Source organism: Excalfactoria chinensis, chromosome Z (genome assembly GCF_039878825.1).
Source record: "Excalfactoria chinensis isolate bCotChi1 chromosome Z, bCotChi1.hap2, whole genome shotgun sequence".
Classification (NCBI taxonomy): Eukaryota; Metazoa; Chordata; class Aves; order Galliformes; family Phasianidae; genus Excalfactoria; species Excalfactoria chinensis.
The window spans coordinates 36002634-36074364 of NC_092857.1; the positions used below are offsets into that span (position 1 = coordinate 36002634).

General features: G+C 40.7%; 3 protein-coding genes across 4 annotated transcripts in view; all 3 read left to right on the forward strand.

Annotated features, from left to right (window-relative positions):
- Nucleotides 1–948: 948 nt before the first annotated feature.
- LOC140264546 (DNA topoisomerase 2-beta-like) lies at nucleotides 949–23377 on the forward strand. Its single transcript, XM_072360400.1, is given in 21 exon segments — nucleotides 949–986; nucleotides 1252–1462; nucleotides 1913–2103; nucleotides 4761–4977; nucleotides 8429–8521; nucleotides 8617–8731; nucleotides 9922–10043; nucleotides 10837–10985; nucleotides 11553–11784; nucleotides 13349–13483; nucleotides 13948–14148; nucleotides 15230–15425; nucleotides 15560–15651; nucleotides 16297–16452; nucleotides 16613–16696; nucleotides 17620–17817; nucleotides 18368–18512; nucleotides 19008–19118; nucleotides 22329–22445; nucleotides 22923–23020; nucleotides 23216–23377. Coding segments are annotated over 20 exon segments (2910 nt in total). The 5' UTR covers nucleotides 949–986; nucleotides 1252–1366.
- Nucleotides 23378–42632: 19255 nt separating this feature from the next.
- LOC140264176 (fructose-1,6-bisphosphatase 1) lies at nucleotides 42633–51960 on the forward strand. 2 transcript variants are annotated; one of them, XM_072359729.1, is made up of 7 exons: nucleotides 42633–42857; nucleotides 44955–45117; nucleotides 46581–46673; nucleotides 47718–47861; nucleotides 49124–49261; nucleotides 50472–50591; nucleotides 51567–51960. In XM_072359729.1, the coding sequence occupies exons 1-7, from the start codon at nucleotides 42688–42690 to the stop codon at nucleotides 51756–51758; spliced, it is 1020 nt and encodes a 339-aa protein (XP_072215830.1). In that variant the 5' UTR covers nucleotides 42633–42687; the 3' UTR covers nucleotides 51759–51960. The 2 variants fall into 2 exon arrangements, with proteins under 2 accessions (XP_072215830.1, XP_072215832.1); XM_072359731.1 differs by lacking the exon at nucleotides 51567–51960 and adding an exon at nucleotides 51056–51179.
- Nucleotides 51961–58016: 6056 nt separating this feature from the next.
- LOC140264265 (fructose-1,6-bisphosphatase isozyme 2) overlaps nucleotides 58017–71731 on the forward strand; it is a 19958-nt gene continuing 6243 nt past the window's right edge. The window contains exons 1-5 of the mRNA XM_072359900.1: nucleotides 58017–58244; nucleotides 60776–60938; nucleotides 61778–61870; nucleotides 67127–67267; nucleotides 68457–68594. Of these exons, the coding sequence (XP_072216001.1) occupies nucleotides 58072–58244; nucleotides 60776–60938; nucleotides 61778–61870; nucleotides 67127–67267; nucleotides 68457–68594 (708 nt within the window). The 5' untranslated portion in view covers nucleotides 58017–58071. The remainder of the gene's footprint in view (nucleotides 58245–60775; nucleotides 60939–61777; nucleotides 61871–67126; nucleotides 67268–68456; nucleotides 68595–71731) is intronic.

Consider the following 71731-nt stretch of genomic DNA (forward strand, 5'->3'; position numbering starts at 1 on the left):
GAATAAGTGTTTGTTCTTAAAGCGCAGTTGAGCATTTGAGTGTGAGGAGAAAAAAAAACACATTCCAGTGTGGGTGGTTTAATGTATATTTTAATTAATGAGTGTTTCCTGTATTTCTATTCAGTGGAGAAATGGCAGATGTGGTGTGACAGGAGAAATGTCCTTTACAGGAGAGTTAATAACAACAACACCTTGTCTTTTTACTTAGTCCTTTTAAAGAAGGCGAAGGATGACTATACAAGGTTTGATCAGACATAAAAACACTTCAGCATTTAGTTCTGTTATTATCTTCCTTGCTGTATAATGTGGCTCTCGGTGTAAAGGCACAGAAGAAGGTGGTAGTTGTAGATACATCTTGTATTTGTACGCCAGTAAGATTATTAAGTTATTGTTATATTCTTATAAAGTTTCTGATACCTTTCATAGCCTTTGTTAAATTAGGTTGTTCTGCCTCTAGAGCAGCTACGAATTTGAGAAGTGCCTTTGTGAGTCAGGAAAAGATCTGTAGCGTAGTATCCCATTTCCAGTGGGGAAAGAAAAGAACGGTGCAAGCATACATTTTTACTTCTCAAGCACTTCTACTGTCTCCATGGACTTAGCAGTGCATAGCTCTGCTTTATGGAAATGTATGTGATTTAGTGCTTAAAAAGGAAAACGTATTTGCCTTAGGAGCCTTCCAATGTAAGATCCATAAGTACACAAGATGTATTCTGTATTTTTCCAGGTCTAATGACATGGCTGGTTCACAAGAAGGCAGCAAAGAGAGTGTGCTGAAACCAGCACCTTTCAAAAGAGGCCGAGTGCAGAAACCCAAACCAAACCTAGAAAGAACTGCTGCATGGAGAAAAGACCACAGACATGAAAAAGATCCTGAAGAGGACAAGCAGGAGGATATGTGTTACACCATGTGAATGAAAGCAATGATTCCTGCCACAAAGATGTAAGCTTCTCAAGCAGCTGCATAGATGTATTTTTGCTGGGCAGTGGTAAGAAAGATTTACCACTTAATCTGTAAGCATAGTATTTGTGTGTCTTATTCCTTCCAGTTAATCTGAATTTTTCTTACATTTGCTGACCTGTCTTGAAGGTACAGGTTCTTGATGTTTGATGTGATCTTAGTTGATCTTTTTCATGGCGTCCCTTACTTTGCTCTCGTTCTAGCTACTGCTGAAAATTAAATACAAGCATGTGAAATGTGATTGGAAGGATTCGTCTTGTCCCATGCCATCAACTGCCTGTTTGTTTTTTTAGGGAGTCTGGTCCTGAGATCCAAGAAGACAAAACTGTTACTTCATCAGTTCGGTTACTGAGGAGTCGATTCCATAGACCAAAGCCAAATTTCAGAACAACAAGTAGGAAGGAAGAGATGGATATAAATGAAGGTGTATCGCAGGAGGATGCCAACAAGAAGGAAAGTTTGATGCAGAGTAGTCATGAGTCTTGCGTCCCTCCAGATGCAGATGTAAGGCTTTTTCTTTTTTTTGTCAGTTGGATTCCAGCTTCTGAGTTTGTGAAACTGATAGAAACACTTGATGATGTAAAGAAAAGATAGATTAATCTTTTTAGAAACCATATATTTTTTCAAAAGCTGTGATTTTCTGTGTGGGAACTCTTGTACTTCCAGTTGTTTCTGACCTGAGGTGAACTTCATGAAATGACGGTGAAGAAATAAAAGTACTGAAAACATCTACTGAAACCTACATTTCAAGGTGTTTAGTTAAAGAAAGACATACGAATTTTTCTTGGGAAGCCTGTGAAATGATTAGGGAGCAACTAAAAGGAGATGGTCTTTTTGGACAGGAAGTGCTCTGAGGAGCGATTAGTACTGAGCTTTGTGGACATAAAGCTATCTCCTTTTTGGGTTTAGTACCATGACTTGCTTTTGCTCATATTTGTTTTTCCTATTTTTCAGAAAGCAGAAAAAAACGGTGAAGTCCTGCAATCATTGGAATCCTTAGGAAAGGCAGAGTCAGTTGGCCCACAGGATGTTTCTGAAAGCTCAAGTTTTAAGTCCCCAGACACACTTTCTGGATCAGAGTGTGGCAACATGGAGGCCTGTCTACCTGTAGATAACCTGAATGAGACCTCACGTACTAATGCTGGGTAAGGGTCTAGCTGCACTTATACCTCGACTAACAAGGAAGGCATTTTAAGAGGAAACTGTTCTGCTGATGGATTTCTAATTGACTAAGAATGTCTAATAAAAATTCTGAATGCTACTACTTGTAGATTTAACGCTAGTTGTATGAAAGCCCTAGTTACTGCTATGCTAAGCATCACATGAATGAATGTTTACTTTAGATTGAGAGAACAGTTTGTGCTGTAAGGGATCTTAAAGACTATCTCACTTCAGCTGTCCTGCTGTACCTCCCACTAGATCAGGATGTTCAGATCTGCTAACCAAACTAGCCTTGAACACCTGCCTCTAGGTATGGGGCACCCATAGCTCTGGGCAACCACCGCTCTTCCAGGTTCCTGTGAAGTCTATCTCTGTGCTTATTATATGCCCACTTTAAATATTGAAATGACTCAATGAGGTTTCCCCCCCAGCCTTCTCTTTTGCAGGCCGAAGGTACTCAGTTCTCTGTCTTTCTGCACAGGGGAGACTTTTGTGGCTCTGATCATTCTTGTGGTACTTCTCTGCACTTTCAGTAATAGATCTACATATTTCTTGTGCTGAGGACCCCACAGCTGGATGCAGTACTCTCCATGGGCTCTCCTGAAAGCTGAGTAGGTGGGGAGAAACACCTTCCCCACCCTGTTGGCTTCTTTTGGATGCAGACCAGAATATGACTGCCTCTGGGCTGCAAGTGCATGTTGCCAGCTCGTATCCAGCTTTTCATCTCTTAAGCCCTTATCCACTGTGCTGCTCTCATTCAGGTCACCCTCCCAGTCTTTACAGGTGTTGGGCATTACCCCAACCTTTATGCAGGATGCCGTGCTGCACTTTGTTGAGCTTCACGAGATGCACATGGGCTGACTTCTTGTGGGTTGTCTGAATGGCATCCCTTCCTTCTCTTGTTTCAACTTCACCACTCAGTTTGATATCATCCATAGACTTGCGGAGGATACACGCAACACCACTGTCTCATTAATGAAGCTTTCTCAGTATGGACTCCTGAGAGATGCTGTTTGCTACTGCTTTCCATTTGGACATTGAGCTGCTAACTGCAATTCTTTAGATACATCTATTCAGCCACTTCCAAATCCATCTAGTAATCTGCTCATTACATCCGTATCTCTCCAATTTAGAAGCAAGAGTGTTGTGGGGGATCCCTCCCCACACTGTGTTCCTTGATTTATTTTGCCCAATGGAAAGGTAGTGACTATAGCATACTTCCCTGACACCGATTAGGTGCACCAAAACAATTTATTAAATGTATTCTGAACAAGATTTTGCACATATATCTATAATCATATGTATTCTAAGCAAACAGTGCACTAGCCTCAGGCTGATCAGTGCTCTGCAGGGGGTGGGGGGAGCAAATTTGGGTAGCAAAGGTTATATGACCTGATGTGTTCATTGCAGGGTGGGGACTGAGGTGGGGTGGTGTCTTGTAAGTGGGGGTTCTTAGGTTGGCTAGGGGGAGCTCTTAATGCTGTCCTCTAGCATCCTGACTTGCATGATAAGTGGGGAAGGGGGTGGAGGAGGGAAATGAACTGTTACAAACAGTATGGGAGGAGCAATTGTTGAAAACTAAGATAAAGTTGTACCTCGGCATTTTCCATGTTGTCTGTTTGCAGATATCCTTGTCTCATTCATCAGAGGGGATGCAGTTTCTTACACATGTTCTTCATGTACCCATTAGAATCCCTTGCCTGCATCAGCTTAACTTTCCTGATCCCATTCCTATGCTTCTGTTGGTATCCAAGTATCCCCAGGGTGTGTGTCTCTACTTCCACTGGCTGTGCATTCCCCCTTACATTTCAGTTGGACTGGGAGGTCCTGGCTCAGCCATGCTCTTCTCCTGCCTTCTGTGCCCACTGTCTTGAACATGGGAATCAAGAGCTCTTGTGCTCCAAGAAAGATGTCTCTAAATATCTGCTGGCTCTCTTCTGCTTCTTTATCTATGACAGCTGTTTGCAGGAGAATCCCATTAACAATTAAGAATTTCACTTCCTTAAAATGTAGGGTCCTTACTGTACTGCTCAGCTAAAATCATGAATTCCACCAGCACTTAATCACTGCATTTTCTCTGTTTGGACTTTCCTACCACATGAACTAAGAAGTTATCCTCAGTATACTGCAAGAGTCTCCTTGACTGCTTGCAGCTTGCTTTGACACTTTTCCAGTAGATGTTAGGGTGGTTAAAATCACCTGGCAATATTGGGGATTGGAAGAACTCTACATCAACGCCCTCCACCCAGTAGGAAACACCAACTACGTAGTTTTCTTGCTTGGTTTGGTCTCTAATTGTCACCCATACTCCACAGTGGCTGCTGGCTCCTGGCTTTTACCCATGCTACATTGGTAAGAAGACGCCTTCTATTGCAGGATCACTTTGCCATCTTGTTATTTGTGAGCATTTAGGAGTCATTAAGAATTATTTCTGTTGTGGAAGTAGTTAGTAGATGAATGCCTATACACATTTGCTGAAGAAAAAGAAGATTTGTGTGTGTAATTTAACACGCAGCAGAACTTTGCATTTGTGTAATGTCTTTCAAAAAGCAAGCTGTGTTTTATAAAAGTGAACCTGTGCTTTTTGATGACGTGCTTTTGTATTGAATTGGATATTGTTTGTTTGTTCTGGTTGTCTTAGCACTGATAGAAAAATCCCAGCTCGAGGTGAAAGTAAACAAAGACCTCTTCAACCTGTCCAGTTAGTGAGGGGCGGATTCCAGAAGTACAAGCCCAACTTGGGAAGAGGTGTTAGAAGGAAAGAATTACAAATACCAGAAAATAATGAGGATAAGAAATCTGAAGCGGATGACTTGGAGGTGCAACAAACTGAGTCTGCTCGTCAAGTGTCAGCCTTTGTAAGTATACTAAGAATAGCTACTTTGCCTTCGAAAATGTGATTCCAAGTTACATGTTCTATCTTGGGCAGTTGTAATAGAATATTTAACGTTCATTCCCTGCTCTGAGAAAGGCAATAGAGCTCAAACAAATGATGTCTCACAGCTGCTTAGGGGACCTGATTTTTGTTTCTGAGTAAATATGATCAGATGACGATTTATTCTTTGAAGATTTATCAGTGTGACATGTGTTTATTCACATATGTGTCTGGCACATTTGAATCTGAAATCTTTTAGGTAGTTGTTTTCAGATGCTATAGACACGACAGACTCAGTCAGTACACCAGGAAGTTGTGTTTCACAGAACTTGAGGAAAGACAAATGACAGGAGTGTCTGTAATGAAACTGTTTTCATCTTTCACGTATTTTCTGTTTTAGTTTTAGATGCTATTAAAAAGAGAAAGGTGTAAGAAAGGGAATGAAAATTGGGAAAATACTTGTATTCAGAAATGATATATATATATATGTATGTAATGAAAGTCATATAGAAACATTTAACAACATGTTATGGATCCAATAAAAGAGTATGTTTTTACTAGCAGAAAACGTGAGAAAACAGTAGGTGCCTGCTTTGTTGAAGGAAAAAACCTGATGTATCAAATGTTATTTGTACCTGTCAATTTACTTCTGTCCATGATGCACTGAAATATAATTCATATATGTAGTTATCTATCTCAGAAAAGTGTGTTCATCTAGATAGGAAGGAATCTGTATGTTTGCATGTCTGCTATGGAATCACAGAAATGTAGGGGTTGGAAGGGACCTCTGAATATTAGCTAGTCTTAACCCTGTGCTAAAGCAGATTCCCTACAGTGAATTGCACTCAGGTGGGTTTTGGGTGTCTTTCGAGAAAGTGACCTCACAACCTCTGTGGTCAGCCTATTCCAGGGCTCTGATGCTCTCAAAGTTAAATATATATATATATTTTCCTCATGTTGTACACAACTTTCTGTTTTCCAGTTTGTGTCCATTACCCACTTGCTGGGCATCACTGAAAAGAGGCTGGCCACATCTACTTTGCAGCTTTCCTTTAGATATTAACAAGCATTGCTAAGATCCCCTCTCAGTCTTCTACAGTCTGAACAGTCCCAGATCTTTCATCATTTCCTCATACAGGAGATGCCTCAGCCCCTTAGTCATCTTTGTGGCCCTCCACTGAACTCTCTCTAGGACTTCCCTTAACCCTGTTCCTTAAGAGACTCTGGAAAACCTGATTAAGAATCTGAGTTCTGCAAATGGACTTTCACATACACCAGAATTATCATTCAATGGATATTTCGAGGAAACATAGCAGGATTTGGTTGCAATTAAAGTTGTGAAGACTGGAGTCACTTTTGATGCCAGTCTTAGCCCTAGAGGCAGATTCTGTTCCTACTAAGAATTCTTTGTAGTACCTTTGTTTTTATTACTTGCTTTCATTTTTCATCAGTACAATTTCCAAGTGCTTACATACCATTATAGAGGATCTAGTCTTCTGCTCTCTCTTCTACTTTTTACATTCTTCAGCTTGTCTTCAGTCTGATCTTCAGAGGCTAGGTATAACTGCACATGATATGCCAGGGCTGTATAAAGTTGTCCTATTTATGTACAGAATGGTATTAGTTTAAATTATGTCTGAGGCCAAATAACCCGTTAAGACTGATACTTATTGTCTAAAATGATATCCTGTCAATTCTGTATGAAATTAGTCATCTATTACTCGGGGAAGAACTGCTGACTACTCCTAATGCTGTTAACAGAAGCTTCATTTGTATTCCCATCCATATTTTTGCTGCTGCAAGCTATAATCCAAGCCCTAAGCTCAACTTCAAGTATAATGGGGTTTAAGATTGTAGGTCCTACCAGATCTCATGACAAGAAAAATATTATTTCACATTCTAAATTCTTCCGTGCTCATAAGGACTTATTTTCCTAGTAATGCTTCTGGTCATTTGTCACTCAATTGGTCTAGGAATTATATAGACACATGGAAAGGATCCAGAAGAAAACTGTAGGATTTTAGCCATGTTTGTACAACAGCTTAAGCTGAAGCCTTCAGAGGTCTGTGTCTCACTCCAATTATTGGAAGAGATGGTTCAATACACACATATATATACCCAGAAAAAGATGAAGACAGCAAACAAAGCCAGTGTTTTCCAATTGATTTATTACAATTGATTTTATTTATTATTGATTTATTATTGAAAGTTGGCGAGAAAAGAGAAAAATTCTAGCAAATGATTTATAGAGCAAGGATAGTCCCCATCAGGGATCCAGCGGCGTCTTGTTGGTCTGCAGGGAGGCAGCAAGTTGGTCAGTGGTATCTCATTTGATATGCAGTTGGGTAGAGGGGTACCTGCTCTTCCTTGGGATTTTATCCTCTCTACTGCATCCTTTCCGTTACCGGGGCAACACCTGTTTGTTGGGGCACTCCCTAGTTAGCAGGGGCCTCGTGTTCTGTTGGTCGCAGTGACAGTAGCAGTTGAGGTACTCGCATCTTGCTCGTACTCGCATCTTGCTCGTCAGGAGGAACAGCACATCCATCCTCTTACCACTGCGCTCATGGTAATTAACCATTAACTCCAAAAGCTTGCTGAGCGGGTAGATGGCTCAGATGGCTGCCACTGAGCAAGCTTTGAGCCAAAAACTGTTAACATTCTGACTTGTCAAACTGTTGAGCTTTGCTCACAGAGGCAGCCAAGCTGAAGCTGAACAGGGTGATATTACTTTATCCCTTTCTCTTATGCAGGAGAGTGCTTGAAATGATGGTATCTCTGTCTTTTACTCCATCATAAAAAACGTAGTACTTCAGTAACTCACAGAATTTTCCCAAAGTAGTTAAAATTTTACTTGAACTGCATATTCAGTCTTTATGCATTCTTCTTTTTTTTGGAGAAGAAACTCACTGGATGGGAACTCTACTTCTGTAACAGATCAGTCTTTCGGAACATTTTTGTGTCATTTTATAGTGATAAGCTGTTGTTTTAAAGTGATGCCTTGTATTCGTAAAGACTGTCAGCTAGCCTAAATTCTCATTTAGTCTTTATAAATCATCAATTTTGTTAAGCTGTCAGTGTGAGTTAGAAAAACCTTCTGCGGGAGTGTCCAATAGGTCACAAGCAAGTACTGCTGCATAAATGTAAGCATTAATCACATGGTTTATCTATTTAAATACTGAATACTTGATCAGATAGTTTCCTACACCAGGTCGCACAGGTAGGTGTCCAGGCGGGTCTTGAGTATCTCCAGACTCCACAACCCCCTGGGCAGCCTGGTCCAGTGCTCCGTCACCCTCCCTGTAAAGAAGTTCTTGTGCACATTCGAGCAGAACTTTCTGTGCTCTGGTTTCTGGGTGTTTATACAAACATATCTGTTTATATGTTTATACAAACATATCTACACTTACAATATTATGAAACTGAAATTTTTTCAGGCGTTCAGTAAGAAGAAGATTGATGATCGAAAAGAAGGGTTAACAGACTTCATGGAGGACAGTCGACAGGGTTGGCTACATGGCCTTCCTGAAGTGAGTCCTAAACAATAGTAACAAATCTTGTGGATGAGATTTAAATGTAACAAGGTGTTTGTATTGAGTGAATAATGTATGTGGGTTTTTTTCAGCCATTTTTATATGGTCCAGCGACAACACATTTGACCTACGATGACTTCATTAACGAGGAGTCGATCCTTTTCTCAGATTCAGACAACGAAGGATCTATTCCCTCCCTTGTTGATGGTAAGCTGACAGTTTATTATGATTTGTTGGAATATTCTCTTTTATTGTTTTTTTAAACTTGTGATTTGGTTGGAAAGCCAATCTATTTAGACAGAGTTTAGAAGACTTCTGTATTTTTGTTGTCATTTATATGCTGAGGAATTATGACAGTTCTTCTGTGAAGAAGTTTAAACTGATACTTTGTAGCCTTTAAGCTTAACCCTGGACATTACAAGTACTTTGCTTCTACTTAAGCAGTCAGAAAAAGCAAGTCTTTGAAGTGCTTAATAATTACAATTCAAGTTGTCATCTGAATTTAGATAAAAATGAAAGGATGAAATGTATTCTCCCATCGTGTAGCACAAACACTCTTTTAGTGCTTACTGATCCTTCATGTGGTCATCCTATGGTTCTCTAAATCAGATTTACTAATTCTTCCTTTGCAATGGCGTATGAAAAGAAGCAGCTCTTACTGCACAGTCTTTTTTTTTGAACTTTTGCTCTTACCTAGGTTAGTAATGCGTATTTTAATGCATTTTAGTAGTGTATGTGAGTTGAAACAATGAATAGATGAATAAGCATGTTTTGGTTATCAGTTACAGATGGTATGCAGAAAAATTATATGGTTCCTTCCACAAAGATAGTGTCCTTCAAGTGTACAGGTCCATCAAGTGTACCTAAATGATAAAGATAAGATCAAAGAGAATGGTTTCTTAAAACTGTACAAGATCTAGAAGGGATAGAAATAGCATGTATTTTTATTTTAACAGAAATAGTTAACTTTCAGAGTGCTTTACAATAAGTGTAAGCTACAATTACAGTTGTCACTGCTGGATTTGTGTTGATTCTTAGGAAAAAGATTTTGCTTGCTCTACTGGAAAGAAGCAACTATTAACTTGCAGAGGTACATTTAGAATGAAGTTCTACTTCTTAGAATAGTGTTGAGTGCTACTGGCTTAAAGGGTGAAGTTTCCACTCTTTGGGTGACTTTCTGTTATAATAATCATTTCTATTATTATTTCTATTATTTTACAATAATTGAAAAGAATTTATTTTGTTCAAATTACAATTTTCCTCTAAAGTTTAAGCTTCTTTCCAGAGTTTAGAGATGAGAATAAAGCAAAATCAAGTTGGTTTTTTTTTTTTGTTTTTTTTTTTCTTGGAAACCAATGCTTTTTTATGTGTTGAAAATGGCATCTTCTTCTTACTAGGTTTAAAACCAGAGCAGCGCAAAGTTTTGTTCACTTGCTTTAAGAGAAATGATAAACGTGAAGTAAAGGTTGCTGAGCTGGCTGGTTCTGTTGCTGAAATGTCAGCTTATCACCATGGGGAGGTGAGTACGAAGAGTAGAAAAGCTGTGAGAATTTGTAGCCTGTGTACAATGTTTACTGTATTAAAATTCTGAATCTTTTGACTCAAAGTAGTAATTACAGATTTAATTTTAAAGAGTTTGAGCCGAGCAGTAAATACTTTAAAAAGAAAATGTATTTCCATTCCTTCCAAGTCCTTATGCAAGGTGGTATTACCACGTAGTTTATGGATTATGGAGAAATGGTAAGTAAATAATTACGTAGTAAACTTCTTCCAGATTCTCCATCGTAGTAACTATGTGCAATGGAAATTTTTGGTGTTGAACAAAAAATAGAGTACAGTGTTCTCCAAAACCTGACACAAGATTGAAACAACGGTTATTTCTTTCTCTTGTTTATTTGTGCTTATCTGGAATATCAACATGAGTTGCCATATTCATTCTCTTTCCATCCTTTCATCTTTGCCTTTGAATGCAGTGAGACGTAGTTTGTGCAAGAGAAAGCAGGTGCAATCATTTTTTGCCCCTTTAATCACTCCAGAAAAGTGCTTTAAAAAAATCGAGAAAACTTTGGGTTTTTCTAAGCATTGAGTACAAGGACATTTAATTCAGGGATGCAATGTGGCTATGGAAGAGGGAGCATTATGCTTTGCCAGTAGCTCTAGTAAGAGGCTATATTTCTTCCTCAAGCTGACTTCTTTGAAATTGAGGTCAGGCCAGTCACAGAATTCCTGGGCATTGAAAATCTGCATTATTGACTGATTAGGAAAGAGTGTACTTCTAATGTTTAGTTCTGTGAACATGTATTTTCTTGCAGCAAGCATTAATGATGACTATTGTCAACTTGGCTCAGAACTTTGTTGGAAGTAACAATGTTAATCTTCTACAACCTATTGGTCACTTTGGTACCAGGCTTCATGGTGGAAAGGATGTTGCCAGCCCTTGCTATATTTTCACTATGCTAAGGTAAACATATTGTCAACGGTTTAAGCTTTTGAGAAGCTTTATTCCTGAAGTAGTCCTTTCACAACAGTATTTTATTTTTTTATTTTTATTTTTTTATGTGAAAGGAATAGGAGATTAGTCTATTTTGATAGCTGTTAGTGCTCAAATTTTGCCTTATGTTTGTAAGTGTGGTTTTTCATCTCGAGTTTTCTGCAGAGATTTTCTACGCACAGAACTGCTGTAGAAAATGTAGCTTTCAAGGAATTAAACTTTGAATTATAAAGATGAAGAGTGAAAATGCTGTAGACTTAGGTCTGTGTGCTGTGTGATCATTTGTTAGTGTACTATGTACATGTATAATTGGGAAGGAAGCAGACATCATCTGTTATTAGTATGCCATTCCATTGGGAAGAACTTTGTTTTCTCAGGAGGTGTGAAATTACATTGTAATTTCAGCTTCAGAATGGCAAAGAATAGAAGACATGAAAAAAATAGGTCATATTTGGACACTCTGAGGGTTAAAGCACTTATACATGAAACTAGTGGGACTCCAGTTAAACAGATTTTTCTTTTCTTTCTTTTTTAAAGCCCTTTAGCCCGGCTTCTTTTTCCATCAGTGGATGACAACTTGCTGAAATTCCTTTATGATGGCAACCAACGTGTAGAGCCTAAATGGTATATTCCCATCATTCCTATGGTTTTAGTAAACGGAGCTGAAGGAATCGGTACTGGATGGGCTTGCAAACTTCCAAACTATGATACCAGAGAGATTGTAAACAACGTCAGACGAATGCTGGATGGCTTAGATCCCCATCCCATGGTAAAAATAATATACACTAGCATTTTATCCATTTGGTAATCAAATCTAATTTTGTGCTTAGGAAATGTAGTCATATACCTCCATGAATGCTTGATCATTGAAGTAGTTGAATTGGTTGAATTGTCTGGTAATTTTGCCTTACTTGACTGTTGGAAAGTGATGTGGAGAAGTTCATCTTGAAGAAAAGAAACAGTGCAATTTGTGGATTTCCAGTTATTTCAGAGGACTTTCTGTTCTCTGTTGACAGTAAGACTTCAAAGTTTCAAGTCCTAAAGATAGTCATTTTGCATGGGAGTAGAGTAGAAAGTTGTGCTGCTATTTCTTATACGAGGTGCAAGTATTTATTTTCAGCCAAATATAAAATTTCCACCATCTTATCCAAATCTTCAACACACCTGTAAGCATAGGAGAAGGTATTGTCACTGTTCAAGAAAGTCAGCAGCTGCTGAACTGTACGTAGCTTCTGCTTCTTTATTTAAAATTTTACAAGAAGTTCTTGGAAGTGGTGTATATTTCAAAAACACTTTGCACAGTAAGAATACTCGTGTGAACCCAGAACCTTTGAAATCAACAGCTAACGTAATCTATTTAACCTTTACAACTAATTGATAAGTGGGTATTGCTACTTTGTGTTGTCTAAGTCCTAGGGGCAGAAACATCTCTACTTAGATCACATTTCACTGCCTCTGAGAGTGCAATATCAGTTTTCATGACTCAGTGAATTTTCTTTTTCAAATACTTGGGAACAATAATTAGAATTTTTTTAATTAATGCAATCCATTGCCCTTCCCTTAGGACTCTTAGGCCTTCTGTGTAGTCTCAAAGTCAATTGAAGCCTCACTGTGATAGATGGTGGCAGAACTGCCTCTTTTAGTCTCCTTTCTGTATTCTGGTATGTGTTTGTGGCTGCATGGTAAACTGGGTAAGGGAATCAATTCAGTTAAAATAAATAATAACAGTAATTAAAAGTCTGTCACCACATTAGTTGATGTTTAAACTGAATGGGTTCCACTATCTTTGCCAAACAGCACATGAATAGAAAAAGTAAATGACTAGGGAAGGTAGCCCAGCTTCTCCATTTCTTTTAGTGCCGATGTAAACTTAGAGTGAGACTGGGGTATTTATGCACTTTCTGTCCGGTGTTAGCTGTGTTTGCTGTTTTCTGGGAAAAAGAAAAAAAACCATACAAAAGGAAATCCAAATTAAAAAAAAAATAAAAAATGCCACTTAAATAAAAAAAAATTCAAAACAAACAGAAAGAATCTCACAACCAACAAACCAAAGAAAGACAAATACCACCTTTCTGGATTCAGCTACATCTTAATTATGTACCTACTCTTTAGGTAATAAGGTAATTGCTTCTGTCACTTGCACATGTGTATCTTTTTGGCTTTTTTTGGTAATGATAAAACCATGACGTAAGATTATTACCAGCATGAGGGGCTGGTTGATGGATTAGCACAGTATAAAGTGATAGCTGTATGGTGCATGGGGAAAAAGAAATATCTTCCGTATCTTATTACAAAGATTCTTAGTATCCCACTGATTTTTATTGCAATTTCAGCTTCCAGACTACAAAAACTTCAGAGGAACCATTCAAGAACTTGGTCAAAACCAGTATGTGGTCAGTGGTGAAATATTTGTGGTGGACAGAAACACTGTAGAAATTACAGAGCTACCTGTAAGAACATGGACCCAGGTAAGTTACAGTAAAGAAAAAAAGCTCTAAATTAAACAGCTTTATCCTACACGCAGGAGAACATTTTAGTCCACTTCTGATCATTTTATGCACTTGGAAAAAAACATGGTTTCATTCTTTTCTTTGCCTTTGTAAAAGAGGGTTCTACTTGTACCATCTCATCTACTGTCCATACTACAAAGAATAACTGCTTCTTCTGCTGAGTTAATACATAATTCCCTTCCCTTCCCCCCCATCTTTTTATTTATTTATTTATTTTTAAGTAGACTTTCTTGACCTTGTAGAATGGCTCTTATGTTTGTTCTAATCCCAGCAGGTTATATTGGTTTTGTAAATTATCACTGGCTTCAGTTGTGGTACACAAGTTGAAATCTTAACTTGGTTGCGAGCTTGGTTTAAAGAATGAGGAATCTAAAGAAGTTGAAATAAGTGTTTCTGGTTTTTTGCTATCTTTTTCTTAATAGGTGTACAAAGAACAGGTTCTGGAACCCATGTTGAATGGAACTGAGAAAACTCCAGCATTAATTTGTGACTACAAGGAATACCACACTGATACGACTGTGAAATTTGTTGTGAAGATGACAGAAGAAAAACTTGCGCAGGCAGAAGCTGCTGGATTGCACAAAGTCTTTAAGCTTCAAACAAGTCTTACTTGTAATTCTATGGTAACTTTTTTTCTGTTTGGCTATCAGAATATTTACAGTTGCTTGTTGTAAACTTGAATGTTTTTGTAGTGATTTTGGCATAAATGAACAAGTCTCTTCTTCATATTTGCTGCTGACAAAAAGTAATTGTGAACTGTTTGAATTCAGTTGTCTTGGAGATAATGCAAGTCTTGCTTTTTTGACCATGTTGGGCTACTTGAAGTTTGAAAGTTCACTGGAATTGTCTAGAATTTTAGTCTTTTTATGGCAGGTACTACTTTCAAACATTATCACAAAGCAAAAATACACACATGTGTGTGTTGAAAATGGCCTTGCTCAATCTATTGTGTAGATTATTTTTGAAAAGCAAATGCACCAGATCAAGGTGACTGTACTTTGCACAGGTTCGAGTAAGTGTAGGGACTACTGCTAGAATCTCTCTGTAAGGCTTGTATTTGTGTAGGAATCAATCTGTCCTGGTGTGAACATGTTAAAAAGTTAGATGCCTGTGTGAGTCCATTATGCATCCACCTACCAAACAGATACTTTAGACAGATGAATTCCCCTAGAGAGGGATTTATTTCTTTCAGCTGACTAGAAAGGGGTGCCCAGGGTGACTAGTCCACCTATAAATGTCTGAACTGGAGGTGTCAGAAGTCAGGCAGAATTGATTTTGCCTGTGAAGTAAAAATGATTTATTCCTTTGTACTTGAAGGATTTCTGAGATGTTTAAAGTGGCAGTTTTCACACTGGAGGTTAGAGATTATAAAAAATACTCTTCAACTGTTATACGATTATTATTATTATTATTGTTGTGAATTTAGATAGAATTGTAGTTTCATCTGAATTTTGGTGTCCTCTCCAGGGCTTTCTTGCTTGAAGATATAATCATAAATCTTATGTTAAGTTGACTTGTGACTAAAAATATAATCTATCTAGCTATGTGCTACATAGTCCCAGAGGAAGGTTTGAGCTCTCAGTCTTCAAAATGCTATTCTTCATATAGTGTGCATGTGAGAGCAATAGAAATAAACTCATACACGAAGATTAAAAATCTTGAGTTATGAAATCTCTTTCAAGCCATATGTTATCTATTTTGTAGGTGCTCTTTGATCATATGGGATGTTTAAAGAAGTATGAAACTGTGCAAGACATTCTGAAGGAGTTCTTTGATTTGCGATTATATTATTATAGTTTACGTAAGGAATGGCTTGTGGGAATGCTGGGTGCTGAATCTACAAAGCTAAACAACCAAGCTCGCTTCATTCTGGAGAAGATACAAGGGAAAATTGCCATAGGTGAGTTAACACTCTCTAAAATAGAACGGGGGAGAAATCTGGAAGTGATTTAAATGTCGTAAAATGTATTTGTATGTAAGACATTGAATTTCGCAACACCGATTACTGACTTTGGTTTTTTGTTTGTATTGTAGAGAATAGATCAAAAAGAGACTTGATTCAAATGTTGGTTCAGAGGGGCTATGAATCCGATCCAGTTAAAGCTTGGAAAGAAGCACAGGAAAAGGTGAGGATCAGAAATCTCTGGATACATTTGATGCTGTTGTTATAAATGATATTCATTTATCAAGATGTTTGGTTTTGTAGTAGTCTGATTAATTTATGACACAACACTTTAACAAGATTAATCATTACTACTTTTTATTGGATTTCATTCTTACAAATATGAATTTACATACAAATATTGCTGCATAATGGTGGTATTCCACATAGATAATTCTAAGAAGACAACTAGATGATATAAAGGTTGAGAATGAGAAGTTCATACATTCAGTGTTTTTATAGCACTTTGTATACTGCTATACAAAACTGTACTCGTTTCTAAAGAAACAGACGTACATGCATGTCCAGAGAGCAAAGATCTTCATCCTGTGTGAGATGGCTAGGAAAATACAAGTTTCTGTAGCCAGTGGGATACGGTGCGTATTGCTAATGTTAGGTTCAGCTTTGTATTCTGACATCAATGACTAAACAGTCCAGCCATAAGAAATGACAGGAACATGGCTATTTGGAAAAGACAAGAAAAAATTCCTTGTTACTGAATGCACGAGGAAACACCTTAGTAATCCATCAGGGTATTTTGGGGAATTGCTGCTGTTCATTTACACAGCTAAGATTATTCATCTGTCTAATTCTGAATATTTCACTTTAGGCAGCAGAAGAGGAGGACCCACAGAACCCAAATGATGATGCTTCCTCTGCTTCTGGATCGACTTCTGGCCCTGATTTTAACTATATCTTAAACATGTCTCTGTGGTCTCTCACAAAAGAGAAAGCGGAAGAGCTCATTAAGCACAGAGATTCAAAGGTTGGTACACTGTGAGAGGCTTCTTTTGAAATGATTTAATAATTACGGATGTGCCCAATTGTGAATGTTCAGATAGTATTTACTAAGTTACTTGTAACTTATGATTCAGCCAACTCATAACGTAAAAACTTATATTTTATATGCTACTTTCACATTTTAGGAGAGAGAACTAAATGACCTTAAAAGGAAATCTGCTTCAGATCTCTGGAAAGAAGACTTAGCAGCTTTTGTTGAAGAGCTTGAAGTATGTTTTACAAATCTTTCTAAAAATATATATTAAAAATAAGCAAAAACAAAACAAAACAAAAACCAAAACAAAACAAAAAGCAGATTGCTCTCCAAATATAGGGGCAAGTGGGAAATCTGTTTTGTTCTCAGGGATTCTTTCTTGTATTTGTACAGTACAGTGCTTTTCCCAAGTCTGTGAAAGAAAAACTACCAGGAACAAATTTGTTTTCAAATGTCAAAAAAACTGGGAGTAGTAACTAGCAATTCTAAGTGAGGAAACATTATCAAATGTAAAGCCACAAATTTGGGAACAAAGCATGTAGAGCAGAAGTGCTAGACAAAAGGCTTTTACCTTGCCTCATTAGTATCTCTGGCAAAAAGGTAAAGGCGTATTGATGATTGCTGAGCCTCAGCCTTCAGTGTTTCCTGAAAATGGCTGATGTAATCTTTTGAAGTAACACAGGATAATCCAAATAAGATGTTTATTTCTCTGCACGTTCATGGTGCAGATGCAATTGGAAGTATTCTGTGCTGAAACCTCAACTTCTGTAATAAAAAACTGGAAAGGACTGGAAAATGTGCCTTATAAAACTTAATCTAAAAGCTCACTGCTTGCTTTAAACACCAACGGACTGAAAAGTTATATCAGTACCTGGAGATACACGTGAGGAAGAGAAAGTTGATGAAAGAAAGATATTTCAGAGTGTCCAAAAGTTTTCATTTGTTTGGGCTTGAAAAAAAGCGTAGTTTTTAACCACATGAAGTAGGGAAGAATTTACCAAGATTAAGTGATTGATTTTCCATTAGTAAAATGTGCGCTATAATTCAGCTGACAATTAAGGGCAGTCTTCTACTCCATGTTAAAAAAGACTGAAAAAGCACCATGTTTTGCCTTTACTGAAAATGAACGTTTCCCTCTCGCTCCTGGTTTTTTGTTAGAAAGTAGAAGCACAGGAAAGAGATGACATTCTGGCTGGCATGATTGGCAAGCCAATAAAAGGTGAAGTTGGTAAACCCAAGATCAAGAAGCTTCAGTTGGAAGAGACCATGCCATCACCATTTGGTACAAGTATAGTTCCACAGATTACATCTGCCATGAAAGCTGATGCCAGTAGGAAATTGCTGAAAAGGGAAAAGGTAAACTAACTGTTGCTACAGTTACATTCTATAACTGCTATATTTTTCTGTGCTGATAATGCAAATCCAAAGGCTAGATCCCACTACACCCCATTAGTACTGTATGTATGTATGATGTTTTTCTAACTTAATGTGTAAAGAAATTAATGCTGGACTTATTTTATATTTGAAAGCCTATTATGACTACTTATTGCTGGAGTGTTTTTGTTGCTTTTTTTTTCCCTTCCAATACTATTAAAATTGGCAATATAATAGTCTACTTTAATTTATTCTCTGCTAAAAATTGTATTGCAGTTTATCACAGTATCACAGTATCGTGCGAGTTGGAAGGGACCTTAGAGATCGAGTCCAACTCCTGGGATTCGAGCCCTCTAGTGTAGCAGAGCGGCAGTTCTACCACTTGCGCCACAGGGGGGATTCGAACCCGGGCCTGCAGTGTTGCAAGCGGCGGTTCTAACAGCGTGCGCCACCGGTTGTTATTTATTTATCATATTTATTGTTGAAATATAAAGGTATAATTTTATTTTGACCAACTTGTTAATATTTTTAGGGTGATGCTGATTCTGTAGCAATAAAAATGGAAGTTGATGAAGAATTTGGTGGTGCGCAAGCTGCGGGTGGTGGGGATGACTCGGTGAATACAGCAGCCCCAGCAGATAAAATCGTTAAAGTGAAGAGAGAGAAGGAGGAGCCTGGTGAGATATCCTTACGCAGTCATCATGGAATGAGTACTAATTTTGCATTAATTGTATTTTTAACACATTATGAGAAGGGAAATATACCACAATAAGAATTTCATCTGATTTTCTTCCTTAAAGAGCTGTGTAGAAATACTTCAAAACACTTCTGTATTACTTTCAGCATACATGGAAATTAAAAGCAGAGGTATTCAATGCTCAAGTTAAACATTAGCAGTCTTTACAGAATACGTACGGGGTTTTATGTCATAAATAGAAACTTAATGCAGTAGTCTTAAGAGTAATGATATTGAGATTTATGCAGGGGAAAAGAAATAAGAGGTTCTGATCCTTAGAGGAACATGGCTTGTATTGTAGGCACATGGTACACACATAGCCTAGCTGTAGTATCAGAAAGGTGTATCTGTGAGATTGATCTTGACTGTAACCGATCAGGTTGATTTAAAATATGCAGTGAACAAATCTTATTCTGAACTTACTCTGTGGTTATAGATACAACAAAATTGGACAGTGATGAGGAGGATTCTACTCCTGTTTTCTCATCACCTTTCGCCTCAAAACAACCAGAGAAAATTCTAAGTAAAACAGTAGCTGCTAAAAAAGGTAAGTGTAGGATTACAATGTAAATCAAGTTTTTTCAAGTTCTTCTCTTCCATCTTTGCATCATCTCTTCACCATCATCATCTTAAAAGTGGGAAGAGCATTCATTTATTTCAAATTCAGTGGCACTGCAGGAGAGGGTGTGAATTTCTTCCAGCTTCTTAATGATATTAATTTCTTTCTTTCTACCATAATGTCAATACTTACTATGTATGGAGCTCCGCCTTTTAGTTAAAACAATGGAAGGGTTTAACCCTCAGGGAATTAAAGAGACATGATGTCCTTGTGGTTGAAGATAGTCTTCTATAATGCATCTAACTTACTAACGTTAGAAGTAAAAACAACTGTGCAAAGGAGGAATCCCCAAGAAGTACATTAAGTCCCAAGCAAACCATGTACTTGGCATAGTTGTACTTAACTGGGTTTTTTGATACACGGAATGGAAAGTTATCTTCACACTTCAGAGGTAGAAGTTTCTTCATTTGTTAGTGAGGCTTTTAGAAGAGACAACTTGCATGTTCTTAAACTGTGGAATTCAGGACAGTTCCAAGAGCGTGTTCATTGGTTGTATTGGTTTCATTAGTCGTGCATGGCTATTGTAGGAATAAGGTGTACCTTGGAGAATATAGGCATAGTCACTGTTATCTGTCTACTTCTACAGAAGAGCTTGGAGCCTCTTTCTGAGTACATTTTAAGGATTATACCAAATGCTTGCCATAGTTAATGCTGCAAATAATGTTTTTTCTACCTAGGTTGAAAAATAGAGTTCTTAGCAGTTAACAGACTTCAAATCTTTGCCTTGCTTCTCTTATTTCATTCAGATGACTTTGTTTTTTCTTGCTTCTTAATATTCTCTCCTCCAAAAGCTTTTTTTTTTTTTTTGCTGTAATATGGTGGCCTTCTTTGACCAACTTACAGCTGAACTTAGTACGTTAACATCACAAAAACATACCTCCAGGAAATCTGCAAGAAAGCAGCCAGTTACTCTAATTAATTTATCTTATGAAAAATGAGGAAAAAGTTATCTTGTTTTATGAGTTAGGTGCCAGGTATCTGCAGCATCCATCCACCCTTCCCTCTTTGCTTCTACATTTCTAATCTCTGTCTCATTGACATCGTGCTACTCTAATTGAATGTCTGATTGATTTCCAAAAACTTCAAATATTTTTTAATCATCAACAGTAAGGTTTTATAATACAACGAATGAAGATTATTTTTATTATTATTTTAAGTCTCTTATGATAAACATCTGTTTTAAATACAAGAAAGAACTGTGTATATAGTAGTATGGATGCAACTTAGCATTCAACCTCTCTCTCCTTTCCCCTTTTTTGAAGGTGTGGATGCAATTAGTTGTCATTAACATAACTTTGACACTTCAAAACGCAGCTGTGATGTTTCTGAGTGCTGATAAACCTTTACCCTTACAAAATAGGTATAAACAGGCTCTCATTCAAGGAAGAAGAGTTTACTTTTGTCTCCATGGTAGTCTTAGAGACACAGTTTCCTTTTTGGTTCATGAAAATTCACAGCATTCAACCAGTTTTCTTCATCTCTCCTTTGCCCAAACTGTACATGATCACCATTTCTTTGACAGTGTAGTGCTAACTTAATAGCTCAGTTATTACTCAGCTGGTATTCTTTTAGTCATGTCCTTAGTTCTGTGTTCATGCAATGTTCCATCCACTCACCCTCTGGTGAGTGCCTCACAGGGGAATGTCTATTGTGTAGCTGAAGCAATTACTACAAACAGTCGTATGTGGGGTTTTTTGTGACTTCAGAGTTTGAATTTTGGAGGACAGGAAGCTGATACGGAAGGACTGCTTGTTCTGTCTTGTTACCTGTATGGCCACATTCCTTTCTCAGTCCAGGGACAATAAAGGAATAGTTAAGAGTTAAATTTCTTCTCAGACCTTGATCAATTTGATATGAAATTTTCTGATCTCTGGCATCAACTGACTCTGACTTGCTTTATGCTAATATAGTTCTTTTGTCTTCTAATTACGATATCTATAGAGACCTATTTGTTGTTTTCAAATATGGTTCCCAAGTTCCGACCTAAGTATCAGATCTTCACTCTCAAGATCTATCTAAAAGGCTGCCGGAGCCTCTCCTTGATGCCAAAGAAAGCTTTATTTTTAATATTAGCAGGCCATGATACTTGGACTACTTAGTAGGTATCATCCATCACACAAAGCAGTACACTGATTCTCCAGCAGGGAGCAGTTAAAGGCAACGCTGCCAAAAAGATTCTGGAGACACTCATCTGTCTGAAGACATTCCCTTAGCAGTATCACAGATGAAAGCTTGAGTACTCACCAGTGTTCACATTCCTGCTATGTGGAGCTTTTTACATGCTCCTTATCTTTAAGGTATTCAGGGCTGACAGATTACACAGAGGTCAGTAGCAAAGCAGAGGGTTTTGTTAAAGGCTGGATTGTCTTCCAACATGTGGAGTGCATTACTTCTCCGTGGTGTGAATGTATGAGGGCTGCTCCGAGACCAATGCCTCCTGTTTTATTACGTTGGCCCGCGATATCAGAGGTGGATGGTGGTGGTGTGGCAGCCGAGGTTGAACCTTCCCAGCAGTATTCCATTCCATTTCATTGCAATGTAACAGATGGCAGCAAAGGGGCAGTCTGACAAAACGGTGTCTGATGTGGAAGTGCAGGTGAAGCAAAGGGGTGGAAACGAATTCTTCTATGTGGAAAAATTGCACCCACTGACATGAATCAACACTTGCTGAGTGTTTATGGACAACAAACAGTGAGCACAGTGAGGCAGTGAGGGGTTCGTTTCATCAGTGCTGACAGTGACAGTAGGTCACCTCTGCTGGGGCATATTTTTACCAGCACAGCTCTTGTTCATCGACGATGAAAAGGCATAGATAATGAAAACACTATTGAATGGTGTTATTGAGCTCTTTGTATTCATTGTAATTTCCATGAGAATGAATAGGAGGCATTGCTTTCGGAGCAATACAAAAACTGTATTATAAAGATGGCAAGACAGTTTGTGTAGCAGTAATAGAAATTCAGTGAGGATTCCTGTTTATTTCTCACAGTTCTAACATAAAAGTTGAAGTATGTTTTCCTCAAGTGTAGGAGGCTCATCTCATTTTAACATCTGCCATTTATTCTGTAATTTATTAAAATTTGATATTTCTAAGCAATATGTGAATGTAACACATTTGGTATCTCTGACTTCTAACAGCAAAAGTAGATGCACCACCTAAACCTAAAAGGGCTCCCAAGGCCATGAAGATGGAAACTGTAAATTCTGACTCGGATTTGGAATTTGGCATTCCAAAGAAGACTGCGGCACCCAAAGGTAGTAATTGAGGTGTGGTGTCGATTAGCATCACACGATGTCTGTGCTCTCTGTAACACAGGTTCAAGGTTATATTTCAAGGGAAGCAGAGATAGTCTCTAAAAGAACCACACTGATTTATTAGTAAACGAATCATCGGCAGATTACTCAGCCCTGAGCTTGTTCTATGACAGAAAGTGTTCACTGGTGTTTCTTGGCAATCAGTGCTGTGAACTTCTTAAGTGACCTTCGCTGTTAGGAATTTAATGACTCCAAACCCCATGAGAGAATGGTAACTCCAGAAGAAGTATGAAAGAGAGAGATAAAACTGAGAAAATCAACTGTTACGTTGTATTTTCTGCCTATTGAGAAGAAGCTTGAGCTGTAAACTGAATTTCAACTTTACACACAGACGTGATAAGATGTAACAATATTACTGCTGTTTTTTCCAGCGTGCTGAACTCTGATGTTTTATTGAAATTATGTTCTCTCCCCTAGGAAAAGGGAGAGAAGCAAAGAAAAGGAAAGCATCTGGCTCAGAAAATGAAGGTGATTACAACCCTGGGAAGAAGGCACCTGAATCAACACCGTGCAAGGTCAGTCCTCTCAGTGGTCCTTTCCACTTTTCACTTCAGTAAAAGATGCATGTTCTCATGGCGGGGTGCTGATGTAGTAACCGGGGTGTAGCTGTGATTATGTTAGAGCTGTTAGAGAAGAGTTGCTTCAGGACTGAATGTCACGATGCAAAACGCACAGAGCTTCACAAAGGATTTGTCTTTTGTTTTCCAAAGAAACCCAAGAAGGCCGCTTTCGACCAGGATTCTGATGTGGAAATCTTCCAGTCAGGCTTTGCCTCCGAAACTGCCCCGAAGCCCCGGACAGGTTGAGCTAGCAAAGAAGTGAAGTATTTTGCAGAGTCCGATGAAGATGATGATTTTGGTATGTTTAATTAAGTGCCCAAAGAGCACACAACTGTTTTCCAGCGACTATCTTGTGTTGTCCTTTTGGTCCCTTCTGTCGCAAACTTTTGGACATTTGACTTATCTTATGTGATAAATGTAATTGATGGGTTTTATTCTTGTGTGTGGGCATTTTAACATTCTGTTCTTACACCAACAGTTTTGTGTTCTTTTTTACTCATTGAAATGTCATGTATTTGTCGGACTGGCTTGTAGAGATGTTCTAGACAGCGGTGCTAAAGCACATTTTAATTGTCATGGTTGCAAACAGCAAACCTGCTTTTTGAAATAAAGTTTAAACATTAAAAAATGGAAAACTCTCCATCTTGTGTGTGTGTAATGTTGGGGCGGAGGGACCGACTGCCACACGGGTGCTTTTTTAAAATAAATATATTTTATTCTTTGCCAGGAGACTCCATGGAAAAAGGTAAACAGTATATGAACGTAGAAAGCATTGTTAAACAATCTCAATGTACAAACAGAGCCAGTGAAAATACATCACAGACTTGCTAGAATATATCAAAAAATAAAAAATAAAAAAATCCACTAGTGCTTTAAATGAAACCTAAGAAACTGACACTTTAAATCTGTTCACCATTCTACCACAGTTTTCACTCTGCTTCATGGTGATTTAACAAGACCAAGAAGGCAGACTCTCTCCTTGTGTTTCTGGAAGTCCTGTCTGTACTTCCCTAGCACCTGGAAGGCCGCGTAGCCCAGCTCGTTCCTGGCGGTCGACTCTTAAGGAAATACCCTGGACTCACCCATTTCGAAAGCTGTACATGAGTCGGCTGGTTATCATCCCATGAAGTTTCCCTAATGGCTTGTGAATAAGTAAACAAAAACATGGTAACACTGAGAAGTGTTTCTGCCTTGGAGGCTATCATCACTGTAGAAATGCAGTAGTTAATGGTGTAGGTAGGTCACGAGCCAGGTAATAAACCACTTTTTCAATTTTAAAGTGACGTTAACAGTGGAACCAATGACATCTGAATAACTGATCTGGCAGTTAATGCTGACACCGATGTCTTTTCTGCGAGTGCAGGGATTTTCGTGTACTTTTTACAAGGAAGGAGATGCAAACTGAGGGCATCAAAGAGTAGTTTTCATATTAACTAATCAGACGGTCCTTGGAATTTCCTTTTCTGGATGTGTACAGTAGGTCCGTTTCATCTGGTTGGTGTCTTGATTGTTTTAGGTATGAGAGACAAAAGGAAAGCACCAAACATCCAGTACAGAAAGTACAGCCATACATCTGTATGTACAAAGTCATCAGAAATGCAACCCGAATTGAAAGTCTGAGATCTGTCTTGTCACCATGCAGTCTTGAATGTTCAGAAAACAGAAGCTTAGCTAGTTTTATTTTCTCTTTTATTTTCTCTTTTTTTTTTTTTTTTTTTTTTTTTTTGCATGAAATGGCTGATTTAGAGTTTCAAAAGTTTGCATTTTCTATTTTAAAGAGTTTCAACAGCAAGGAGTATATATCGATACATATGAAAATGTCTTGGTCCTTGTTGAGTTTTTATCTATCTATATATATACATATATAGATATATATTAAGTCCAGAAAGTAAGCAGCAGTAAAAATGTTTTTTCTTGCTTTTCATCCCTGTACATAAGGTGTTAGGAATGTCTGAAGTAGCTGGAAAATGTCTTATTGCACCATAGGGGATTGACTGACACTGCTGTTATCCACCGAGCTAGGTGAGATACTCGGGCTGTGTTCTGCAGTGTTTCCATTGGAGGTTGGTGTCAGTGGTTCGTGTCCTTCAGAGTTCTCCAACATTTCCTGAATAAGAGGTGGCATGGATCCAGGAATATCCATTTTCAGTGTAATGACACGTTCCGCACCTTAAAGAAGAAAACAAAAGAGAAGTCCTCTCTATTAGGATGAGTTGTGCAGTTTCTTTTTCCATAGCATCATCGGTAGTAATTTCAGGGTATGTATTTTTAACAGCTTTGATGTCTCTCTCTCAGTTCTGCATACAAAATTACATAAGTAAGTGAGCTCCTTCAATTCATGGCAGGAAAATGGAGCAAGATGAGCTCTCCTTAACAAACTGATTTAAAATGGTGCTCACAGCAGCCAACAGCGCAGTACAGTAAATTAGATGAACCGCGTCTTTTCCCAGAAGGAACCAAAATGTTGCCGTGTGCAATCATAGTTCAGAACCCCCCTTGCCCAGGTTCTAGCGAAACCTCCTCTAGGGCCAAGAAGACCACCGTGACTCATCAAGGAAGGTGGCAAACATGGCGTTTGTTAGGAGTAATCAACACCTTATATACCTTAATTACTTCGTCTACACCCCCTAGGGTGCACATTTGAAATGCGCGCCCAAGGTACATCACAAGGTAGGGGACGGAAGAGGGGGGGCTACTACCGCGTCACATCCCAAAAAGCGCCGCTACTGCCTACATGCCTACAACATCTCCCCTCCTCCAAATACTACAAGGTTCAGCCTCGTTAGCATCTACAATATCTCCCCCTCCCCAAATACAACAATCTGCCCCCTTACGGTGTAACCACTAAAATCCCAAATATAGTCTTTTGCAAAGTCTACAGTATTCTAATAGAAATACTTAAAGAAGCCCATTTGAATTATCCGTCTTATTTGCTAAATCTTAATATATTATGTATAACCTTAAAATATACTCTAAACATAACTAATATTATATGTTACTCTATATAAACCTTAATAAACTCTATATAATATAGTCAGTAGCATAAGGCACAACCGTGTTAAGAAAAGCAGCACCACAACTGGATGGAGCAAGTGATTAGATAGTCCTCTTGCTGTCAGGAACCATTCGAGAAGCAGTTCTCGTCCGTGATGTTTTCCATCCCTCTTCATTCTTCTTAGGCATGATGCATCTTCTCTGTATGGTGAACAATAGTCAAAGTCTTCTGTCCGTAGCCTCGATAGCGTCCATCAGCTCATCAGCACACGGCAAGATGCACCATCATTACATTAACGTGTAATCGATATGTAGTGACTAGGTAACTAGAATCACACTCTATAGGATAAGAAGAACACATCCTAAAAGATGCAGATTTTGTGTTGGCTTCAGCAAAAAATTAAATCAGCTGTGCACAAGCCATCTCTGTACAACTATCAGCAGGGTTAAATTGATTCTGATTATCTTTTGAATCAGTTGCCAAAACCTATCCAACGTTAGCCTAGAGTATCAAATAGCACATGAGAGAAACTGACCAAAGGTTGGTGGCAGAAATGATATTACATTGAATGGTAAGAAGTTCTTGAAAGAAATCGTAGAGCGTTTAGATGGATATACAGAGGGTAAACAGAAATATCATACACAAAAGGTGACTTGTCTGTGTGTAAACAGTTTACTGTATAAGTCTCTGGCTTTCTGTGAGTTGGGCATGTCAGGCTTATATCAGCATGAAGCTGATTTGCAGCACTTGGGTCTATCAGAATCCACAGAACATGGGACTAAGAGAAGAGGAGTTGTAAAAAAGAGCATAGTTAAATGACTTGTTAAAATTCCTGGAGTGAAAGGCAAGCAGAGAAATATCTCAGGGCTACAGCAAAAGGCAGGTGTGCTTTATTTATGACTACAGCATAAAGCAGCAGTGTGCTCAGCTCACACCATTAGGAAGGCTGTAATAAACCCTCTGGAAGGCTGCATTGATGGAGTATTTTAGCACTTGCTGGACACACTGCAATCACCACTGTTTCATGGGTTCTGTAAATAACATTTGGATATTTCCTAGCCTGCTGCTATGCCATCCTCAGAGAGGCATGTAAAGAGAGAGGTGAGTAATTCAATGAAGGAATGTGCTGATCATATTCACTGAGCATCCACTTCTGGTTTGGAGCATCCATCTAAGACCTCAGTACTAACAAATGTTTAATGTAGAGACTGTTGGCTTTGCTCAGTACAGCATGACAGGGAATAATAACCCCATTTTGCAAGCTTGATAGAGGTCTTACCTGTTATTCTCTTTCACACTAGAACAAAAACTGGGGAGAAGACTTTAGAAGTGAGAAAAACATATCCTGTAAAGCAGTAATCCTACTAGGAAACTCACCTGTTAATTCTGTAGTCACCAGTCAACTATTTCTCTCTCTGTGAAGAATACTTCACATTTTGTAGTAAAGGTGGGGCAAAAGGAAAAGCTCTGTAGCCTCGTAATGGAAATTCCTTAGAGATACATAGCTTGGAACAGGATTGGGTGTAACACCTTTCTTTTTTTGCCTATTGACTGTTTCACATTTCTCTGTCTCCTCCTTCCTAAATCTGTTCCAACAGTTGAGTTGGATATATTTTTATGAGGGGGAGAGGAGAAGGCTTTAATAAATGAACATTCTTTTCACCTGAAAAGTTTAAACAATATATTTCCACATAGTTTTCTTTGAGATGATCTTATGACCTCATGCGATTAAGCTGTTACGAAAAAAGATACCCAGGTCTGTATAGCACCTACCTTAAAATGACCACATCCTACAGAACAGCTGACCTTGGTACAAACCTAGTAATCTGGCCTTCTCCTTATGCAGTTATAACTCCTCACCTACCTGTCACAGCAATAGCCAGGAGAGCATTGGTAGAAACATAGAGAGAGACAGTCCGTAGGTAGTTGACCGAGGCACAGAGGACATGGCCGTGCTCCCAAAACAGCTGCCGTACCACATAGTAGTCCATCTCAAAGGGGCAACAGACGATGGCAACAATGAAGTCTGAGATTGCCAGGTTGGCAATCAGCAGGTTGGTGAGGTTTCGCAGCTTCTTGTAGGGGGCAAGGTAGAGATGGTCTCCTTTCCAGACCTCATTTAGAAGCTGGCAGTGGAGATGAGAGCATCCCTTGCAAGAGATCCCTGCCTACCTGAGGCCTTCCAAGGGTAAGCAGTTCTTTTCTTTCATTTCTGTATTCATGGCTGCTGCATTTGAGCTCATTCTCATTTGTTGTAGCCAACGACTTTGCCACCCTGCTATTATCATCTGATTATAGAATTACATGGTTTTCAGACAAATTTGGAACAAACTACTTCAGTGCTTACTTTTAAAACATTACACAGAATCTGGTGTGCAATAAATTTATGGCAGTGAAGTATGAAGGGTTCCTAGGCTCTTACAAGCACAAACTGAGACTAAAGAGAAGCTATGAAAACATAGCTTTTTCCATTCCAAAAATATCCCAGCTAGCAGTAGTCTGAGAAGAGATGTTTGTCTTCATTGCCTAGCCTTGTGGCTGAACCAACCTCTTTAAGTCTCTTGCTGGATTTTGAATGGCTAGCCACAGAAACCAAACACACTTCCCCCATTCGAGAGAATAAAAGCAACACAGGCCACGGAGTGTAGACTTCTTCAAACCACAACCCCCGACACTTCTCATAAGCAAGTCGCAACAGTAAAACTTCTTTCAGATCCATATTTGCTTTGAGAAAAATATTTTTATTATTATTATTTTTTTTTTTGCCTGTGTAGTGCTTTCTTACTATGCTTTTGCAAAGTGTTAAGCCACTTTTTCTTCCTAAGTGCTATGTTTATAACCTGAACACAACAAACTCATTACACACATTAAATTCACAGACAAAAGGTAACCATTTAAAATAGAAGAATCAAAATGCTGTTTAAATTTTATGTTGTTTCTAACACAAAGTCCTTCACCATGCAGTATTTATCCGTGGCAAAGGAGATACTGGATAATAGAAAGGTTTTTTAAAGTATATCAACAGTAAAAGGAAGACTAGGGAAAATATGGGTCCCCTAATAAATGAGGGGGTGTTCTGGCAACAGCAGATGCCAAGAAGATGAAGACCTTCTTTGCAAAGACATAACTGAAAACACTCCCACTCAGGAATCCTGGACCCTGGTGAGAAAGTCTGGGGAATGAAAGGCTTTGCTTTGGTGAGGGAAGAGATGGTCTGAGAGCTTCTTGGCAACAGCAGGGTAAATCCATGGGCCCCATTGGGTTGCATTCAAGTGGGCTGAAGGAGCTGGCAGAGGTGAGTGCCAAATTACTCTCTATCATCTTTGAGAGGTCTTGGAGAATGGGAGAGGTGTCTGAAGACTGGAGGGTAGCCAATGGCACTCTGGTCTTCAAAAAGGGCAAGAAGGAGATTCTGGGAAACCACAGGCCTGCCCATCACACCTCTTTCCCTGGAAAGGTGATGGAACAGCTTGTTCTAGATGCCATCTCCAAGCAACTGGAAGAGAAGAAGGTCATCAGTATGGATTCACAAGGGGGAGGTCATGCTCAACCAACCTGGTAGCCTTCTACGATTTTGGTGCTGGATGGGTGGATGGGTGGAGAGTAGTGGATGTAGTCTGACTTGATTTCAGCAAGGCATTTGATTCTGCCTCCCACCACATTCTCATAATGAAGATGAACAAGTGTGGGATAGATGGGTGAATGGTGAGGTGGGTTGAGAACTGGCTGACTGGTCAAGCTCAGAGGGTTGTGATGGGCAGTGTGGAGACCAGTTGGAGGCCTGTATCTACTGGTGTTCCCCAGAGGCTGGTGTTGGGTCCGATCTTGTTCAACATCTTCATCAATGACCTTGATGAGGGGATAGTGTCCACCTTCATCAATTTTGCTGATGAATGAAAGCTGGGAGGAATGGCTGACACACCAGAAGGCTGCACTGCCATTCAGCAAGACCTGGACAGGCTAGAAAGTTGGGCAGAGGGGAGCCAGGTGAGGTTTAACAAGACCAAGTGTAGAGTCTTGCAACTGGGGACAAGTAACCGCATGTACCAGTACAGGTTGGGGGATGACCTGCTGGAGAGCAGCTCTGCGCAGAGAAGGACCTGGGAGTCCTGGTGGACAACAGGTTGGCTATGAGCCAGCAGTGTGCCCTGGTGGAAAAGAAGGCCAATGACATCCTGGAGTGCATTAACAGGAGTGTGGCAAGCAGGTCAAGAGAGATGGCCCTCCCCCTCTGTACTGCCCTATTGAGGCCTCACCTCAACAAAAAGACAGGGATCTCCTGGCAAGAGTCCAGCAGAGGGCTACAAAGATGATAAAGGACCTGAAAAACCTCTCTTATGAGCAAAGAATGAGTGACCCAGTACAGGCTGGGGGAAGACCTGCTGGAGAGGAGCTCTGCTGAGAGGGACCTGGGCATCATGGTGGATGACAGGCTGGCCATGAGCCAGCAGTGTGCCCTTGTAGCCAAAAGGGCCAATGGCATTCTGGGGTGCATAAGAAAGAGCGTGGCCAGCAGGTCGAGGGAGGTGATCCTCCCCCTCTACTCTGCCCTGGTGAGGCCTCATCTGGAATACTGTGTCCAGTTCTGGGCTCCCCAGTACAAAAAAGACAGGGATCTCTTGGAAAGAGTCCAGTGGAGGGTCACAAAAATGGTGAAGGGCCTGGAGCATCTCCCCTATGAGGAGAGACTTAGGGAACTGGGTCTGTTTAGCCTTGAGAAAAGAAGGCTGAGAGGGGATTTGATCCATGTTTATAAATACCTGAGGTGTGGGAGCTATAGTGGCGAGGCTGGTCTGTTTTCAGTAGTGCATGGGGACAGGACTAGGGGAAATGGGCTGAAACTTCAGCATAGGAAGTTCCGCATGAATGTGCGCAAGAACTTCTTTACAGTGAGGGTGATGGAGCACTGGAACAGGCTGCCCAGGGGGGTGGTGGAGTCTCCTTCTCTGGAGATATTCAAGACCCGCCTGGACGCCTACCTGTGCAACGTGGTGTAGGGAGCCTGCTTTGGCAGGGGGGTTGGACTCGATGATCTCTAGAGGTCCCTTCCAACCCCTACAGTTCTGTGATTCTGTGATCTGGGGCTGTTCATCCTTGAGAAAAGACTGAGAGGGGATCTGATCAATGTCTACAAATATCAAAGGTGTGGGAGGCAAAGGGGTAAGTGCAGACTCTCTCATGTGTGGTGATAGGACAAGAGGAAACAGTCACAAACTGAATCATAGGAAGAACTTCACAGTAAAGGTGACAGAGCACTTTAACAGGGTGCCCAGAGAAATTGTGGAGTCTCCTTCTCTGGAGATACTTAAGACCCATCTGGACACCTACTTATGCAACCTGGTCTAGGGAACCTCCTTAGGCAGTGATGTTGGACTAAATGATCTCTAGAGGTCTCTTCCAGCCTTTACGATTCTGTGATTCTGTGACTCACATTTTCTCAGCCTGCAGGTGCCCTGTCTTCCTGGTGATGCCAATCTATGAAGTAGGGGCGAAGCGAATGGAAACATCTCCCCAGATTGTCTGGTATCAATAATAATAATAATAATAATAATAATAATAATAATAATAATAATAATAATAATAATAATAATAACATATTCATTGAAATAAGGGTTCGAAGCTAATTTCCAGAGTAAGTGCCTTAACCACAGCTTGGCAAAGACAGATTCTCCTTTTCTTTAACTCCATGGACATTTAATTACTGAGGAATTTGCAAACAGATTTCTCTCTCCCAAAGCAGGTGCCAGTATTCTTGAATTACACTGACAGAAATGCAAATACCATCTTTTGTGCAAATGCTACATTCCTATTGGACAGGGTGCAATGCTCAGGAAAACTGAGAAGAAAGTATTTAGAGAATCCTAAGCAGAAGGATTTGGTTTAGTGTTAGGTATATCTGTTTGGAGCAATGCAGCACTTAAAATACATTGCTTTGGTGCTTGAAACTTAAGTGGATTCATTGACTGCTGCTTGGCACTTCTTCAAATTAGCTGTTGATACAACTGCCAAATTTGAGCATTTGTGAGAACCTTTCCAGCTAGTATTCAAAAGCAAAGTGTAATGGAGTAAATCATCAGCAAATTAAAAAAAAAAAAAAAAAAAAAGCCTATTCACTCTCTATTCTCCAAAAGCAATGTAAACAAAGAATGTAAGTAAACATATACGTAATTCAATATATTACTTCAGGCCTATGAGCATTAATAATATCAAGTGGCTTGCCACTAGCAAGCTGAAAGAGAAGGTTCAGGAGCACATGGAATGCCACAGGGTAGGAATAAACGTAAGCACACAAGGATCCCAAATTATATTATAATTTGACAGAATAAAAAGCTTCTGAAACATAGCTGTGGGGAGGAGAGTGGCTGTGGGTAGTGGCCAGTGATATTTTAATTTCCCCAGCTTCCCATGTGTCAGAAAGAAATACAATTGCAGTCCTGAAGTCTGTGGGTTGGCCAGTACAAATGAGTATCACTCATGATCTAGAGACCTCTCAGTGTGCATCCTACATTTTTTAGTCAAGAAGATCAGGAATATCAGCGCCTAGACTAGTGATGGCACCTGGGGCCAGTTGGACAAAGGCTGCCCAAGATGTGACTGCTTGTCTGTCTTCCCCACTGACAGCCTTCACCCACCTCTGCCAACTGCATCTGTCCCATTGCCTAGAAGCCCCAGAAGCAAACCGATATCTGTGATTGCAGATGGGGTAACTTTTCCAGACAACACCAAAAAAGTGTATAGGGTTCGTTTATGGAATTGAGCTCAGTTCCCTCCATCATTTTACTCAAAATTGACAAGAATATTTGTACTGAGCTGGTGAGGACACATGTGGGAGAGCCTCACAGAGCAACTTACGTAAAGACCCATATTTCTTTTAGGTCATGAAGCATTATCCCAATATTTAGGTAACATACACTCCTGTCTGAGAAAGTAATGATTGAAACTGAATGTAATGTAACTTGGCATGAAACTGTAACAAACTCATCTCCCCTGTTCTTAACATCCCTTCAGCTAATAAATCTGGGAACCAAGAACTCAGAACTGGAACTGCTGCTGGACTGAGAATATTATAGAAGATAGTTCAATTCCAAAATGAAGGTGATTGCATTTAGAATTAATTAGAAAACCAACCAGTTTCCTTCAGCTCATTCACTAAACTCCCAACAGGGAATATAAGACTATATTTTCTAAAGCAGACTCCTGAATTAAAAACATTGATGAATTCTAAAGGAGACAACCTCATCTCCTTCTATGATCTTGGAGAAGCTGGCAGCCCATGGCTTTGTCAGGTACACTCTTTGCTGGGTAAAAAATGGTTGGAGGGCCAAGACCAGAGAGTGGTGGTAAATGGAGTCACATCCAGCTGGTGACTGATCACAGGTGGTGCACCCAGGAGTCAGTATTGGGCCTGTCCTGTCCAATATCTTTAAAGATGACCTCAATGAAGGGATTGAGTGCACCCTCAGTAAGTTTGTAGATGACACCAAGTTGTCAGGAAGACCAAGTGCTGGGTACTGCACTTTGGCCATGACAGTGCTTAGGTAATACTATAGGCTTGGAGCAGAGTGGCTGGAAGACTGTGTAGAGGAAATGGACCTGGGGGCATTTGTTGACACTCAGCTGAACATGAGCCATCAGTGTACCAGTTGGCAAGAAGGCCAATGGCATCCTGACTTGTATCAGAAATTGTGTTGCCAAAAGAAGCAGGGAACTCATCATCCCTCTGTACTCAGCCATGGCAAGGCTGTACCTAAAGTACTGTGTTCAGTTTTGGGCCCTTCACATCAAGAAGGACACTGAGACTCTGGAGCATGTTCAGAGAGTGACAGTGAAGCTGGTGAGAGGTCTGGAACACAAGACTGATGCAAAGTGGCTGTGGGAGCTGAGATTGTTCAGTCTGGAGAAGAGGAGGCTTATGGGTGACCTTATTGCCCTGTACAACTACCTGAAGGCAGGCTGTTGTGAGGTGGGGTTCTTCTACTATTTCTAGGCATTACTGGTCTAGGACTGATGTTAGAAGTGGGAATAACATTTGTTACAAGGAAAACTAGGTGGAGACATGTCTAGAAGCAGATGCTTGGATAAATGACAGTTTGGCTGAATTTAAGTTTTAAACTAAATTTGGGGCCCAAAAGATACAATTAACCTCAGTTGGTGCTGGGTCTGGGAAGGGCCCTACTGCTAATCTGGCTGGTGATAGTAGGGCTCAGATGGCAATTTTTTATATTTTGAGATAAAGGGATCACTTAATAACACATAAATGTCACATTTGGGCTATGAATCTGTTTTGTTTTTTGTTTTTTTTTAATTTTACCTAATTCTTTTGTTTCTAAAAGCACTTCAGCAGCAAACTTCAATTTGAAGCATTTTCCAAAAGGCTATTAAAAGACATTTGCATGAAACTGCACAACTTTTTGACTGTCATTTGCTGTATGCTCTCAGGAGCTAATTAACCTTTAGATGCTAGACTTGCAGTAACTTTCTAAGTCCTGTTTACCTATAAACACTTATAGCCACCCACCTATATAAAGCAGGTTAGATGGATGCTTCATGCTCCATCTACCCTTTTAGGAAAAGGAGAGATCTCATATCCTATATCAATCAGAACAGAAGCATCTTTTGTCCTCATTATGTTGCAGGGGGTACCAGACCTCACAGCTTTTGTCTCTAGATGGTGGTTTTTGAAGCAGGGTGTGTGTACTCCCAGAAGTGCTGCAGATAATCCATTGTGGTACTGGAGGAAAAGACTTTTTTACCATTCAAAAACATTTAAATGCCAATTTCTATTTTTGTGCTATTATATATAATTTCTATAATATATTTAGTACTATGTGTATATGATTTGTAAATAAATACTGTGGGATTGTTTACTCTTAAATTTTTAATAAATAAGGGCACATGATCAATATGTGCTTTGAGACCACTGCTCTAGAGCACCTTGTTCATTTGGAGAGCTGTGTGAATATTTCATTTGTTATGAGTAAAATACACATGTGACCCTCTAAGTAGGTCTAAATCTGTGGCATGTAATAAGAATCCAATCAGCTACTATAGAACAGGCTCGATTGATTTCTAGCTGTGCCTATTCATGCAGCACTTGCCTCATCCTTTGCAATTAAGACACAGTGGAAGCTGTGGGTAGGATTTTGTGACTCCTGCTGTCTCATAAGGATTTCATGTCACAAAACACACATGGAGCCTATTGGTTTTGGTATTCAGCCTGTAACTGGCTGAAGCAGTGATCTGGTCTTACACATGGAAGTGCTGAATGTGCGAGGAGAGCTTCCCATCTTTTCTTTACATAAACCTGAAGCATCAGGGATGTGTCATGTGGCGACCTTATCCAGTTTCTGCACTGAAAATGAGCACTCCCAATTCAATATATGTTATTCCTACAAGTTGCTTTTTGGTTTGTTTGTTTGTTTCAAATTCTCATGGGAGAGTTTTTCTGAAGGTGATGTGTTAGCACACATTAGCAAAATGCCACACGATGCAAAGGCCATGAATAACATGCAGAATGCAAAGGAAAAGGTAGCAGTGAAGTTCTGAATGACAGTGAAGCTTTGTCCTGGCAAGCATTGCAGCAGCTCATTTGAAAACAAGGCACACTCCCATCTTCCTGTTTTTACCTCTTTTTCTCTTGTTCTCACACGGCGGTCTGCATGGAACGAAGTCTGTGCTCTTGTCTGCAGAATGCCAGCAATTCAGTTCGCCCTTCCCGTAAGAACGTCGCAGCCCCGCTTCGACTGGGCTTGTTCCAGCGGCGCATTGCCACCTGACGGCCACGGTGTGGTGCTGCACGGCGGTCTCTGATGCTGCCGGGCTTCCAAGGGACTTTTCAAAGGAAGTAGCCAAGACGTTTGCCAAGGGAGGAGGTGGAGTCACCGACCCTGGAAGTGTTCAAGGGATATTTAGATGTTGAGGGTCATGGTTTAGTGAGAGCTATTGGTGATAGGTGGACAGCTGGACTGGATGGTCTTGTAAGTCTTTCCAAATCTTTGTGATTCTATGATTCTAAGACTTCACTTTTTCCTGTGTTATATGCTTATTTTCTTATGATGAATATCCTGTTTTCCTGAATGTGTGGCAGGAGAGCAGTCATTTTAATATTTGCAACATGAAAAACCCTTTTCATCCCTAATTACTCTATTTCTAGCTCTTCCTCGGAGACAGAATGCTGGAATCCTTTACTCCACATTTGCCTCTTCCTTCTCTGGGCCTTCTGCATTATCACTCACAGTCATTCAGAGAGGTGGTGACCTTAAGCCTCTCAGCACTTGTGCCAGATTTTTGGATAGTTTGCACAATTACCAAGTGCCACACTGTTGTTTCAGGTGGCAGATTGGACAGACACTCATCACAAAGGCTGCAGTCATGTATTTCATCTGTCAAGAGCAGTGGTTATATTCTCCACTGTATGCTTCCAACAGTGGTTTGAGCAACTCTGTCTTAGCCTCCCCACTGGAAACTGTGGCTTCCAACACTTCCAGATCCCTAATTGGCACAGGAGTTTATCCTTCCACTCAGGACTCTTCTCCCACTTACAGTTCAGTGCCCATCAAAGAATGACTAACAGACAAACAGAACTAGAGTTAATCGACATTGGGTTTGGGCTATATCTTGCAATACCATGTCAAAATGTATATGTTCATATGTTCATTTAGGCAAAATGAGTTCTGCAAAACTCATAGTCCTTTGAAAACTGTAACATATCTATTTTGTTTGATCCTTTTAAAACTTGAGTTTAATAACCTTTTCAGTATCTCACGGGATAAGAGCATCCAACTCATCCATCATCCTAGGTCTGGAGCTTAAGAGGAGAAGGAAAACACTGCTATTTGCAGTGGGAAGATGCCATCTCCATTTAAAAAGACAAGATCCTACAACAGAGTGCTACAGAGTTCACAGCTCAGCTAGACACAGCATCTCACATGGAAGAGAGATGTTGGCTCTTGCAGGGGATCACAGGGTCTTTGAGCCAGTCAAGACTCATCTGATATGCCCAGAGAAGCAGGGGCCTACAGCTTCTACTGAATTTGAGCTGTGTCTGTTTGTTTTTTCTGTTCTTCAAGTATTGATTTCTGACTTGTTACTTTACAAAAAGAATACAGTAACATTTTGTTTCCTTAAAAAACGGTCAGATTTGTCTCAGGTAATGCTCATATTGAAATCTTGTACTATTTTGTCAGTCAGTGTTGCTTTCTTCTCTTGTCCATACTACTCTCCTCAGCCTCACAGAGATGGGTTTAACCAGCAACCCCTGGCTTCCTTTAAAGTTGTCTACCAAGTAGAGATGGATCTGAATATTCATTAATTCAAATGTGAAAGCAGGCAACATTTATGGAATAGGTTTACACCGAGCCCAGTATAAATATTTCAAGGAAAATATTATTATTATTATTATTATTATTATTATTTAGAATTTAAGTATCTTCTATTCACTTCTCTGCAACAGAGTCTTTCTTGTTGTTGTGTGTTGTTATTTTATTTTTTTAAGGGGGAAATCTAGAGCATTGCTAATAGCAGTGAAATTGTGAATGAAGATGAATATGAAAGTTAGCTCAAAAAAGCAGTGGCAGGCAAGGAAGCCAGAGAAATGATTGAGATAGGTGCTGAAAAAAATGACAGGAAGAGCCATGAGATTCTTGGTGCCTTGTCTTATGGAATGCTGTGTGTTCAAGGTCAGGAAGGATGCAGTGGGTCTCCTGGAATTTGAAACTACTAGCAATATGGATTGGCTGCTCGAGAGGAGCAGGGCATGTCCTTCTGGTAGAAGACTGAGGTTTACAAAGTCCCAGAGATGACACATCAATGGAATTAAGTGCTGTTATTCATCAAAGCCTGCAATGCTATAACTATGAGGAACTTGCTGAAACTAGAAAGAGATTAGCAGAAAGACTGCGAAGGAAAGGAATTTTTACATACATAGAGTTGTGAACATCTCAGGCTTTCTGTAACAGGATGTGGACCAGAGTTATAAAGCAGGATTAGAAGAATGCTAGGGCAGTGACTAGTAAAGGAATGTAATGGAGCACATCCTCCAGCACCTGTTGTGGCCTTTCATTATCTTTCCAGTTCATTCCTGCCAGAGATGATGGTGCATTTCAGACAACTCTCTGCCACTTTGGTCATGTATGCTCCATTTCACCTGGATCCCAGGAGTTGATATTGTTGTCCAAGTCAATCCCGTACGTCATCTCTACCACAGTTAGTTACCTCATGTATTGGATACATTTCTCCATGGTGGTCCATTTGCCCAGGTCAAATATCAAGTCTTCCCTAAAGGGACATCTTTCTTTCACAGCTGACAAGAGTCCTTGCCATAGAGTGAAAGACTGTATCCCTTTTCCAATGCTTTGTTAGTGTCACTTTCCCTAGAAAGAGGTCCCAGCTGCTTGTTTTCACTGACTGCTAAGTCCAGGCTACTGGTCCCACTATCCCAGCACCAGAGCAGTCAGGTGGCAATGTGCTTGTCTGGCTGACATCTGTAATCTTTTTGCAAATCTCACAGCTCATTCAGTGTTGTGACTTGAGTGGTTTCTGTTTCTCCCTCCTCTGCAGGGCCCATAAGAAGGGTTAGAGTAACTGCAGGGTCTGTCAAAAAGGTCTGAGCAACTGCAGGACTTGTCACAGGGGTTGGATCAGCTGCAGAGTCTGTTGTGACAGCTGGAGCAGCCATAGAGCCTACCACAGGACCTAGAGGAGCCACAAGACCTGTAGCAGGAGTTGGAGGAACTTCACTGGGGTGAAGTGACACAACTCATTATTTAGTCTGGCAATGAGATATGCAAGGACACTAATGGTACACCTGCCCAGAAATCTGCCCTAGGGGTAGCACCAGGGTCTGAGCAGAGAATTTGATCATTTCCAATATGTTCTACCTCTGGTAATTCCTTTTGAATTTTCAGGTTTCCTTTTTAAATATAGAAAAGCAGTGTTCTTCCATTTAATTGTTGCACTGAGAAACTACATCCTGTAACCATGGCATTATGTTGATAAAAAATATTTCTTCCTGCCAAATGAAGAGTCAAAATACTACTCTACCATTTGACTGACCTAGCGCCAACTGCACTGAAAATTCTTCAGGTTGGCAGCATTTTTATTTATTTATTTATTTTTAATCTTGTTAATGTAGAATTGCAGTGATTATTTAACATGCTTTTTATACCTTTTTTACTTTATGCATTTTATAAGATGGGAAGTGATAGCATGAGTAATTTCAGATAGCATACTCTTTACTCTGTTTAGAAGGTAGGATCTTGTGGTTCAATAACGAATACAGGGTTCTACAATTCAATATTTATTTTTCAGATCCATGTATACTTTGTTTTCAGCACCTAGCATCTGCATGTTACATTGTCAGCTTATAGAGAAATCCAAGTGTGCTCTCAGTAGAGCCAGCCTCACACAACACTGAAGGTGCTCACACGCTGCTTCCACAGGAGGGCAGTGTACAAACACAACAGGGCAGTGTACAAGCACAGCTTGGAAACCCCTTAGCGCAGCATTTATATTGATATCAGCTTTCCAGTTCAATTGGCAAACCAATTTAATGCATGATATCAAATTAATCCTATTTTGTAGTTAATATATTAGATATTAATTTTTAGTTGATTTGTCCTTATAATTGCATTCCTCTTAAGTTTATGCCTTCTGGTATATTTCACCTGTGTCCACTGATGTGATGTGCTTTGCTATCACAGTCATAAATAAATACTCTGGGATGCTGGCCCAGCATGCCAAATTCATGTAGTAGATAAGCACTGAAGCTAAAAAGAGGAAAGACTGAATGTGTGGATATGAATCCAGCTGAGAATTCCCCACATGACACTCTCTCCAGCATGGAGGATTGTAAGTACTACTGCAGTTTCTACAGATCCACCTCTTGCAGCAAATGAAGACAAGCCTCAGGCATCCCCTTCACAGTGTCCCAGTCCCACTCACCAAAGCATAGTGAGTTAGAGATACCATCTGTTAACTATCACCCCATGACTGTTAGATCTGACTCTCACACCACCCACCTGAAAAGGAACTTCCACATCTTTCAGACTTTTGCATGAACAAAATTTCTCTCAGCAAAAGTGGGATCTATGTCTCTCCTCCCCATGTGGACACTCTTACTTCAGGGAAAAAAAAAAAAAAAAAAAAAAAAAAAAAAAGCCTTTCTGAACACATTTTATTCCCATTGTCCTTTTGGCTGTCACTTGAATCTACAAGAGGCAAGCTTGGTAACAAAGTACCTGGGAATAATTTTATGTCTTATTTTCTACATAATAATAATCTGTTTTAAAATGTTGTGGATTTGCACAATTACAGCTCTAGATCAGCTGTGCTCTGTGCTTAGTTGGATGTCATCTGTTTGCAAACAAGATCATGTTTTCTTCCATGAAGAACTGACAGTTTCAGCAATGTTTAATCAACCAGTACTGACCTTTCTTCTCAAATGACAGAAATTCATTTTCAATAAATGTTTAACCACTGATTTCTAGGGGAAAAGTTCAAAACGTGTACAGACTACTTCTAATCCTATATTAGTTTTACATTCACATAGCATGATTGCTGTAGGAGTTCTCATGTGTTTTAGGATGTAAGATGAATTGTTCTGCAGTCCAAGAATCTTCTGACACTTGCATTCTCTCCCTTTTTCTGACTCCCATTTTGCTTCTGTTATTTACACTGTGTTTTGAGGGAAATGGTGGATGGAGCCACTGTCCATCATATCTGAAAGGTCATGGCAGTCTGATGAAGTTCCCACTGACTAGAAAAGGGGAAACATAGCCCCCATTTTCAGTGAGGGGAAAAAAAAAAGAACTGGGGAACAATAGACCAGCCAGTCTCACCTCAGTGCCTGGCAGGATCATGAAGCAAATCATCCTGAAGGCCCTACTAAGGCACATGGAAAATAAAGATGAGGTGATTGCTTGTAACCAACATGGCATCACCAAGGGCAAGTCATGCCTGACAAACATGGTGGCCTTTTATGATGGAGTTAAAGCATCAGTGGATAAAGTAAGAACAACTGACATTATCCACCCGGACTTCTGCAAAGCGTAGATGGTCAGACTCAGAGAGTTGTAGTCAATGGCGAAGTATCCAAGTGGAGACCGGTGAGGAGTGGTATCCTAAGAAATCAGTTGGGACTGGTGTTATTTAACTTCTTTGTAGGCTATGGGACAGTGGGATCAAGTGCACCCTCAGCAAGTTTGCAGGTGCTTGGTATAAGCTGAGTGGTGCAGTTGAAATGCTAGAGGGATAAAATGCTATCCAGAGCTTGAGAAGTGGGCCCATGTCAACCTCATGAAGTTCAACAAGGCCACATGCAAGGTCCTGCACCCAGGTTTGGGCAGTCTCAAGCATAGATGCAGGTTGGGCCAAGAATGGCTTGAGAGCAGGCCTAAGGAGAAGGATTTGAGGATGTCAGTTGATGAGAGAGATTCAAGACGAGCCAGTAATGTGCACTTGCAGCCCAGAAGGGGAACTGTATCCTGGGTTGTACTAAGAGAATTGTGACTAGTAGGTTGAGGGAGGTGATTCTGCCCCTCTGCCCTCATGAGACCCCACCTGGAGTATTGTGTCCAGTATTGGAAACCCCAGCACTAGGACATGGAGTTCTTGGAGCAGGTCCAGAGGAGGGCCATGAAGATTATCAGAGGGCTGGAGCACTTCCCCTATGATGACAGGCTGAGAGAGCTGGGGCTGCTCAGTCTGGAGAAGAGAAGGCTCTGAGGAGACCTTATAGAGGCCTTCCAGTACCTGAAAGGGACCTACAGAGAGAGGGGGACTAGAGGGGATGGACTTTTTCTAAGGGCAGGTAGTGACAGGATGAGGGGAAATGGTTTTAAACTGGAAGAGGGTAGATTTAGAGTAGATATTAGGAAGAAATTCTGTACTATGAGGGTGGTCTAGAGGAAGGTATCCCTGCCTATAGCAAGGGGAGTTGAAATTAGGTGATCTTAAAGGTCTCTAACTCAACCCATTCTATGATTCTGTGATCTTTTGGCATTGCCTTAAGATATTTGAAAGTACTGACAAAGAGGCAAGAATTATGCCCATACTACAGCACTTGGTAAAATCACTAAGTTTTCTTTTAGCAAATGCATATTTGAGAATTGATCAGAATCACCTCAGGATATACCCACATTATAATTTAGACAGACAGCAGAAAAACTGAGCCAGATGTCTTGGGTAGATAGCCATTTCTCATAGTAGAGAACAAACTGTACAGTGCAGATTCTGTCTGAAAACTTGTGTGAAGGTTGGGCTTACAGCACTAAGCTTTACATTCTCACAAGTTGTCTGTCCTTGACTACTAGAACTTAAGACCAGTTTCTACAGATAACAGTATCACAGAAATGACCAATGTATGGGCATACTCTAGGACCGTGGACATGAAAATACGTTTTCCTGACTTGCTCACAGAAGCACTGAATGGCTCAGGTTGGAAAGGATCTTAAATAGCTCCGAGGCGCTGCACGGCTCCTACCGAAAGACCTGCCGTTGTCAGCCCCAGGGGCGGAGCGGGGGGTGGGCGGAACCGGGGGCGGGCGGAGCGGGGGGCGAGGTCCCACCCTCGGGAGTAAGTGAAGAGCCGGCGGCTGGACGGCGGTGCCTCTCGAACCGCGCCGGCAGCATGACGGACCGCTCCGCCTTCGACACCAATGTCATTACCATGACCCGCTTCGTGATGGAGGAGGGCCGGCGGGCGAAAGGCACCGGGGAGTTCACGCAGCTCCTCAACTCGCTCTGCACCGCCGTCAAGGCCATTTCCACTGCCGTGCGCAAGGCCGGCATCGCCAACCTGTGAGTGACACCCCTGCCCCGAGCAGGGGTCGGGGCTGCCAGCCGGGCGCTGCGGGAGGTGGGATGGCCGTAAGACATCGGGCTGCGCTGCCGTCCCTCCGCTCTTCCCACCTTCTTCTCGGGACCGCGGCAGCAACTCGGACAGCATCTTCTCCCAGGAGTAGTGGGCTGTATTACTTGCTTCTGGGTCCCTTTAGCAGACACTGCTGCTGATTGACCCTCACACAGACCTTCATCAATAAGGTGTGGGTGTTTTGAACCAGAAAACCAAAGGAGCAGGCTGAAAGGCATGTATCAATGGGTTACTGCTCACTGTAGTTAACAGCTCAGTACCAGAGCACCACTTTGTGCTATGTGGTACTATGTTAGTTTTTCTTTTTTCCACATCATTTTGTAGCACTGTGAGTCTGTGAGGATCTAAAGCAGACTGTGGCAGCCAACAGAGCTGACACCAAGGAGCGTTTGCTCCAGGAGCACCGAGAGGAAATCAGAACTCACAAGGTGTTAAAACAAAAGGAAAACTATTGTAGATAACTACTCAGTGATATAAATCACTGTACTGTTGATATAAGCTGCTTCATTACATAATGGAAGATGTAGCAGTGCCGTACTACGTACACACTATGTTGTGGAAAATGTATTATGGGTAAAGGCAATATAGAGTAGTATTTATTACAAAATGTATTTTTACTATCAGAAAGCTGAAAAGTTTAGTGAAGTTAATAAAATAGAAGCAGCTCCTGGAGACAATAAGGATATTCCACTTGACACATTTTTGAACTATTTTGCTCTGCCTTGACTCCTACTTTTATGTGATTGCCATCACTTTCTTATTGTTACATTCTAGCCCTTTCCAGCGTCTGCTCTTCTGACCACTGAGGACCGGGGCTTCCCACCCGCACCTTTGTTTGTTATGGCTGAGGTCCCATTCCTCATGTCTCCCTCTGCTGCTGTGCTAAGCCGCTGCAGGCTCTGAGTCTGTGCCCTGCGTCCCCCGCAGGCTGCATGCTGGGCACATCCTCTCCCAGCCCCAGCACTTTTGGGTGTGAAGGCTGTAGCTGCTGGTCACATTTGGAGCATAGCCCCTGCCTTCCTCTCCCAAGCTAGAGTTGGAGGTACAACACTCTCCAGAAACGCTTTCATACTTGCAGAAACAGAGGCAGACAAACACATAGAGTCATGACAGGTCCCTTGCATGCAGCACAGTGTATTTTTAGGTTCAGAATTATTGCAAAACACCTGAATTACCAGATTATTCAGACTGATCAGTGTATCGTGGCTGAAGTACGTTAGAGAAATCTCAATACGTACAGAGCTGGGTCTTGTTTTTCTCTGCTGAGTGCTGAACTTCCTGGTCCCTCTTCTGGATGCTTTCAACATTGCCTGTCACAAGGTCTCCCAGTACTTCCTGATGCCAGAGTAGTGCTGATTAGCTTGCAAGGCTTTATTTGTGTTTTGTGCCTGTGTTTCTCAGTTTTATTCCCAAAGAAATGTTTACCACTTAAAGTGAAAGGCTGAAAACACTGAACCATAAAATTGGTAATTTGTGTGAGCAAAGTATTTGTTTTGGAACTTGTACGTGGAACTATAACCAAGACCAAACTACACTGAGAAGTTATAATGTAACTATCACAGTCAGATTCACTTCCTAAGTATAAAGTTTCCAGAAAAATCTTAGCTCTTACAGTAAGCAGCTGTGACAGTGGAGATAGGATGGAGGGGCAACATTTAGGTCTTATAGTTAGTATAAAGTAATGTGGTTTTGTAATTCAGCTTTCACAGCCTTCTCTGGCTGTATGTGTCTATAATTCAGGGACTACTGAAAAATAATTCCCTCTTTTGTGTACTTCAGCTTCAGTGTCTTCTAGATTTTTCATGACACAGGTGATCCTTGCTAAGACCTTAGCAGGTTTTAGCAAGGATCCATTGGACAGCAAATAAAAGTCAGGTGCAAAAGCCTGGGAGTCGCTGATGGGTGTCTATCAGTACAGTTTCCTCTGCAGGATGTTGTACAAGCATAGACTTGTCAGAAATGGGCTGCTTTGGAGGCTGCAGTGCCCTCCTCTGACTGGTCGCTCTCTCCTTGCCTTGCCTTAGGTATGGGATTGCTGGTTCTACGAATGTGACAGGAGATCAGGTGAAGAAGCTGGACATCCTTTCCAACGATTTAGTGATTAACATGCTCAAGTCATCTTTCAGCACATGTGTTATTGTCTCAGAAGAAAACAAGGATGCTGTAATAGTTGAAGCTGACAGAAGGGTTGGTAACTTTGAAAATTCTCAGTACTCTATTTCAGACCAATCTTTACAACTCTATCTATTGAAATGTGGGAAATTGGATCTGGGCTAAAAATTCCAGAGAACATGTACTTTTCCATATAGACATATACAGTCTGCTTTCAGTTAGTTAGTTCTGTAGGTGCATGTGTTCTTCTGTCCCCACGTTTGTCCTGTCTGCTATTTCTGTTCCCAAGACTGGATTTTTAGATTTGTTTTCTCTGATGTTCCTCCCCACATTCTTTCTCCCCCCACTTTTTTTCCTAATTGTGGAGGAAGCGTTTTTCATGTTTCTTCCTCCTGATCTCTGGAGCTGCACTCTGAGTCTATCCAGCACTTTTGTAAAGGAGCTTTATCAGTAAAGCACTGACAACTTGCTGCAGATCAGATCTTCACTTCTCCAGTTTAGGCAAATTCTCCCAGATCTGAACAAATACGGTTACAGATCCTTGTGAGGATCACTGAGAGAGGCTTAATGTTAATGCTTTTTTTTTAAAAAAAAAATAAAAAATTAAAAAATTAAAAATGTGAGATAAAATGTCACTTCTCTCAGAATTTCCTCCCATATGATAGCAGAATATAGAATTTCTGGGTTTAAAAATGTTTCTGGTTTGCAGGATTGAAACTGAATGAGAAGCAAATATACAAACATATTTACTATATGTGATTATTAGTGATTGTGGACAACAAAGGGAAAAATGAGCTACATAGAAAGCATAGTGGAATCATCTGTTTTCCCTGTACTGGCAGTTTCCTTTGGCTGCAATAATCCTTAATACTGCCATAGTCAGAAACCACTCCTTTCTGGGGGAACAAGCACTCAGCCCACAGGGCAAAACCAGGAACTGGCTGCAGTAATTTCTGAGTGCCTGTCAATTTCTGAGCAGAAGGCTTGTTAAGCTGTTCAAAGCGTATAGATTCTGAATGTCAGGCCTTAGAGTCATTTTTATTCCCTCTAGTTTTAGCTCTTAATAAAAAGAAGATAGATCTTCTTGTCCTTTTCCTTAAAGTTCAGTTTCATTAGAGATGAGAAAATGTAGGCTAAATAGTAGATGTTAGAGGATGTCTATCAAAATGGATCAGCATTAACTTCTTATATGAAGCTAAACTGATTACTTAACTTTTTAAATAATGAATTAAAAACAAAAAACAAACAAACAAACAAAAAGTTGAATATGAGAACCAGCTTTGTTGTTTCATCATCTGTTAATTACTTTAAGGTTTCCCCAGATCCTACTTCAGCACCAATCACAGTTGTGATCAAGAATGAAATCCAGGTCGGAGCTCCTCCAGTTACAGAGTTCTGTTCCTTCATAATCTCCAAGAGCATTTTAATTTATTTTGATATGTGAATGTTTGAGAATATTTATCTACTGAATACTTTCATTTGTAGGAGGTAAGCAAATTACATTACTAATCTTACTGCTCCCCATTTTATATTTTCAGGGTAAATATATAGTTTGCATAGACCCTCTGGATGGATCATCTAACATTGACTGCCTTGTTTCCATTGGGACCATCTTTGGCATCTATAGAAAGGTAAAATGCTTTCCTATAGAATGGGAAAAAGTATTATTGTGCACCTTTGGATAAAATAGAATTGCACATGAAAATTTAATAAAATCTCACTAAATTTATTTGTGAAAGAGACTTTCTAGGACTGACAGTAAGTTAAATCTGCTGTTTCAGATGTCTGTATGAAAGATCTGTAAGTGATTTGCACTGCTGTCTTAGAATATGAACATTAGAAGAACATGGAAGCCTTGATGATATTTAATTAGTCAGCTAGAGGAGTCACCCCTTACAAACATAGCTGGTATTAAATTCATAAATAATTTCCTTGAGACAAATTGCCACGTGATTGGTATCTACGTGTGAAATGTGCTTTCAGGTTTTCTTTTTCTCTACACTAATAGTTATGTTAGCCTGAGGACAGGCTTCAAATATAAACCAGAGCTGAAATATGGCATGTGCATTTGAGTGTCTAATTCACTCTGAAAGGCAGAAACCTTGTCTGAAAAGCCTGAAATACTGGACTTACATGTCACAAGATGGGAAAAACAGTAAGTCGGATAAAAACACACCCAACTGTCTGTTTTAATCATCTTTTGTATGTTCTCACATCCCTCAAAGTAACTATTTTCCACTTCATTTTTTGATGAAGCAAAGGAAAATAAAAACAACCCTAGGCATTTTGCTCAGCTCTAAACTCCATGAGTCATTTTTCATTGCTTGCTTTTCAACTATGCCTTGGAGTTTTATTTCTAGCCATGTTCATCACCACCTACAAGGAGGTGTGCAGCTCTGTATTATCACCTTAATCCTTTCCTGTTTCCTGCATTCCAACAAGGCTTATATAAGAGCATTTCTAAATGAATGTGTTTGTCTCTTCCATGTAATTTGTGCACTATATGTAATGCATACGATAATAAAACACATCCATTAGGAATCCTAGTCGTAGGCTGTGCAAGCATTTGTGGCACGTGTTGCATGAATATGCAGAAGACATTCCTATCTCAGAGTCCAATAATACTACATACCAGATCTAAAAAATGAAGTAATTTTTTGTCCTCCTTATTCTAGGTATCCCCTGATGAACCTACTGGGAAAGATGCTTTACAGCCTGGGCGTAATCTTGTGGCAGCAGGTTATGCTCTCTATGGGAGTGCCACAATGCTGGTACTGGCTACTTCTGCTGGAGGTGTCAACTGTTTCATGCTTGATCCGGTGAGAATGTCTTCTGCTTGTTTGTTTACTAGGGATAACAAAGTACTGTCTGTAAGGACCCATTTGTTCATCAAAAAGGTCAAAGGTACAATTTTCAAATTAAAGCTGATGTGGAAAAACGAAGTACGTTCTGTATCCTGCTAAAACTAAGATCAAGAGATTTTTGCATTCCAACTGCCTGCCACAGTCAGTGATTCAGCAATGGGAAGACAGCTGAGTCAGTGAAGCAAATAAGCAGCGTGTGTCAAATAATGTGGCATTTAAAACAAGCTATTTTCTGCAGCGCAGAATGCAGCTGAGGTGGTTTTTCTGTTTTGTTTTTTTTTTTTCTTTTTCTTTTTCTTTCTTTTCTTTCTTTTTTCTTAATGCTAGCGCTTTAGTAAACTGTTGAAGCAGAGATTCTTAACTGACTTCTGTATTTTCAGATCTCGCCACGATGAGTAAAGGAGTAAGTGATGTGTGTGAATGTGTTAGACACTGTAGAACACGCTGATGTATAAGCTTTAAAATCAAAGACATACTGACAACAGCAGAAAGTAATTTGCTACAATAACCCATCTTTGTGTTACCAGTTAACCAGAATGCAGTACCTGCCTGTATTAAATTTTTAGAAACTGCAGCAGTCAAGAAGCAGGAAATATAATGTGGTGCTCCCTGTAAAATAAGAGCTTAATTAGCTGCATGTGTTTTTGTTTATTTTCAGATAGGAGACAGCTTAGAGCGTGTGTGAATGTTACTTTGTTTGATTTTAGCACTAACATAGAAATTTACATCATTAGAAACTAAATAGCCCAGCCCTTAGCTACAAAGATTGAATCTCTTGACTTCAGTCTTCTAGTTAGCCCAAGCTGGGACAAACTAGAATATATTAATGTCTATTTGGAAATGTTTGCACGTTATTTCATCTGGCACTCTCAGTTTCTGAGCTCTTCATTGCCATTCCTTTGTTATGAGTCTAGCAAAAGCATGGAGAGCTAAATAAATGAGTTTACAGACAAGACAAGAGCATTTTTATTTATTTATTTAACATAGAAAACTGAGAGAAAGCTGGGAATGGTAGTATGAAGAAGCTTGCATGACCCCAGGATTCCTGCTCTAAACTGTATCCAGACAGCAAATGCTGCCTTTTTTACGGATAATGAATTATTAAAGAAAGTACCAGCTCTAGTAATTATTTCCTGAACTGTGTATATGAAAGGCTTTCACTTTGTTGTTTTATCATTTATTTACATTGATGTATTATTTTTCTTTCTTATTTTTAGGCAATTGGAGAATTCATTTTGGTTGATAGGGATGTGAAAATCAAAAAGAAGGGGAATATCTACAGTCTCAATGAAGGCTATGCTAAATACTTTGATCCTGCAGTCACTGAGTATCTCAAGAAGAAGAAATTCCCTGAGGTAAAAAATCCAGTTTCAGAAAAGCTTTCTGATTACAAGTAGTTACTTAGTAGTTCCTGTTTTAACATCAGTCACTGCCTCATGCATGAAGTTCCAGAGCTTGTGGGGTTGTTGTTGTTTTTGTTTGTTTTTAAGTCTACTTAAGATGTATCCATGTGCGTAGGACTGCTAGTTAGAGCAGCTGCCCCTCAGCATTGTGCTCCACCTCTGCTTTTTCTTCCTTTTCTTCTTTATTTTTTGATCTTTCTATCTTAGTCAGGGGTCTGAGTAACTGTTCTGAGGTTAAAACTGGGCACTGAGTGGTAAAGTAGAGAGGAAGTTTCATCTGGTGATGAAGAAACATTTTCTACAGGCATTTCAGGTTGCAGCTGCCCCAGTGCAGTGTCTGATTAGATGGAGAAACTGAGCAGGGATGTTGGCCTTGTGCTCAGTGATAACATGGTCTGTGTCCACAGGGGCCTCTCATGTGAAAAGTTCATGTTGTTTCAAGGTCTGCTTTGTGGCCATGCAGATTCCTGGTACTGGAAGGCCTGAAGCTCTGAGGAATACCCGCAGAAACATGTCTATTCTTTTGCCTTCCTTCTGTCCTCATTGCATTTATTAGGTGGATAACAGTGTCAACATGTAGTACTGTTAAGTGTTCATCTCCACTCTCAGCTTTCTGAACAGTGACTGGTATTTTCTTCTGGTGACTTGAAGGTTTAAGGTGCTGTTTATTAAGATACTAAAACGATACTGGAAAGATACTATCTGCAGTGTATTGAGGAACAAATTTTAGTAGTCAAATTTAACTTTATTGACAAAAGAGCTGTAAAAACTGAAGCAAAAGGGTAAAATAATTACTAACAGTTGCTATTTTTTTTTTTAATTTTTTTTTTTTTTTTTTTTCTTCTTCTTCCTCATTACAACAGAATAAAAACCCAACATCAGCTTCCACTACTGCACTGATGGAGAGCTGGGTGGCATTTTCTGTTGCTGGTGCCACTGCTCATCCATTCTGAGATTTTTTCCATCTGTTCTGTTCCTTGGATTTTCCCAATTAGAAAATGAGGAAGAAACTGAATTTTTAACTTAAACTACTTGGAGTACTATGAACTGCAACAAGGAAGAGTTAGATGTTACAACCACTAAGAGGAAGAGGTTTTTTGTTTTAAAAAAAGATTAACCTGATGTGCTCAAAAGTTACATTTATTTGAATGTCTTTCTATAGGATGGCAGTTCACCATATGGTGGAAGGTACATAGGATCTATGGTGGCTGATGTACATCGCACACTGGTGTATGGAGGAATCTTTCTGTATCCTGCTAACTCCAAAAGTCCCAAAGGGAAGGTAAATCTGCATAAGTCCAATTACAGAAGATATTGCATTATATTGCAACATATGCAATATATGTAATGCATATTTTATATATATGCATTATATATGTAATGCAATGCAAATGCAAAGCTTGTATCTCTTATGTTTGCATGCTGTCACAGGAGACAGTAACCTATTGTCAGATACCAGTTTAGGGCTGCTTCTGGCCTTTGTCAACTGTACTGATTTTTCTTTATAATCACACATGTACAGATCAAGGATCATCAGTAGGGGATGTTTGTTTAAGCAGTCTTCTCCATACCATGTCTGCCCGAACCATGGTGTCCTATAGCTAAGTGGAAAAATTACAAAGCAAAATAAATGGCTCACACTATGCTGAGTTTCCTATTAAAATCTGAGATATCAGAAGCTTAAATGTAATGTGCTCCTTAAATGAAGCTCAGCTGAAAATAAAAACCTCTGTGTCTTTTTCTTAGTTGTGTTGCCTCATCTGGAGGAACCATGCTTGGCTGCTTCTGCAGGGCAACAGACAGTCCCTTGTGGAAAAGCATGCTCTTAGGGGCTGACAGGGTGACTATTTATTCAGAGAAGACCTTTCATCTGTTTTGTAACTGTCCATAAATTATTGCTTCAGGTTTCAGATAAGATGCAGTTACTCATTAGAGAAACCTAATGGCATACTCAGGGTCAGTGTTTTTCTTGCTACATGATCTGCTGCCTTGTTAAAGGCTGTGTCCTACATATGAGCTTTATCTATGTGTAAAGAGCACAAGGCAAACATGAACTATGGAAAAATAACTCAGACTGAGCAAATCCAGCATTCTTTCTGCATTGTTTACAGCAAAAATCTACACAATTCTGGAGTCAAATTTATATTAAATATCGCGTACTTCAAGTGTTGGTTGGCTTTAAGTCAATTGCCAGATATTTATGTGATTGTGAGCATTGTCTGGATTGACCATTGCCATTTTCATTTTTGTCTTACAGCTGAGACTGCTCTATGAATGCAATCCTATGGCTTTTGTTATTGAGAAAGCTGGGGGAATAGCAACAACAGGGCATCAGTCAATACTAGATATAGTGCCTGAGGATATCCACCAGAGAGTGCCTGTTGTCTTGGGATCTCCTGATGATGTGAAGGAGTACCTGGAAATTGTCAAAAAACATGCAGCTAAGTGAAGAAGGCCTGCTGCAGTCTCTATGCAAATGGGAAGGAATGCCTTAAAGCTAAACCAAAGAACATACTGCAAGTCTGAACTGTCAGGCCTTTGTAACAAGAAAGGGGATAAGCCACATTTTCATGATTTATTTTTTTTTTTTTTAAAGTACAGTTGTAATGTGAAACAAAAGGCATTAAAAGATTGCATTAAAAGAAGCTTTGAAAGAAAATGTTTGTGGTTTTGGTTTGGTTATTTGTTTGTTTTTCCATTTATCTTTTTTAATTTTGCACAGAAGTCACTGATGCTACAAGGAAATATTGTGCAATGTTCATTGATACCTAATGTTCTCAAACAAAAAATACTGTCATCAGAATATCTTATTCTGTCCTCTAAAGATCTTCAAGCCTCTTACACTGAGTGACCAGTCCTTAGTTCTCTGATGAAAGTATAAAAGCTAATGTGGATGATTTCATATGTTGTTTCTGGGCCCTACAAGTTACTCAATGTATTTCAGTGTGGACTCATTCTAACCAAGAGTTAACATTTGTGAATTATGTACATTAGTGTATAGTAACTCTGACACATCCTGTTAATACTGCCTACTAGTGTTCTGTCAGATCTAAGTACATAAGGATGGAAAATAAAACATTTTGGAAAAGGATTTTGAACTGCAGAAAGAGTATGTGTCGCTTGGTACCATTCTGCTCTAATGGCATGGCCATCATTGCTAGAAATTAATCTGGTTGAAAAACAACTTCTCTTCAACTAGCAACCCTCACCTGGTGTTCTTTGCGTTATTTTGAGAGCATGCATTACCACAGAAGGAAAGAATTGTGCTGTGTAAGCAGAAGTAAATTGTGAGGATTCCCACAAAGCATGCCAACGTTTAATATGCTGATTCAGAGCATGCTGCTGGGAACACAACATCAGTGCTTGGGAGCTATAGGGACTGCCCAACTGTCCTGGTCTGCAAGTGCCTTATAGGGTCTGGACAGCAGTGACCATCCCCTCTTAGCTCTCGCTCCGCCTGTGCCCCAGCTTCCAATGTTGTCAAGACATGCCTGATCCTGAGCAGCACCAATCCCCCCACAAGCCATGCTGTGGTCTGGAAAACAAGGAGGCACTCAGGTGGGAGAGGACTCAGGTCCATGTGGCCAGACAAATAGGACAGCTGGGCTGCTGCCTCCTAAGTCACTCCTGCATCCCAGCCTTTTCTCCACGGGCTGTCTTGCTCATGCTAGGGCCAGTTCTGCTCCCTTTTCCTGCTCAGGCTAGAAACCAGCTACTGGGGTGTAGCCACAATCTCACTTTTGTAAAAGAGATGAAACATAGTTCTTGCATCTCTTTTATCTTTTCTTTGTGATTTTGAAAGGAAGAGGGAGTCTCTCTCCATTTTGGATGAGTGGAGGTGCTGGGAGTGAGTGGAGATGCTGCTTCCATCCTTAAGCACTTCCTGGGGGAACTGCTTGGCTCTTATTCCTGCATCTCCCTATTTACTGGCTCTAGTACTTAGCACTAAGAGGCCTCTAGCTCACCAAACCAGCCATAGCAGACATGGTGCTCAGAAGGACTTCTTTAATGTTCTGGATGCTGCTCCTAGTGCAAAGCATGTGACTCTTTCTGCAGCGCATAATTTATTTAGACCCTTAAGCTTTTAATTCAATTTGTTCTCAGGGCCATAATTGGACACTTTCATTTAAACGGACACTAATAAGAGGAGAGCTTGGAGCCCTTACAGTTTTTCTCACTTTCCACACACCAGTCTGGACTACAGTGCCTCACCAGCCCATTGCCCAACTTTTAAGATAAAAAGCACACAACAGCAAGACATTTCAACCAGCTGTATCAACTCCTCAGCTGTATTATGCCCTCAGCCCCTTCAAGAATCCTTGGGCTGCATGCATCTATTTTTAAGACAACATACTGGCAACAGGGAAAGGTTATAAAGCAATACTGCCTGTGTTTACCAGGACATTTTCCAGTGTTTGTTTTGTTTGTTTGTTTGTTTTTTGTTTGTTTGTTTGTTTTTTTCCCTGTGGATTGACATTTTATAGTGAAAGTTTTTCATCTTAAGAGTTGTTTCTTTCTTCCTGTCTGTAATACATCCATGATAGAAAGAGCTCCAGTGCAGGCATTTATAGGGACAATTCCATCAGCTCACCCGCAGCTCCTTTGCACAGCTATCCGGGTGTATCAGAGCTGTGCAAAAGGGCTCACTTTGGCAGGGCATGCATCTTCAGCTCCTGCACTACTCCCAGCCCTGCTGAGATGCTGAACTGTGGCATTTGGTGAAAGGTCACCAGCTCTTATTTCAGGCAGCACCATCCATGCGACTAACATTTATGAGCAGTTAGAAGAGGTGTCACCTTTACAGTGTGGGCATAGCCTATACACCAATGGCAGTGGGAATCAGCTTCAAGAGCTCTTGTGTAATCACTGCATTAGGAGACAAATCTGTAGACCCACCAAATTAAGTTGCCTTTTTTTTTTTTTTTTTTTTTTTTTTTTTTTTTTTTTTTTTTTTAAGAATCCTTTCTGTCCTATTACAATCCACTTTATCAACTGGCTTATAATCATCATGCATCTTAAAAACAATCTTATTTGTTTCTCTTCCACCTATTACATAATAATATTTTGTATAGCTCAGCAGTAGGACTTTTTATCATTTAGAGGATTCTCCACAGTATTTATCACAAGTTTATCTTGGCCAAGATCAGTCAGGGTGATGACCTCTTCCTGCCCAGTCTTTTGCCAAGTTTTATTCATTTATTTCTCTTCTTACTTCACTGTTGGCTGTAATGTTTCTGGTAAACCTGGTTATAGTGCTGGTGCATTTCTTTCTGAAGAGATGTTGTTCAAGGAGTAACTTCAGGTATTGTGCTCTAAACTTACTAAGAACTACGCACTACCCATAAACAGCATTTTGGAAGATTTTCGTTTAAAAAAAAAGAAGGAAAAAAAGAACTAAAGAGTGAAACAGTGACCTTTGTACACTCTTTGAACTGCTAACTCCAAAACAAACCTTAGAAGTGGTTCTGAACTTTGTCTTTTTGACCAGTGTGCAAGATCACTTGGAATCAATAGCAAAGAAGGCCCACACGTGATGTTTTTGACAAATGTTAGAAGCCATAGTACACACACACCCACACCCTTGACAAATTTTATTTGCTGAGTTGCTGATGTACCGCAGTGGTACACACAAAGGAGGTTTTGCATTAAGAGCATTTGAGTACTCCTCATGCCGAGCACCACTACAATGATGAAATAACTTGCACGGTGCAATGGTTTTATTTTAAACCAGCAGATCTGTTTACACATCTAATGTGAATCTTTCCCTTCCTTTATTCATAGCTCCACCACGAGCTACCCCACAGCTTCATAAATATATTATTCTTTGGTTTTTCTCAAAGCCTCTTCAAAGAAAGAAGGGTTCCTGTTCTGACAAAGGTGTTCTGGAATATTTGCCTTGTTATATGAATAGCCTCATAGACTTTTAACTAGACCACAGGAAATAGAAAATGTTCCAGATAATTTTCATTTTCTACCTTTTTTGCCCTTGAGGATGGAGTGGAAAATCTGTCTGCTACTCCATCTGAGGAGCCGTGCTCACCAGACCTCCTTACCCTGAGAGATGCCCAGTGACAGACCAGGAGGCAATTGGCACAAACTGGAACACTGTAAGTTTCAGCTGAACATGAAGAAAAACCTAGTGTGCAGTGACAGAGCACTGGCACTAATTGCCCAGAGAGGATGAGGGGTCTTCTTTGGAGATCTTCAAACGTGACAGGATGTGATCCTGGGCATGGAGCTGCTGACCTCCAAAGTAGAAAATCTTTGCATTCAGATGTATCACACCTGGAGAAAGAAATACTTTTAGGAAAATAGTGAGAAATTATGAAGCATGAAAAATGAATGCAAAGGGATGTCAGAACTCCTGGCCTACAGCCGCAGGAGTGCAAACAAAAATAAGGCTAAACACAAGTTCTGTTGGTAAATTAAATTTCTTCTTTCCTCTTATGATTCTTGACCAGTATTTTGGCTTCAATGATCAATAAAAATTAATCTCATTGAAACTTTCTGCTTTAACTTCAGATTTTCTAATTTTGTTGTGGGCTTTCCAGACCTTCACCTTAAAAATGAGGGACTGCTTCCAATAAGTTAAAATCATAGAATCATAGAATCATAGAATTACTCAGGTTGGAAAAGACCTTGAAGATCATCAAGTCCAACCGCAGCCTAACCAGTAGCCTATCTCTTAAAAAACAACCACAAAACAATACCACAACAACAAACCTCTGCTAAATCATATCCCTGAGTACCACATCCAAGCGGCTCTTAAACACATCCAGGGATGGCGATTCAACCACCTCCTTGGGGAGCCCATTCCAGTACCTAACCACCCTTTCTGTAAAGAAGTTCTTTCTAATATCCAACCTAAACTTGCCCTGGCGCAACTTGAGGCCATTTCCCCTCGTCCTGTCACAAGTCAGTAGTGAGAATAGACCTGCCCCACTCTCACTGTAAGAACCTTTCAGGTACTGGAAGACAGCGGTCTCCCCTCAGCCTCCTCTTCCTCAGACTAAACAGCCCCAGCTTCCTTAGTCTCTCCTCATAGGGCTGATTCTCCAAGCCCTTAACAAGCCTCGTTGCCCTTCTCTGGACCTGCTCCAGTACCTCCATGTCCTTCTTGTGCTGAGGTGCCCAAAACTGGACACAGTACTCGAGGTGAGGCCTCACCAATGCTGAGTACAGGGGCAGGATGACTTCCTTAGTCCTGCTCACCACACCATTCCTGATACAAGCCAGGATGCCATTGGCCTTCTTGGCCACCTGGGCACACTGCTGGCTCATATTCAGCCGACTGTCCATCAGCACACCAAGGTCCCTTTCTGTCTGGGAGCTTTCCAGCCACACCTCCCCAAGCCTGTAGGATTGCCTGGGGTTGTTATGACCAAAATGCAGGACCCGACACTTGGCCCTGTTGAAACTCATTCCATTAACCTTGGCCCATCGATCAAGTCTATCCAGGTCTCTCTGTAGTGCCCTTCTCCCCTCAGGCAGATCAACACTCCCTCCCAGCTTAGTGTCGTCTGCGAACTTACTGAGGGTGCACTCAATCCCCTCATCCAAATCATCAATGAAGATGTTAAACAGAAGCGGCCCAAGCACCGAGCCCTGGGGGACGCCACTTGTGACCGGCCGCCAACTGGATTCCACTCCATTGACCACAACTCTCTGGGCCCGGCCAGAGAGACTGCAACATGTGATTGCTCTTAATTTCTCTTATAAGTGGGAGAACAGAGCTGCAATTGAGAGCTCCAGTTCCAGTGTTCCAGATGATAGCATGTGCCTAACTCACTGCACTTCTTCTGTCTTCACACTGGTGCCATGTGTTCCAGGTTTATTGCTTCCAAGAAAATGATGGCAGAATTATCTGCAGCATAATTGCAAAGTGAGTCATATCTACATTTGCATAGAATCACAGAACCACAGAATTATGACAGAGACAAGATAAAATCAGGTAAGTATTATTTGTAGATTAATGAAGGGGTAATTACTTAGGAAGCACCAAGCCATAACTCACTCAGTGCTTTTCATAACCTGTATAGCATTAGAAGTAGCCTAGACTTATGTCATTAAAATGGTATTGCAACTACAATAAAAAGCACTTCTAATAGATACATGTTTAGATGCTCAATGCTCTCATTCTGTAGTTCATCATGGAAATCCTCTCAGAGTACCAAATGCTTACACCTAGCCAAACCATTTTTCCATGTAAATTAACTTCCAAATGTCTGTTCTAGGTGGTTAAACAGCCTTCTGGCTTTAGACACAGTGTTTTGCCCTGGGAAGTGCCACGCAGCAGCCTGGCTCCTATGCTAGACTTGTGGAGGGCCAGAAACTGGACAAGGTGATGAGAGAGCTTCCAGTTGTCACCTCTCTGCTGCTGGCATTCTGCAAATTGTGCAGGGCTTGCCTTGCTTTGCAACCTTGAGCCTGTTGCTGCAGGAGGACTGTGTTCAGCCATGAGGCTAGTGAGAGCCTTTGCCAAGAGCAGCCACTGTACCACAAAGTTGTGTCATCAGAGCTGCATGCCAGGAATGGGGGTCTGTAGAGGGTAGCAGAGCACTGACTGCCTGAAGGAGCATGGAGCCAGCACAGGCACAGCTATTCTGGGACCCCATCACATGGTCCCAGGAACATTTGAATAAACTACGACTGGCAGCACAGACAGGAGCTTCCCCTCAAAATAGGCTGCAGCTGGGTATCTCAACAAGGCTAGCAAGCACCCAGTCCAGCCAAGGAGATAGGAGCACTGGTATCCAGCAAAAATGTCGGACAAAACCCCCTTTGAAACAGACATGCTGACTCTCACGCGGTTCGTCATGGAGAAGGGACGACGAGTCAAGGGAGCCACCGGGGAGCTGACACAGCTGCTCAACTCCATGCTGACTGCCATAAAGGCCATTTCATCCGCAGTCAGAAAGGCAGGCCTTGCCCACATGTGAGTCCTACTTAGGTGTATGGGGAAGAGGAGGTGGAGAGGCAGCTGCTTGCACCGCGAGGCTGGGAAGAGGGCAGTGTTGTCCAAGTGATTGTGTGAAGGAGGTCAGGGCACGGGTTGTTAGGACTGGTAAGCAGGAGATCTCTTTTTCTGGAGCATTTTAACATCAAATGCAAGATAAACACTTAGACTGGCTGCCCTTCTGCAATATGGGTCAGGACTTTGCTGTTCTCTTCATTATACCTTGTAAATGTTGGCACTGATGTATTTCCAAATGTATTGCGAATGTACAGAACATCACACTGCACTGTTTCCACTGGCAGCCAAGCACAGTGCTGAACAGGGCCAGCCAGGTCTTCTTCTGTATTGGGACAATAGTGTTCTGCTTGACAGCAGTGTAAGTAAAGCTCTAAAGCAACAGCTCTGTGAGAAGTGCTATCACACACAGGTACATTCCCTTTCTTTCTTGAGTAGTATCAGGGTTACAAGTGGGGAGTCCTAGAAGGTCCTATATGAAAAACAAATGGAATCATTTTGCATGCAGTCATTTAGGAAATCAAACAAAGATTTGCCTTAGCAAAATGTGCAATGAACTGAGCTGTTCTTCACACAGCTAGGTAAGAATGACCTCAGTGTCTGCCTTTTATTGGTGATCTCTCAGAAGCAGCTTAGAGATCTGGAAAGTCCTAATAAAATTATGTATTTAAAATATGCAATTGTTGTTTATGTACTGAAATATATCTTTGTATACCTCCCTGTCTATGTATGTATGCATGCATGCGCAAAGACAGGGAAAACAACTGTGTAAGAAAGACAGTGTTTGTAACTTATCCCTTTTCCCCAGTGGTAATGCCACAGCATATAACACCCTGGGGTCTTTATACTTCTGTGTAATTCTCAGTGATCTCTGACAACGAAAAATTCAGTGTCTCAGTACTGCCATAGTCACCTTACAGGTGTGGATCGTAATTTGTAGAGAGGACTCAAGGTACACTGAAAGTCAGCATCAGCCTCAGGCTCTTCTGCTATTGAAATGGTAAAGCATATTTTGCCTCTATGAGGTGATCTGAGCTGTTCTGCTTCCCTGACCCCGAGGAAGTATTGTTTTTAACCAATTTCTATCTCTCAATATACAGCTTCTAAGTGGAGAGAGCTACTGTTTGACAGACTAAATGTAGATAGTCCCCTTGCACACAGGATGCAGACACAGTGCTACAGGAGTGTCCCTTTAGAAGGCAAGCATCCCTTATATCAATGAGCAAATGGCTTTTTCTATTAACAAAATCTTTCATATAATTATGAAGAAGTATTTAAAATATCCAAATACATTGATGAGTAATATATATCATTCAAACTGCAGCACATAACCATGAAATTTTGGAAATTTCTGTTGCAAATTTTCAACCACAGTGACTGCCCTCTATTCATCTGTGCCTTCTTCCCATAAGCAAGACCAGGGATCTTAACATTAAAGAAAAATGCAGCTCTCATTTTTTCTTGCTTTTCCAAACAGGAGAATGTGAAGCGACTTCTTTGATGTCTGATATCTCAGCATGAATTTTTAACAGATTTGTCTTTCAAAGCTGAAGGACTTTACAAAACTATAAACTTGGTTTGGGAACCTGTCTGGAAACATAGTAATTGGAGATGAGATGCTTAGCATGCTCTGAAAATCACAGTCCTTTCTAGTGCCTCAAACTCAGCATTCCAAAATGGTAATACCTGAAATGCTCAATACTTCTGAAAAGCTCAGGCAGTTTATGGTTTTTAATGAGGGAAAAAACTTGCCCCCAGCTCCCCCCAGCTTGATGCTGACCTTACTCAACAGGGATTAATTAACAGCCCTTTCCCCCCTCCTTTTTTCTTTTTTTGTGGTGAATGATGTACAGATTTCCTTTATATTTCTGATCTGCCCTGATTCATCACATCAGGTTAAGAGTTCTTTTTGTTTAGGACATAAATATGAATTTCAGACATACATATGTATTACTATATTCTGCATAATCAGCATACTGATAAAATCGGGATGTAGAATGGAATCATCATCCTAATCTAGCCAACAGACGCTGCATAAAATGGGCGAATAAACCGACTAAATCTAGAGGCATGGCTTAGAGTGGTCTGGAGTTCTCTCTGAAGCTTCTGGTTTTGTGGCTGGATGGCGACTGAGGAGTGGAGGGCTCTCGGGAGCTCTGTGCTGCATGAACAGTAGGTGGGACCAGCAGTGAATGTCCCTCCTCTGCCCTCAGAGCTGCTGGCCCCTACTGGGGCTTCAGGCAAACCTGACATCTGTCACCAGAGCTGTGGGCTCTGCTCCTGGCTTCGAGAGCATTCAAAGAAGAGCAAAGCGACCCCAGTAATGCCCCAAAACGATGGCATCGCCTTTCCCTTGTTCAGGCACACTGTTTCTAGCAGTAGTAGCCACCTCCCAATGCACTTTGATGGTCTAAATCCAGAGGTTAGACGGAAGATGAGAGGACAGAGCTGTGATTCTCTAAAATTCCCCTTTAGACATTTTCCCTTTTCCCCAGGTTCGGCATAGCAGGCACCGTGAATGTGACTGGCGACGAGGTGAAGAAGCTGGACGTCTTGTCCAACTCCCTGGTGATCAACATGCTGCAGTCCTCCTACAGCACCTGCGTGCTGGTTACGGAGGAGAACAAGGAGGCCATCATCACCCCCAAGGAGAAGCGGGTGGGTGCTGCGGGAGCCGGGTGGCGGCAGGGGGCACTCGTGGCTCGGGGAGAGGGCCGGGCCGTGAGGGCTGGGAGCATCTGCGGCTCTGCTGCTTTGTGTTAGTGATTCGGGCGGACGGCGCGATTTCAGCAGCTAAACGCGCTGTGGAGAGAAAAAATGTTATTAAAGCTTGGAGGAGGGGGAAATGATTATTTCAGAGTTGTTCACGCACCCAACTCCCACGTGCGTGTGTATATGACATTCCCTGTGCGCTGGTGTTACAGTTTTTGATTACATTAATATTTAGGCAAGATAAAGCGAGTCGGGAAGCTGAGGCCGTCAGGGCTGGGTTTTAGATTACAGGGTCAGAGAGAGCACCTGACTGCTTCACAGGGCTCCCCAGGGGGGATCCTATTGCTGCTCTTGCTGATGTAACTTGCGCCCTTCCTCATGGCTTTTTTTCTTCTGACCTCAAACCACACATTATGAACAAGTCCTTTGGTTCTGAATTTAACAGACCAAAGCACATCTACTCAAGCAAGATGTGGGCTTTCAGAATGGCTTGTCACCTCTGTTTTCAGTCTTCTCACATGACTTGTATACAGAGGCTGCTCTTTCTGTCAGCAGACTTTGTGCTGTGTGTGCAGCAGTGTTCTCTCTCTCCTGTTTCCCTGGCAGGGAAGGCACAGTGCTACAGCACCAGCTGAGTCCATGGGCCAGCCCTGTCTGCTGGGCCTTGTATGTCTGGAGGGCTGCATGCAGACATGGATGTGGGAGCCACCAAGTGAATGGAAATAGCAGTGGAAGGCAACTGGACAGCGCAACATTTAATGCTTCCCTTGCCCTTTCTGTTTCAGGGTAAATATGTGGTGTGTTTTGACCCTCTGGATGGCTCATCCAATATAGACTGCTTGGCACCCATAGGAACAATATTCGCTATCTACAAAAAAGTAAGAGAACAAACAAAGCACATGTGGCAGAGTTTTCATGGCAAAAGCAAAATGGCTTGGATGTATCAAGGTGTATCTATGTGTCTTTGGGCTCAGCAGAGCCTTGCAAAGAGCAGAAAGGGTAGAACATAAGGTTCACCCATGCTGAAGAACTTTCTGAATTCCCTGGGACTGTCAGACCTTGCTGGGTAACAGTACTTTTCCACACAGGCTGGCACCTAAATAAGACCCCTCCCACCATCAGGCAGGGATAGCTCACCTCAGGGCAGGAGGGAGGAAGGCTGTTGCATATCTACCAGGTGGTGCTTGTCATTCGGGATTCTGACCAGTGTAGGTTGAGGCCCTGCCTGGGCCCTGTCACTGCTAGTGCTGCAGTGCCCTCCTGGTGCATGTTTCCATGCTGGTTGCAGAAGGGTGTTTAGGTAGATGGAGGACACCTGAGGCCAAAAGAAGCTGTCACCTACAGATGACAGGGCCTGACCAACAGCTCCCTTTCCACAGAGTTGCTCAGAGTAGCAACTGTATACCAAATTAATAAATGCTAATAGCTACAGTCATACTGAGTCTTGTGACTTGACTGCTAATCTCCCAGCAGTTGGTATTTTGCTTAAAGTCTGAGCTCACAGTCGTATGACTAGAGGACACCCTCAGCCATCATAATTTTGAAGAAACATTTGCAGTTCTCGTGACTGCAAAGAAATGCTTGCAGGCTCAGACACTATACTTCAGAAGTATAAAGATGTGCTTTTAAAATCATCTCTTGTCTTTTAACTCATCATTTTCCAGACAGTCTTTGTCTTTGGCATTTTGGTAGACAAAGCCATCATTTCCTTTGAGCACACAGCTGCAGATAAACCAAATGGTCGTGACACAGCCTGAACAGGGTCATGGCACATGTAAAATGCTGGCATATGACTGACTATGATATCCATGGTCAGTGCCAACATGCTCCACAGATTCTGAAACAACATGTCCTGTATGGCTTGATGGATTACCTCCAGTACTTCTAACATGCCCCTTTCTACAGAAAACAGCTTGGCAATAAATACCACATGTCCTGATGGCATGCAGAAGGACCCTCAGTCTTTCTATGTATTCCTGAAAAGACAGCTAAAAATACTGCAGTGCTTTGCTACATTAAGGTAGACAGTAGCTACGGAAGGCACTGTTTCATAAACACTAAACATTAGCTTTTTGTTCAGAATTGTGGTTAGGTTGCTCTGCAAAAATATAAAAGCAAGTGCTCCGTGTGATTCATACAGCATGGCAGGTTGAAATACAGACCAGACTTCTCTGTAAGCTTTATAGCTCACATGTTGAGACATGTTAGAACTGTGGGCTGCCCAACCTTCCCTAGGTTGCTGTGGCAGAACAGAAACATTTCCTGAAGAACTTGAGTCCTTCCCAAACACTAAGACTTTTGATTCATTTTCTGATCTTTCCGTATTTGTTGTTATTCTGTTATGTATTATTCTGCTTGTTGTAAATACCTGAAGTTCCCTTTATTTATTTATTATCTGTCTATCTATCTATCTATCTGTCTGTCTGTCTGTCTGTCTGTCTATCTATCTATCTATGAATTATTTATATCCAAATGAAAATACTGCTGCTGTGATAAAGCATAGTTCTATAAACCATAGTAGCAGGAAAAACTTAATATGTTAGAAAATGTTAGAAACAACACTGCACCCATGGACTTCCACTTGGGTAATTCTTGGACATTAGAAGGCTGTTTCTGAAGTAGATCACAATTAATGTGCCTTTCTCTCAGATAAGACAATTTTACAGCAGCATTAACTGCAGGACTATTTAACCTTTTAAAATAAGTAAATAATAATAAGAGTTTATTAATTATTACGGTAGAAATGTTTATCCCATGGAAAAAGAATCATTTAATAAAGAAACTGTACATTTATTTCAATCTTTTTAAAGCACATGAAAGCTGTTTTAGAAAAGCTAGAATAATACTAATTCCAGTGGATGTCCCTTGGCACCTTTGATATTTAGTGCCTTTCACTTCTCAGTCAACTGCACTGCTGATATTCCCACGTTAACACATTAACTCCATTCCCAAAGGCACACACTCCTGACATACTAGCTTGAGGATTATCAACACTCTTCTATAAAAATCAGACTTAGCCAATACATTTTAAACCTGAAAATAATTACCTATTGCTGCTCCTGCTTCAGGACCACCAGTACAGACCAAGATACTATCACCTCCTGCCAGAAAAGCACCGCATTTGTTTCTTAGATAAACCACTAGGAAATAAGTTCCATCTTAGGTTTATTTCATTTTCCACCTGGATTTTACATTCTGAATCAGGCATGTTATTGTTAAAATGATGAGAAAGGTCAGAATACTGGAGCTAAAGGGCTCATGAAGAATAAGCCAGGTGAGAGGTAAGACCTTGGCAGTCTTACTGAGGCTCTGAGATGCTCTTTGCTGGTGGAGTGTCAGGACGCAGTGATAAGAAAGTACTTTTCCCTGGATTCCTTCTGTATTTTTTTTCATGTTACTGAACTAACTATACAGTTCTCAATTCAGTGTCAGCATACAGACTATGAAGCTCTACTTCTTTGTTGAATTTTGATTTCAATTTGTAACAATGCGCACTGCATCAAATGGCTTTTCTTCCCCTTCTCCTTTGTCATGAGAACAATGCCTTCCTTGCTCCTCCTTGCTGCTTCCTACTTCATGTTGTCTCTCATGGGGAAGGTGTGAAAATTCACAGCAAATGTATATTTATTAGACAGGTGATATGAATAGAGACCTGCAAACCATGGCTTCTCAAAGCTGCTCCCAGTGCTGCTGATGGCAAATCATGCATTTTGGCAAATCTTACATGCTAAAAAAATCAGATTCAGATATCATCTGCAGGTACCTGTATAGCCAGACTCCATCTTCATCTGCTACACAGGCAACAAGGAGCTAAAATGGCTGTGTAAAAGCTTGTAATAAACGACAATGTCTATTTCAGTCCTTTGCATGAAAACTTAGAAAGAAATTTCATTACCTCTCTCTCACAGTCAAAACACAGTAGAAAGGAAAACTGTCTGTGCACCAGAAAGAAGTGAAAACATTCATTAGCTATCAGAGTGAGCATAAATCCTCAGTTTGTTCCACAGTGCATAGCACTTGGCAGGACAGAGCTCCTGCAGTGCTAACAGTGAAATACTGGATTACTACTAGCTTTTTTACATTCCAACAAGCTCTGCAAAATGTTTGAGACCGAATTTTTTTCCTTCCTTCTGGAAGCACATATCTTCAATTTATTTACATAAAATTATATAGATAGATAGATATATTTTTAATGAGGAAAGCATACAGAAAGACAATATAAAAAGTGTGGCATGTTTGCAGCTAGTGGTGTAAATGTATGCTTAATATTGCATTTAATGTTGAAAATGATACATCTACTATCAGCAACCACTGCCATTAATGTTGAGATGTGTATGTGAGGAGGATATAGTTTTGAAAGAGAGGGTACTATGAAGGTATAGTAGTTGGTTCTTAAAAGGAATTGTTTGGCAAACAATTAACAGCTTGTCAGCTAGTAAACAGTCAATATTTCCAGCTCTGATACTTACAGATAGAATTTTAAACTTCATTACATGTGTATAACTTTTCTGAATAAGCAGTTTAGCACAGAATGGTTCTAAAGGACTTCATATCAGATATGCTTTTACGTATTATATTTCATGAAGATCTAATTGGCAACTAGTTGTTTGGTTTTTTTTGTTTTTTCAGAGAAGATTTGACAAAATAGTATTAAAAATGATTGTGAGCAAAATGTAGCTACAAGGTCAGTAAAATAAAGTAACAAATTCTTTCAAGCAAAGTCTTTCAGTTGAAAATAAAAACATTCTGAAGAGAATTCACTGTCCTCAGATATTTTAAAAGATGTACTTCTGATACTGTGTTTGCTTTCCTATAGATGTGGTATCCTATGTTGAACAGGATTCCAAGGTTACCCCAACACTTTCAGTCTGCTGGGACCTGGTGGACCTTCTGAGAGTTTCTTGTTAGAGCAGAAAATGTTTCTTTTTGTTGGTGTGGAAGGTTGTTTTTCTTTGGAAATAACTCTGATAGACATTCGTGATTTTTTCAATAATTAACTTGATGTTTATCAAATATTCGATTTTCTGCATAAAACATTGTCCAATGTTTTTTACATTTTAATGAGATATTTTGGGCTATGCCTGCTACTTCTATTTAGCTGCTAATCAGTCTAATTAAGCCCATGCAACCAATGATAAACTGTACAAATTTGAAATGATAAAGTGCTAAATCAGGACCTCAATAATAAAGGGTCTGAGCAGATTCTCATTTTTATTTCCAGTTAACCAATATCAAAACTTTCACAGAAACTGCAGCACAAATGGCAGGATCTCTAGGAAGCATCAGTACCAACCATTCTTAACCCATGTTGTAGTCAGGAAGAGCAGGTTGAAGACAGTGTTCCCACATGCTTTCACCAGTCTCTCTTAAGCTGTGGCTGAGGCACTCCTCTGGAGCTGACTAGAAATTTTTTTGCCAGGTCTGCCTGTTGTGTTCTTCTTCTGAAATAACCACAGCACCAAAAGGCAATATAAGAGATGGAAACTGATGCCAGATTAAAAGCCTGAAGTGAAATGCCATGTGAAAGTTCTGTGTAATTATGTATGCAAACCTAAATTTACACATACATTACTTATGTTTATTTTGCTGTATATATGCATGAGCACTTACACTGTCATTTCAGTTACCTATCTCTTCATCAACAGAGACACAAAGGCATGATTTTGACTTCACCATCTTCAACATCCGCCCTTTTACTCTGCTTTAATGGAAGCAATGTCTATGCAGTGCAGTGTTCACAATAATAGTTATCACACTCACCGCACAGTTACTCCTTCAGTCTGACATCTGTTTGATTGCTTATGTTTAAATTTATAGAAAATTAGTAACTTTGTTCTGTCTCAGATTTATGATGAACTTGGGTTAATATACTGGGCTACATTGCTCAGCTATCAGTTTTGTGGCAGATAGCATACTGATTGCATTACGTGCATGAAAGGACAAATACACATTGCCCTGTCTGAGCACGCACATTTACTTGTGTTGAACTTACCTTGAACTAGTGAGAATAGTATTTTGATTCTTTCAAAGGGTAAGAAGCAAATATGAAATCTATCCCAAGCTGTTATTTCAGTGTTGTTTTTATTGTTTCTTGTAATAATTTAACCTCCAGTCCAATGGTAATTTTCCCTTAGGACACAGATGACGAGCCATCTGAAAAAGATGCTTTGCAGCCTGGACGCAATATTGTGGCTGCAGGCTATGCCTTGTATGGCAGTGCTACACTGGTCGCCCTCTCTACCGGGCAAGGAGTGGACTGCTTCATGCTGGATCCGGTACAGTCCTGTTGTTAATAACATTGCCACAGTCTTTCAGAGCTTCCCATGTTTGAGTCTGCTCTCTTTTGTTGCTCATTGTGCCTGAAACCTACATAATCTATGCTGTTCTTCTGTCACCTTCATACTGGAGCATCACACTGCCATCTTACTCATGCTTAATAATTCGTGAGTATGTTGGTTGCACTGCCTCTGCCTGATTTCTTTGCTCTGTGAGTTAGATTTTAAGTCAAGCAGCATTTGAGACACTGTTCATTCAAACCAGACTGCTGGTTTGCATGGAGAAATACTTCAAAAAACTCCCTCCAAACAGTATCTTTGTGTCAATTTGAAGGATTCCTACTGTTTTCTTGGTTTTGTTTCTGGTCTGCAATAGACCCTCAAGATGTTCAGTGTTTTGTCTGGAGCAGGGAACATTTGTTGATAAAAGTCAGGTGGAGTGATGCCTGAATTCCTGAGTACAAAGTAGCTTTATGGCTAAGCTCTCTAAGCTGTGTACCCAGCAATTAGCAAAAGCTGAACTGTAACCAGTCAAGCAGACTTTTGCTGCTCATTGCCGCTCAGCCCTACAAATGTTGCTGGAGGAATGGAGGAGACTACTTGTTTGAAAAACTGGCAATAATATAGGAGTTGTTTTTAATAAAATGTTGCATTGCAATCAGAATGCTTCTTAATCTTTATAAAGAAGCTATATCCAAGCAGGAAGAACTGAGATCTGAACAGATATGATTTGGTTAGAGACAGATAGAGTGAAGAAGGAGGCTGCTCTCTGACTGAAGACAGCAGAATCTGGAAGGAACCGACCACAGTTACTTTAAGATACTTACACAGGACAGTCAAGGGGAGTTCAAAGAGCAAAGGAGAGCATAATTTATTCATTTGTAACCTCATGATCTGTGGACACAAACATTCTATATGTTTTCAGAGTTGACTGGTGTTACTAACTAAGCTAACTATTGAAGGCAAATTGCTTTTTGCTTATGCTACCAAAGAAGTAAGTTTTCATTAACTTTAAATAGATTCTGTGCTTTCTGTTCTGTTTGAATACTGTGAAGATTTACACAAGACTGGTGCTGAAAGGGCCAAGCTGTGCTCGTATGTCTGCTGTTGCTACTATGAAAACTGTTAGGGGAAGCCAACAGAGCATTCTGCGGCTTGCTCATAATTGATCTCCCCTGTTATGCTGTAGGGTCTCGGAGAATTTATTCTGGTTGATAGAGATGTTAAAATCAAGAAGAAAGGGAAGATTTACAGTCTCAATGAAGGTTATGCGAAGTATTTTGATCCCGCAATGACAGAATACTTAAAAAAGAAGAAATTCCCTGAGGTAAGAACATACTAGCACTGTATCCAGTATACTGTTTGCTGACCGGTACTGCCTTGCATACAGTCCAGAGTAATGGAAAGGGATTTGAAGACATCTCTGAAGTCAGCCCCTTGTAAACCTTTGGTCCCATTTTGGGTTTGTATCTGATTTGTTGGTTTTTGGTGTCCTGACATCTTTTGTAACTTACTTTTAGTAAATAAACTCATAGCCTATTCATTACTGCAGGAAGGAAATTATGCTGTAAATGAAAAATCATTTAAAAAACAAAAACAAAACAAACAAACAAACGAGCAAACAAAAAACAGCTCAGAAACCATGCAAGGAAAATGTGGGTATACCCTTGTTTTCTACCATTATGCAGCTCAGTCATTTATGCAGTGGGGCATAGTGGAGTTAGATTCAACTCACAGAAGGGGCTGCCAAGGATCTAGGTGGGATCACTTTCATTTTCCTGCATCTAGGAAACTCTTACACTTTCTGTATGTGTCATATAGACCATGAAATGTTCTGTGAATATATATATATATTCAGAGGTTAGAAAAAAAAATAGGGGAAGGGTTAAGGCACAATTTCATCATCCTCTATTGTTAAGAGGATTGTACTGTTTCCTTCAGAGAGAGAAAGCTGAGAACATCCCTTGACTGATGAACTTTATCATGAGAATGTGTTGCTCTCAATGGCCAGTGCTGGGGAGGACACAGTGCAGTCTCTCAGTGGGGAAATCTAAAAGCTGTCTGGAAGACATAGCTGTGTGACCAGTAAGCCTCTAACAATGTAACTCCCTCAATCTTTCTTCATATGAGAGGTGCTCCTGCCCTTTGATTTTGTTTGTGGCCATCCTCTGAACCTGTTCCAGCAGCACCACATCTTTCCTGTGCTGGGGTCCCAGACCTGGACACAGCACTCTTGGTGGGGTCTTATGAGGGGCAAATCCAAAGGAGACAATCCCCTCCCTCTCTCTGCTGGCCTCCCCTGTTCTGACGCATCCCAGAATACATTGGTCTTCCAGGCTGCAAGTGCACACTGCTGGCTCATGTCTAGCTTTTTGTCCACCAGATCTCCCAAGTCCTTCTCATCAGAGCTGCTCTCACTGAGTTTTTCTCACGGTCTGTACACATACTTGGGACTGCCCTGACCAAAGTGCAACACCTTGCACTTAGCCTTGTTGAACTTCTTTAAATTCATGTGGTCCCACTCCGGAAGCTTGTCTGTTAGATGGCATCCCTTCCTCTGCCAACTGCACCACTCATCTTGGTGTCATCAGCAAACCAGCTGGGAGTGCACTCAGTCCCACTGTCCACATGTAATTGCTAAAGATACTGAATATGGGTCTCAGGATGGATGGAGGGCACCACTCATCACCAGCCTCCACGTGGACAATGAGCTGTTAACCACAAGCACAACTAATTCTTTATCCGCTGAATAGTCCAGACTTCAAATCCTTATTTCTTCAATTTAGAGATAACAGTTTAGTGCAGGCCCATCTCAAAGGCCTTGCACAAGTTCAGGTACACAACATCAGTTACCCTTCTTTTGTTCACTGATGACACTCCAGGTATGCCAGCTTGGACATGCTTGCCAGCATGTCTTAGACCACCTCTTCATTTTACATGGGTCTTAACATCTCTTCCTAGAGGGTCTGTTCCATAATCTTTCTAAGGCACAGTTATGGGCTCACTGGCCCACAGTACCTCTGGTTTTCCTTTCTCTCTTTCTTAAAAGTGGAAGTGATGTTTCCCTTTTTCCAGCCACTGGGGACTTCATCTGACAGCCATGACTTTTCAAATATGACTGAGAGCGGCTTGGCAGCCACATTTGTCAGTTCCTTCAGCATACTGGAATGTACGTTGTTCAGTCCCTTAGACTTCTGCGCATTCATTCTCATGAGGCAGTCTTGGACTTGCACTGCTTATACAGTGGGAGGGATTTTTCTCTCCTGACCTACATGGAGAGGTTCTGGGTCGTGAGAGGTGTGGGAAGCCTGAATGACAGTGAAGACTGAGGGAAAGAATTCATTGAGTTCTCTCTCTCTCCATGTCTGTTGAAGCCTTGAAGTTCAGGTCCTGACTCCAAGCCACAAGGCTGGCTGCCTGAGAGGAGTCAATGCACTGATGTTACGGGCCACAATACACAAGTAATTCCACAAGCCCCTGCTACAGCCCAGGTACAACTACTCTGGTGATGCACCCTTAGCACATAACCCAACAGGAGCACTGCACAGATTTGATCTGGGTCTCTCTTTTATCAGTATGCAAAAGGGCAGTGGGGAGTATGTGCTGGATATTTACTGCATGAAGGTCTGTGACTTGAGGGAGGACTGGCTGTCTCCTGCTTTGGGGTTTGGGAGACATCTCAACCAGAAGGACCACTCTCACTCTATGGTCTTCTGGCCACTGTAAGCCAAGAGGCTAAACAACAATATCAACCCTTATAATTTTCTCATACTTTTTCTCCCCTTTGATCCATCATGTTTTCTGCCTGCAGTGTATAATGAGCACCACTGTGCTAGAAATTGTTTTTGCACAGATTTCATTCCAATCTTTTCATCCAGTAATGGTTTTAGGACCATAGCACCTAGTTGACACTGATTGTTTTATAGTAGAACTTTAAAACATTCTGTGACCATTTCCTGACTTTGTTATTCCACTTCATTTTTATCTTAACTTAGAATCGTAGCATTGCTTAGGTTGGATGAGACCATACAGTTCCTGTCTCCTGCCACAGGGAGGGTTACCACCATGAGATCAGGCTGCTCAGGGCCCTGTCCAACCTGACCTTGAACACCTCCAGGGATGGGGCATCCACAGTTTCTCTGAGCAGCCTGTGCCAGTGTCTCACCACTCTTGTATTAAATAATTTCTTCTTTGTAACTAATCTAAACTTCTTTTAGTTTGAAGCTGTTAGCCCTTGTCCTGTCACTGCACTCCCTTATAAAGAGTCCCTCTCTGTCTTTTCTGTAGGCCCCCTATAAGTACTAGAGAAACGTTAGAAAGCCTGACCATAGCCTTGCTCTCTCCAGGCTGAACGACCCCATTATTCACAGCCTTTCTTCATGGGAGAGGTTCTCCATCCCTTCCTGCAGACATGTGATGTTCAATCGGTCTTACTGCAGCTGTTGACTGGGAGTCATGCTATGG

What these genes read in the sequence shown, in the direction of transcription:
- LOC140264176 (XM_072359729.1), top strand. Translation starts at nt 42,688, where the DNA reads ATGACGGACCGCTCCGCCTTCGACACCAATGTCATTACCATGACCCGC. An exon ending in AGAAGAAGAAATTCCCTGAG is followed by an intron (nt 49,262 to 50,471) that starts GTAAAAAATCCA and finishes GTCTTTCTATAG; the next exon opens with GATGGCAGTTCACCATATGG. An exon ending in CCAAAAGTCCCAAAGGGAAG is followed by an intron (nt 50,592 to 51,566) that starts GTAAATCTGCAT and finishes TTTGTCTTACAG; the next exon opens with CTGAGACTGCTCTATGAATG.